This window comes from Talpa europaea (assembly GCF_964194135.1).
Source record: "Talpa europaea genome assembly, chromosome: 7".
In the NCBI taxonomy this organism is placed as follows: domain Eukaryota; kingdom Metazoa; phylum Chordata; class Mammalia; order Eulipotyphla; family Talpidae; genus Talpa; species Talpa europaea.
In genome coordinates this window covers 116,111,634-116,183,047 of record NC_140074.1, presented here as the reverse complement: position 1 = coordinate 116,183,047, position 71,414 = coordinate 116,111,634, and the positions used below count along the sequence as shown (strand labels likewise).

Here is a 71,414-nt window from a genome sequence, read left to right as displayed (position 1 = left end):
TGCCACTGCCCTGCTCCAGCCATGTGTTCCTGCGTCTCAGCATAGAGCAGACGTCCTCGTTCCCCGGGAACAGGCTCATTTGTTCACTCCTTGTACAGACACAGGCCCTGGGTCTTGTCACCAAGCGGCCTGGAAGTTCTTCCTGTTGTCTGACCTTGTTCCCACTCTCGGGCTGGTCCACGCTGCGCATCTGCTACGGCAGGCCTGACTGCCCCTCTTCTGCTCTCCAACTCTCCGATTCCTCCTACCTCTAGGCAGAGAAACAGGAAATGGGTCTAGGAATCGAGGAGCAGGAGAAATGGCGGTGGTTGGGTTGGAGGAAGTTCCCGTGCCTCTGGGCCCCAAGGTGGGGCCTTGTTGTGGAGGCAGCTCTGCACAGTAGGGGCCTGGGTGTCTGTCATGGTCCCCGCCTGCTAATGGTGCATCCCTGGACAAGCTCTGACTCTGCTTCTCTGCTTGTAGGATGGCAGTGTGCACAGAGGCTGCCTCGGGAGGTCTCAGGGGTAAAACCACAAAGTCCCTAGGCCTGTGGGGCTCACCGTGACTGCTCAGTGGGTGCTCCCCCACATGGTTGTGACAAAAGCACTGGCCCAACACCTCCAGGAAGACAGTCCGGGGCCTTGAACTCAAGCTCCAGTGGCCAAGGTGGCCATTGAATGCTACGCAATCAGCAGATGAGCTCACCCAGACTGCGGCAAGTGACAGAAAGGAACTCCGAGAGTGTGAGCAGAGCTCCGGATGCTGGGCCGGCGTGCATGGGAAGCGCAGGTCCCCAGAGAGCAGTGCTGTGCTGAAGGGTTTGAGGCCCAGAAGTGACTGGTCCAGTGTGGGTCTTGGAAAGGGTCCCCCTGGCTGCTATGAGAAGAGATTGAAAGGGCTGGAGATGGGGGAGTGGAGCCCGGGGGAGGCACCCAGGCAGTGGCCAAGTCTGTGTTGAGGAGGAACGCTGGTAGCTCCTGGTGACAGGGAACCTGCGGAGGGACAGAGTTCTCCCTGGGGCCTGGACTGGGCCTCTCCCGACCACTCAGTTGAGTTCAACATCTCTCCCGGGCGTCTGCGGAGGCTGGGCCTGGTGCCAGGTGTAAGAGACAGATCGGACCAGCCAGGTGAAGAGCCCCACAGAGCTCCCAGCCTGGTGGAGAAGACAGACAGTAAACAAACCACAGTGGGGGAGATGGCTTGTGAATAATTAAAGTGGGAGGCCCTTTGCTTTAGACACAGGCTCCCCGAGGGCAGGGCTGTGTCTCCCCTTCTTGCTGGAGATGCCTGGGGTCACAGCAGTGTTTCTCCATGAGGCTGGAGGCTCCCTCAGAGAGGGTCTGTTGCCTGCCGTGCGAGGGCCGTGGTCTGGCCTGCCTGTTCCCCATCCCTCCCGAGGGGTCAGGGACAGAGGGGAGCCGGTCATGTCATCTGAAACGCTTGCCAGCCACCCGCCAATTCCTGTACTGAGCCCGCTGCTCCCCGGGCAGCAGGGCCACCCACTCTGTCTCAGAAGCTCCTCTTGGGGGGTGGACAAGCAAGCGGAAAATCAACCCACAGAGGGTCTCGACTGTGGCTCAGCCCCTGCTGCCCACTGCCCAGTCCCAGTTTTGAGCTCACTCCGCTCGAGGTCAGGGGTGACTGCTAAAGGGGACTGGATGGACATTGGAACAGTCACTTCTGGGCCTCAAACCCTTCAGCACAGCACTGCTCTCTGGGCACCTGCACTTCCCATGCGCCCCGGCCCAGCGTCCCGAGCTCTGCTCACGCTCTCAGAGCTCCTTTCTGCATTTGCCGCAGTCTGGGTGAGCTCATCTGCTGATTGCGTAGTGTTCAGTGGCCGCCTTGGCCACTGGAGCCTGAGTTCAAGCCCCCGGACTGTCTTCCTGCAGGTGTTGGGCCAGTGCTTTTGTCACAACCTTGTGGGGGGAGCACCCACTGAGCAGTCACGGTGAGCCCCACAGAGGCCAATGGGCCTGAGAGCAGGACTAGCATTGGACTGAGATCCGGGAGCAGTTGTGAGAACAAGGAGGGTGTAGGAGAACTGGGAGACATGACCCCGGCCTCCATTCTCAATTCCTCTGGGCCATTGAGCAAGTCCCTGCTGTTCCGTGGGCCTGTTTCCCACGCACAGGTGGACCTGGGAGGGTTACAACTCTACTTTCTGAGCCACACTTTTTTTTTTTTTTATTCCAACACAGTCAATGCATCTTGGAAAACTGAAAACTGGAGAGATCTCTTGTGTGAGCCCCATTAAGAGGAATTGCTAGAGCGTGAAAGATTTGAGGCTGACACCAAGAAGGACTTGCTGGAAGGAAGGGCTGGGAGTCCCTGGGCAGGTCCCGTGTCATTGCTTTCCAGGCCCCATCTGGCTGGACAGGAGGAGGGGCCTGTGGCCAAGGCAGCGTGGGGAACACCGCCTGCCCTTGCAGCCGTGGTGGCAGGATTCTGGTCAGGGTGGGTGTTCCCCCTGGCACTCATGAGGTTTGACCTCTGACATTTGACTTAGTGATGGCCAAGGCCATCTGTCTACCCACACCATTAGGATGGTGCAGAGCACAGTGCTGGCTCCAGAGCAGCTGGCTGTCTGTCTGACAGGGGGCTCCTGAGCTTAGGACAGCTCCTGCCCTCAGGAGGTGCAAGTCTGATGGGGGCCACAAACTGCTGCCTTCAGGGGCCCCGGCGGGAGGAAGGAGTCACAGCTTCTGTCTCAGGGCCATGTCTGTCACATGGAAAAATGACCCAGGAGTCAAGCAAACATCAAAACCCCCAACCCTGGAGGCAGCTGGACCCCCAGCTGTGTGCAAACCTGAAACAGGATCGGGGAAGCAGAGATGGCAGCGTGCCCAGCAGCGAGCCCAGCAGCAAGTGTTGTGTGTTGGGGGGCTAGTAGGGAGGAGGGAAGCAAGCATCCTCCTGTTCCTGGCCTGTGTGTAGACATGTGCACGGGTGGAAGGCAAAAGGGGTGAGTGAGTGAAGGCCATGCTGGAGACCGTGTGCTCAGGTCTGCGGGACTGGTGTGACCTGAGGAACGCTCCTCACTACTTGTGAACACCTCCACGCAGAGGCTGCAGACCATGTGCAAGGGTGTGAGGCATGAGCACTTCGAGTGCACCATGGGTGCAGGGGTCAGACATGAATCCTCCCCAGCCCCCACCAGGCAGAGTGGGGAGCCTGGGCCTCGTCCCTCTGGACCTCAGTTCCCCTGCACACAGGAGGGGGCATGGGGCTACAGGAGGCTTTCCCAGCTCCCGGGTTCTGTGCTCTGAGTGCCAGGGAAAGCCCCAGGGGCCTGTACGCCTACCTCCAGGCCTTCTGTCTGCCCTTGATCCCTCACCCTGGCGCCCGACAACTGCGCCTGACCAGCGAGTGAGGCTGGGCCAGCTGTCACTGTGACATCCATTCTCCTCGGAGGGTCTGGGAGCGCCCACCCAGCTCCCTGGGCCCCTCTCATTTTCCTTCCACTCCAATGCACCCACAGCTGGGACTTAGGCTAGGTGGCACCTGGAAGCCATGGGGTCTCAGAGGGCTTTGAGCCTTAATCCTTGAGCTAGGAGAAACTAACATGACAAGGAGCTCTGCCCCCAGCACTCCTGAACCCCACTTTCCACTACCCCTGTCCCCTGGGCTCTGGGAGGACTCCTGGGGCCCCAGCCAGGGCCAGGAAGAACTTGTTCATTTGCATATCACTTACATCTGATTTGCATTGTGCCTCCTGGTTGGCTATTTCTAAGCAACCCTGGAATTCTGATTTCACAGATGCTGGGCCTTTTCTTTCTTTCTTTTTTTTTTTAATTTTATTTTTATATTCCCCATACAATTGCAACCCCCTTATTTTGACCCCAATCCCTCCCCTCCCCGCCCCCGACCCCTCATAGAGTGTGTCTGGTTCATAGTTGTTTGTTGATTTTGATTTTCACTTTCTTATAGTTATTTATTTTCCTGGTCCCTTATTTAAGTTTTCTAGATTCCTGCTATGAGTGAGACCATCCGGTATTTTTCTTTTTCTTTCTGGCTTATTTCGCTGAGCATGATCCCTTCCAGCGCCATCCATGTTGCTGCAAATTGCATGTGTTTATCTTTTTTGAATGCTGAGTAATATTCCATGGTGTATATGAACCACATCTTCTTGATCCAGTCATCTATTTTTGGGCATTTGGGCTGTTTCCAAAGCTTAGCTATTGTAAACAGTGCTGCTATCAACATAGGGGTGCAGGTGCTCTTTGGAATTGATGTTTCTGTGTCCTTTGGGTAAATCCCTAGGAGTGGAATTGCTGGATCATATGGAAGCTCTATGTTTAGTAGGTCCAGAAATCTCCACACAGCTCTCCATAGTGGTTGGACCAGTTTGCACTCCCACCAACAGTGCAGAAGAGTTCCTTTTTCTCCACACCCTCACCAACATTTGTTGATGCTAGTTTTTTTAATATGTGCCATTCTCACTGGTGTAAGATGGTATCTCATGGTAGTTTTGATTTGCATTTCCCTGATTACAAGGGATGTTGAACACTTTTTCATATGCCTGTTGGCCATTTGCATTTCCTCTTCAGAGAAGTTTCCTTTTAGCTCTTCTTCCCATTTTTTAACAGGAGTATTTTCTTTGTTGTTGTTGAGTCTCATCAGCTCTTTGCAGATTTTTGTGATCAGTCCTTTATCATTAGTGTTGGGTGCAAAAATGTTCTCCCAGTGGGTGGGGTTTCTCTTTGTTTTTGTTATTGTCTCTTTTGTTGTGCAGAAGCTCTTTAATTTGATGTAGTCCCAATGCTGGGCCTTTTCTAAGGGGCCACTTCTCTCCCTCCTGCCTTGCTGGGATGCTCTCTAAAGGACACCCTCCTCTCTCTCTCTCTCTCTCTCTCTCACACACACACACACACACACACACACAGAGAATTCCACTCCTACATACCTGCACTTATGCATATGCACAAGAGTATACTGTTCTTCATCCACCCACATGCAGAGACCTGGGTTCCACCCCTCTGCACCCCCACCCATGTGCCCCTGGAATATGCAGAGTATACACACACACATGCAGCTGCACAAATGTGCATGGTTCTGTATCTTCACAACACTCAAAAAGACACACATGTGCATGCTTGAATACACATCCACAGGGCATTCTACACACACAACTCAGCTCCACAAGGGGCATGCACATGGAGTATGTGCCAGGGCCGGCTGCCAGAGGAGTAGTCCAAGCAGCACACCCCACCTTGACCCCTAAATGGGCAGGACTGGGGGTAGGCAGTGCTGGGCCATCAAGTGGCTATTTTTAGTGGCTTTACCAGAGAGAGAGAGAGCAGTTCTTTCATCAGAGCTTTTTCTCCAATGCAATATGGGCCCAGCTTGTATTTTCTGGCTTATCTCCACTGCCTCCTCCCAGGTCGTGTCCCCTTATTTGTCCCTCAAAACAGCTTCCTTGGGTGGTCCTGCCTTCTGATTTTATTCACGCTGCTGGCCACCAAGAATATCTCCCTACCTTCTTCCACCAACAACACTCACACCTCTTGGCCCTTGCTCATGCTGTTCTCTCTCCTGGAAGGGTTTCCTAGCCACCCAGTGCATCCCTAACCATCCTTCAAGTCCCACCTCCATCTCCTGCATGAATCCTTCTCTGGTCTCACCAGGCAGAAGTAATGGCTCCTCACTCTGCAAGCTGGTGGCAGAGTGGCCAGTAAAAAGCCAAGCTTGGCCCTGGGTATCTGGGTGGGGGCTATAGTGGGGTGGGGGCTGCAATCCTCCCTTTTAAGGGCAAGAGCAGGGGACTTCTCTGGAAAAGAAGGGGCCTGAACCCTGTGTCACTGCTTTCCAGGGCTCACCTGGCTGGACAGCAGGAAAGACCTAAAGCCGAGACAGAATCAGTGGGCAACAGGCAGGCCAGAAAGTGATTCCTCTACATCACATAGCAAGTCTGGGTCTGCTCAGCTCCTGAACCAGTGGGCCCTGCTGGAGGCTTGGGCAGAGCCCCCGATGTTCTGCGGGGGTCCTAGTCCCTGCTGTTTGGCCCCTCATCTCCAGGGAGAGCAACCCATATGGCCAGAATCCCAGACTGAGAGACATCGGCGCTTCCTCTGATCCTAGACAACACACAGCCAGGAGCCTGCCAGGCCTGGGGTGGTGGAGCAGCGAGGCATGAAATAGGGAAGGAGGAACTTTTAGGGGGTGAGATGAAGCGAGACGAGGCAGTGAGAGGCCTGCAGTTTGGGGGCTGACCCTGCCCGCAGATGTCCCGGGCTGGGACGCAGCCAGCCCTGGGCTGCAGGAGGCCGGTCTCCGGGGAGGGCGCGGCGGGGGCAGGGAAGGAACGGTTTCTGAGCCCCCTCAGGCTCCAGAGTCAGCCTGCCCTCCGGCCCGGGCCCAGAGGCGTGGACGCCCGAGTCCTGCGGACATTCTGGCGGGACTGAAGAGAGGGACCCAGGGGAGAGGGAGGAGGTGTGGGGTGGAGCACGCCCAGGACCCCAGCGGCGGCGACCGCTCCCGCGCGCCGGGTCGGGTCAGGAGCGGCGGCGCCGCAGCGCCCTCTGCTGGCCGGAGGCGAAGGCGGCGGATCCGAGCTCTGAGTGACGGGACCGGGCTGCGCGCCCCACGCAAGTTCCCAGGGTCCCGGGACTCAGCGTCCACGAGGGAAACTTAGCGACTTGTGCGTCACCCCCTATTTTATTGCTGGGAAAACTGAAGCAAAGAGAGGGGAGGTGACTTGTCCCAAAAGAGGCTGAGGACTGGACTATGGGGGTCACGACTCCGTGGGGGTGTCCGGGGGGTGGTCCTGGGTTCCTGAGTCATCCCCATTTGCCGTGCTACCCACCAACCTCCCCAGATCAACCTACAGCCGTCCAATTCCAGGATGCTCTGCAAGCCTCCCCTCTGCCTCCCACCCCTTCTACCCAAACTCCTCCTACAGCAATCCTAGAATCAACACCCTCCGCAGCATGCCCCCCACTTTCCCTCCCCTCCCCCTCCCCAGCCCCTGCTCAGGACACTACCTGTGCTTCCCAACACGCCAACCTAGTCCCACACGAAGCCTCTGCTTTTTTCTTAATCCCCCCCCCCCCCCGCCCCAGGTAATGAAAACTTTTGTTTTTTTTAACAGCTTTACTGGATTTTCCTTTTTTTTTTTTAAGATTTATTTTTATTTATTTATACATGCACTGAGTACAGTCAGAAGCGCGGGAGGGTGAGAGAATTCACCAGAGCCAGAGCAGGGAGCAGAACAGGCAGAAGGACCGAAGTACACTGCTGAGGGGAGCAGCGGGCGTCAGGAGAGGTCTGCGCACCATGTGGGACGCTCCTCAGGTGGCCGGGGAGCAGCCGGGGATCGAACCCATGCTGCAGAGGCTGCGGGCAGCTTTGCAACCCAGCGCTCAACCGCTGCGCCACCGGGGACGCCCTGGATTTTCCTTTTAATTACAAACCACTATACTATGTATTCTTCATAATGGCTAAAAAACCCAGAGGTATCTAGAGAAAAGGTTGATAGTGTCCTCTCTCCTTTCCAGCTCCCACAGTCCTGCAGCCACTAATCGGATGAGGCCTTGTCTTTCCTTATGCTCCTCTGAGGCCAGGCACTCAATAGCACACCCTGAGATCTGCCACCTGCCAGCCCTGAGGTGCCCACTGCACCCCTGCGGTTGACCTAGTGAGGATAGGGGAAGCCATAGAGAGTAAATAAGTTGATTTCATCATGCATTCTCTGGGGGACAAAATGAGTGATGGACTGGGAAAAATGGGGCCTTGGCTAGGACCAGGTTGCTTTAGGTGAAACTGCCTGGAATTACTCTAAGGAGGGACTTTTGCTTTAAGTCCCATTAGAGGGCGCTGTGGCCACTGTAAAGGCCACTGACTTTCTGACAAATCAGACAGCCTCCAGAGGAGGGAGGGGCTGCATAAGAACCCCTGGAGTGCCCACTGGGTGGAGAATGGATTGAGGGTGGGTTTGCATGGCTGTCGGGAGACAGATATAGACAGGTAGGTAGGAGGGTAGATGATAATAGAGATGATAGCTAATACATGGATGCTAGATGATAAAGAGGACAGATGGCAGATGATAGGTGGATGATAGATAATGAGATAGATAATAGATATCCCTCTTTTGTGACGGTCCTTCTTGTACAGAAGAAGGCCCAGACAACACACATCCCTCCAACCTTGCTCTTTCCCCTTCCAGCACTTCCAGGTCAGAACATGTAGTTTCACCTCCAAGGTGGCAGCCAGCAGTCCTGGCTATTAATCACTCCTGCAATTTTTCCAATATGAAGGGTAAAAACTTCATCACAACAATCGAACAAAATAAATGGGTAGTCCTGGATTATAACCCAAGCACAAAATATATACCTATGTACAAAACCAAATGTCCGTGAGACCATACCGATTTACATAAAGGTTTGAATAAATTTTAAAACGGGGAAAGAGACAAATCCCCTGTGCAGAAGAAATCCAAATAAATCATGTAGCTACTTTATCCTAAAAGAGGGGGCGCATAACCTCCCCACTCCTTACCAATGGCTGCACAAAATGACTTCCTTCTAAGAGGAGAGCCTGCCCTCTAGCTCTCTAGAGGGGGCGAGAAGTCAGATGCGCACAGCTTCAGCCAGGTGAGCAAGGTCAACATGGACAGCCATAAATCCTGTCGATAACATGCACCTTTGATATGTGATGAAATAGCACCTTACCCCTTTGGTCATCCTCCAAAACCCACAGTCTGATGGGGAAAACCAGACAAATTCCAGCAGAAGGACATTCTATAAACTACCCAGTAAGCCCCAAATTGTCAAGGTCATCAGAAACAAGGCCAGTGAGGAAAGGTCACAGCCCCACAGAGCCCAACAAAGCTGAATGCCATGGGGTACCCAGGACAGAAATAGAACATTAGGCAAAAACTAAGCAAGTGTGCATAGACTATGGACTTGTAGTTAATGATAATAGATCAATATTGGTTCTTGAATTGTGTACCAGACAAACTGTACCATACAAATTGTGTACCATATAAATTGTTAATAGTAGGGGAACTGTGTGTGTGGCGTGGGCCTACAGGAGCTTTCTGTACTGCCTGCTCGATTTTTTCTGTAAGTCTGAAACTTCTCAAATAACTAGGCCTATTGATTTGTTGAAAAATACACAAACAAAAACAATTTGTTGTTGTTTTAAATTGTATTTCCCCGACTTCTACTCAGGCTAACTCTTTTCACAGGTATGTTCTGTCAAGTACTTTAGATACAGCCACACATTATTTTTTCTTTTCTTTTTTTTTTTTTTAAAGTTCATGTTTTTATTTTATTTTTTTATTTTTTTTTTTAATAGAGGCATGCTTTATTTATTTGTTTTGCTGGTTTGTTTGTTTTTTGTTTATACATGCACTGGGTACAGTCAGAAGCGCGGGAGGGTGAGAGAATTCACCAGAGCCAGAGCGGGGAGCAGAACAGGCAGAAGGACCGAAGTACACTGCTGAGGGGAGCAGCGGGCGGCAGGAGAGGTCTGCGCGCCATGTGGGACCCTCCTCCAGTGGCCGAGGAGCAGCCGGGGATCGAACCGGCGTCGCAGAGGCCGCGGGCAGCTTCGCAACCCAGCGCTCAACCGCTGCGCCACTGGGGAGGCCTTATTTTTTCTTTTACTCATACACACTGGTAGAAAATTTGTATGGTAAGGATATTGTTGCAAATATTTCTTCAGTCCTTTTATTTTGTTTATGGAAACTCATGCTACTCAGAAATACTTTCTTTAACCAAATCCTCTTTCTCTCTCTTTGCTTCTGTGTTTCCCATGTTTGCAAGATTAAAGAATTATTCTTCTAATAGTTTTAGTTTTGTGTTTCATTTTCAACCTTTAATCCATCTGGGATCTATTTTGTAGGTGATGTCAGGTGGGAGGGGCGGACTTGGCTTTATTTTCTTCCAGATGGATCCGGGATATGGCAGCATCATTAATTAAATAAATTGGCTTCTCTCTAAACTGACACTCCCCTTTGGCAGATAACAAGTCCCTGGGCAGATCCTGGGATTTGCTTCCGGGAGACCATCTTCCCCAGTTCTCCAAGCTGTTATCAACATCCAGCCCCAAAGTCCACACCCACATTCCTCTTGAAGGCTGAATTCCCCCCCACACCCCCCCCCCCCGCCCATACCTCCCAGGTGGACTCTCTCTCCCACCCCCCCCTCCCACGGGACTCCTTCATTGCCCACGCATTTACTGAGCGCCTCCTGGGTGTCCAGGGCTGGACCAGGGAAGCCTGCTCCTAGTCTCCGGGAGTTCACAGTCGGGGAAGGGAAGGGAGGAGGACAGGTGCCATCGTGCTGTGAGGCCAGGTGACTCCGGGGGTGCGACGGTGGGAGAGTGTCAATTCCACCGCAGAAGAGCTTCATGAAGGCAAGGACACCTGGGCCAGGTGAAACCTCTAATGGTGAGCAGGTGTTTGCCAGACAGTCAAGAAGGAAGGGGGGTGGTGGTGGAGGGAAGAGTAAGGGATGAGAGTGGAGGGGGAAAGCAAGAGGCGGCTGGCGAGGTGTAGGGCCAGCGCGCGCGTAATCATGGGAAAGAGCCTGACCTTTCTCCGAGAAACGGTGCTGAGCCTGCCAGCGCGCACGCGCCACATCCACACTCCACCTGTGCCATCCTGTGCTTAGGTCTCTTCTGCCAATGAGCTACTCTTTTTTTCCTGAAATGACTTCACTTTAAAGGGACACTTTGCCTCACTCCCATAGGTGAGAAACTACTATCCCTTGCTATAAATAAGATAGAAAAATCTTAAAAAGAAACATTCTTATAAAAATTAAAATTCTTCATCTGTGCTACTAAAAAAAAAGCCCTCCCCGCCACCATAAAGAGCATTTCAGGACATTGAGCAAGAGCTTGGGCTCTGCAAGCCAGGCTGCCTGGCCTCAAACGCCAGCTTGGAAGTTTTAGCTGCGGATCCTCGGGGAAGTCGCCTGTAGTGGCTGGAATGGACACGGTGCAGGTCCTTTACCCCAGCAGACCGGGTAAAGGAGGAGTCAGAGTCCTCAGTGGCCTTTTGCAGGTCTTTTATTGGGGTTTACCAGGTACACAGCAGGCAGGGGTGCTGGGGGGACCGGGAGGCTGGCAGGCCTCCCAGCCCCCAGCAAGTCTTCACTCTATCTGGGCCTCTCCGGCCTTCTCTGCTTCTCTCTCGGCTTCTGCTGCTGCTGGCATCCCTGTGACGCCGCCCTTAAAAGCAGTCTTAGCCCAGGGGAATCCCATCTACCTCTGCCCACACCCTACTCCAGGTGCCCGCCATCAGGCATGCATTCAGGACCGCAAGGATCCATCATCTATCCTGATGGCGGGAGGGCAGAAAAGCCTGACATTTTTTCCTTACCCTACACCACCTTATCTCTGGGAGCCTCAGTTTTCTTCTCTGCAAAACGTGGCAATAATAGAAGCAACTTCACCGGACTGTGCAGTTAAATGAGAGGATTGGGAACATTTAGCGAGTGCTTGCTATCTACCTTGGCTAGTCTGGGGTGAGCTTGGAGGTGTCCAAGGATTCCAACCAGGAGAGGGACTCCTGTAGTCTGCATCTCAGAGATCGCCTCCCCCTGGCTGTGGAGTGGGAAAGGAGTGGGCGGAGAGGCCAGCACCAGAGCCCCGTCCAGAAACCTGCAGTGAGGGGAGGCCCGGGGCTCGGGAGGGAGGCAGGAGCAAGGCTGGCCCTGAGATTCTAAGGTGGCGCGCTGGACCCTTGGGCGCCCAGGGGTAAACCTCCCGTGTGCTGGAGTCCCGTCTGCGGACGGTGGAGGCGGCCTTCAGGTCATCCCTGGGCTGAGGACAGACTGCACCAGCCTAGAAGGCCCTGGAGGGGGTGCCGAGTTTTCAGGAATCAGTGTGGTCAGGGGCAGAACCGGGGGCCAGAAAAGCGTTTCCAGGTGGCCTCCTTTCCGCAGCCTCTCACATCTGCTTTGCCGGCCTTGGTGGCTGCGGCTGAGCCTCCAGGGGGCCCCAGGCCTGCGCTCTTTCAGGCTGTGATCATTTTCCGACTGATGTCCCCTCACTTACTGCCTCCCTGAAATCTGGGGGTGGGGCGCCAACAGGAAACAATGATGATCCCAAGTGGGATGCAGATAGAAAATGAGGCAGTTGTCCTGAACCTCCTGGTGCCTCACCTGGCTCCCATCCCAGCCGAGCCCCTTCCTCAGTGTCCTTCCACTCCTGGGCACATCTCTGATCCAATATGGGTAGAAGCCAGGGTCATGGCTGCCCTGGGAAGCTCTTCTACCTCCTGGACCCCCTGACAATGCCTGCTGGCCAAGGGGCAGAGCGCCCGGCAGCCCTAGAAGCCTCAGCCTCAGGAGGTGGCCTCTGCCCCAATGTCCATTAGGGATCCAGAGGAGTGCTTATGCCCGAATTGGAGGCCAAAGGCCAGGGGTGCAGAAAAGCTGTCAGGTAAATAAAGTTATCAGGCTTTTTTTTTTCCTGCCCCCTGTCATTTGTCTCTATGACACCTATGGCTTTACATACGCACCTGTCATTATGGACACCTCGGCCCAGCGAGCACAGGGCATGCTCACACCTGTGCTAAGAGGCCAGGAATAAAAAGATGAGTGGCGTGACTACAGAAGAGGCGAGACCACGAGATAAGAGAATGCCAGAGAGGCCAGAGAAAGAGCACAAAGATTTGTGAGGGGCTGGGAGGCCCAGTTGTCTCCCGAACCGCCTGCCTCCCACAGCCTGGCCTGCCCCCTGCTTTCCTGCCTTTCCCCCTGCACCTGTTGCACTAGACAGCCAACCCCAGACTGCCCTGCCTCTACACCCTCCCTGTGCCCCTTCCATGAAAAGAGAGAACTTCTCCCTACCAAGGTTATAGTGACACCCAGTTCACAAATACAGAATCTGAGGCTCAATTTCAAGGGCCAAGTGGCTCAGCAGCCCCAGGTGAGGCTATTTCCCCCACTGAGATGCCTCTCTAGGCTGCCGACAGGAAATTTTGAAACTCAGTGGTTGAACGAGGGCCTGGATGTGCATATTATAATAGCCAGCATTTATTGAACATTTAATATGTGCCAGAAGCTGTTCTTAACAACCCTACCAAGTGGATTCTATTATTATCCCCATGGGGTGGGGGGAGGAGACACAGAGGTGAAGTCATTTGCCCAAAGCACAAGGTTCCAAATCCAGAGTTGGGATCCAGGCGATCTGGCTCCAGAGATGGAGTTCCTCGTTGAGTAGCACACGCCGTTCGTTTTTAGTTTCTTATTTGTTTTTTTAAGAATTCTTGATTAACGAGTCTGAGCAGCCCAGGAACCCGGTCAGCCTGAAAATGCGCCCACCGGAGGCGCACCCAAGTGCCCACCAGGTGGCGCGCTGACCCTACTCGCCTCCTACCAGACACACCCTGGTGCGCTCTCTATTGCCCCCTGCTGGAGATAGTCTTAACCACAGTGACCTGGGTCCAGCGACAGGTGGCGGACAGGTGACCTGGTGCCAGGTGTGGGCTACCTGCCAGGTGCCCTGCAGTCTAAGCGGTCCAGCTTTAGCCCTATTTTCTCCCCCTTGCTTCTCACCTCCAAAGATACTGAAATGTAGCAGGTAGGAGCATGACATATTCTTTCTGTTCACCACTTTACAGCGTACAAAACCCTTTCCACCAGCTCAATTCAAATAACTGGTAATAAAGACCAGAGTGTATTATGTGACAGTAGAGATCCAGATGCCCCCACACCCCAGTCTTCATCCCATGACTTGGGATGATTCCCTCTTATAGGCAGGGAAACAGCACCAAAGACTAGATATTTGCCCATGATCACCCAGACAGCAGTTCTCAGAGCCAGATCCCTAGCCCAGTCTTCCCCTTTCCACTGTACAAGAGCATATGCGGGCACCATGACATCAGGAGAAGGTCTTCTCCTGGCTGGTGAGGTCCTGGGAGAGGCAGGGGCATTGACAAAACGATGCCTCAAAGCCTACAGCGTGTATAGTTTGGGGTGTTAGTGGGCGGTTTCCCTCAGGGCCTTTCACCTGCCCACCCTTCCCCTGCCAGCCAAGCCCCCTTCTGGGCTTCATTCCTTCCTGTAGGATGGACCCTAGCAGCCCCGGTGTGAACCCTTGCTGCCCTCTGTCCTTTGCGAGTTCTGCACACTCCCCCGATGATTCTCAAGGCTCGTCCGCCTCCCAGACCTGTCTCTCCATCTGACCTCGGCTCTGGAGTAGCTATTCACTGCACCTGAGCACCCAGAAGCACCTGCACTCTACCTGTCCAGGAGGGGGCGCTGCATCTCTTCCTACCAATTGGTTTTGTCCTGGGCCCTGGGCCCAACAGCTGGGAGTCATCTTTGGCTCCTCCACCTCCATGTGTTGGAATCCAACTCCTCTTAAATGTCCTTTCAGACACTTTACCTCCCAGCCTCCAGTTTCACCCACCTTCTCTTATTCCCCCTCCACACTGTTGTAGAGTGATCTTTCTTAATGATCCTTCTAAAGTGCAAACCTGACCCTTGTTTAAAACCTGTAATAAAAAACAAAAACACCTTAATTATATGATGATTAAGGAACCACTCCTTTTAATGAGGCCCATAAAGCCGTGGGCCATCTAGCTCCTGCCCACCTCTCTGGCTCTGGCTTACGCTCTCCTTCCTTGACCTCACTCACATCCTTCAGTGCCTCCAAAGCACCAACCTCTCCCTGGTCTCATAGTCTCAGCACGTGCTGTTCCCTCTGCCTGGAAGGTGCCTTCCCCAGGGCCTCTCCCCCTCCTCCCTGGCTCCATAGGCAAGGCTTCCTCATCCAGCTGACAGGCTGCATCTTGCAGAAGTTCCCTAACCTCTCCCAGCCGCAGTAGGATCCCCTGCCCCCTTAGTTTCTCTGTCTCTGAACTTGTTCTTCCTTCATGCCACTTGCCAACATCTCAGAGTTTGAGTTTCCCTGTGCCTACCTCATCTCTGTCTCTCCCATAGCCCAGATCCTCCCTGAGAATAAGGAGCGCAGTCTCGCCACTCACAGCTGTACCCCCCACCCAGCCCAGGACCTGACATAAAAGTAGGCACTCCAGAACTATTTGTGGAACAAATGATTCTTTCATCTCGTCCTCATCAGAGCCCCATTCCTAGACTTGCTTTCATCTCTGGCCTTTGCCTGAGTTGCTTCCTCTGCCTGGAAGGTTCTTTCCTTCCCCTCCCACCTGAGCTGATCCACATATCACAAAGCTAATTTCTCTGGGACTTGTCCTTGGCCCCTCATTTGAATGAGAGTTTCCCTCTGGGCCCCTTTTGTGCCCTATACAAAGACAACACCTTAAAATCGCATATGGCCAGGTAAACATGAGAGATTGTTACCAATAATGATCTACTCTTACCTCTCCCCCCCCCACACCTCTCTGCTCCAGCTGCTCGGGGCATCCACTCTCTACCTTTCAAAGCATCGGAAACCCCATTTCTCATTCATTGTTACAAGCACTGATCAGGCCCCCACTGTGGTGTTCTGTCCTGCAGCACTGGGTTGGGAGGGAGGAAGGAAGCACTATAGACAGGATTCTTCCAACGGGGACATGGGAGCAGGTGACAGCGAGAGAGGTGGAAGCCAAGGAGCGGTCAACTGACATCCAGGTGCAGGTGGGTGCAGAGGAGGCTGGAGTGAGGGGCGGACCCAGTGTATGAGCACCCGCTGTGCGCAGGTTGTGGCCCTGTGCCCCAGGACCAGAAGGCTGGAAGTTTCCTTTGCTCCTCCATCTCCATGGCAGATACACCTGGGTGTTACCTCCAGCACAGCTCAGCACAGACGTCAGTGCCTGTGGTCCGTCTTCCTGCCCTGGGAGCAGCACTAGGGGCCAAGAAGTGGGTCCAGCTGTCTGAGGAATCTCGGTCAAACCTAGTGGCTACTTTTTGGTGTCCACCTTGCCACACTGCTCTGCTCCTTTGAGAGTCTGCTGGTTCCTACTTTCCCAATGCCCGCCCCCCCCCACACACACACACCAGAGTTTATCAAATGTGAAATTCGGAAGTTCAGAGGCCATGTCCATTGGCATCACCTGGGACGGGGCGGCAGCTTATGTAACAGTGCTGGTCCTGCTAATTCAAACTAAAAAGCTTCTGCACCGCGAAAGAAACCATCATTAAAACAACAGGCAGCCAGCCGAATGGGAGATCTGCAAACCACCTACCAGACAAGGAATTAATATCCAAAATATATCTAAACAACTCAACAAGAACAAACAACCTGATTTTTAAAAATGGGCAGAGGATCTAAATAGGCATTCCAGCAAAGAAGACATACAGATGGCCACCAAGTACATGAAAAGATTGCTTATCATTAGGGAAATGCAAATTAAATGAGATATCACCTTGCTCTGGCTAGAGTGGCTATCACCCAAAAGTTAAGAATAATAAGTGCTGATGAGGACGTGGAGAATATATTCCCATCTCTTGGTGGGAATATAAATTGATGTAGCCCTTAAACAGTTTGGAGGTTTCTCAAAACATTAAAAAAATAGGACAACCATATGATCCAGCAATTCTACTTCTTGATATTTTCCCTAAGAATATGACAACACTGATTTGAAAAGATACACGCACCCCTATGTTCAGTGCAGCACTAATTCAACATCGCCGAGAGATGGAAACTACCCAAGTGCCCAGCGATGACGAGAAGAACACGGATACGTGGACAAAGAAATGTGGTATATACTTAGAAGGGAATACTACTCAGTCATAAAAAGGTGAAACCTTGCCATTTGTAGCAACATTATGGGTGGAGAGGGACCAGATTGTACTAAGTGAAATAAGTCAGAAGGAGACAGACAAATAGTGTATGTGTCCACTCATTTGTGGATTAGAAAGGAAAACAGAGCAACCGCATACACAAAACAAACACTTAGACTCTGACACCAGAATGTGGTGCCCAGAGGGGAGGAGGAGGAGGAGCAAATAAGAGGGGACCGACCGATTGGAGGTGAAGGATGACTGGACATTTAGTGGTGGGCATTGAGCGATTCCTCAACCACTGAGGTGAGAAACTGCACCTCTGGATTATACAGTCAACAGATGTTACCTCAAGAAAAAAGAAAATGGGCTCCCATCTATGAGGGGTGGGACCCTAGTATCTGAATGGGCACACCACCCATTCTCCTTGGCACACCCAACACTGAGAGCCCCAGCGTTCCTGCTGCTTCCAGAATCCACCCGCCTGCCTGCCTTGCCCGGCCGCTGTCCCTGCCCGGGGACTTCAAGGGTGTTCTTCCTCGGCCAGGGTGCCCAGGCCCCTCCATCCAAGCCCCTGGCTCCTCTTCTACCATTCGCCACGCCCTGTGCCCCAGGCTAGACTTTCTTCTGCCTTTGGGTAGCCAGTACCACCCAGACTTGACATGACCAAGGGTGGTCCCACCACCCTCTCCTGGGAACCCACCTTCTGTCCCCACCCATAGGGAACGGAGGAGTCAGACTTGCCTCCTTTGCCCTCTGCCGCCCTCGTCTCAGCAACAATCAGATCCTGGTAGTTTTGCCTCTTCCATGCCCCCTCCCTGCCTTCCTCTCCCGACCGGCTGCCCCAGTCTCTCCTCTCTGCAGTGAATTTTTCAAAAGCTTTCTAAAATGCAAATCTAACTATAATAACCAACCTCCTTAAAACCCTTCAAGACCTCCTCATGAACAGAGGGGCTCACCCCCTGACCCCACACATCAGCCCCTCGTCAGCTGTCCCGGCTTGCGGCTCGGCTCGCTCTCTTCCCCTGCCCTCCAGTGGCAGCAAATGGCTCCCACTATTGGCCTCCAGACCTTGGCCATTCACTGTCCCCGGCCAGGACCAGCCCTTGCCTGGCAGAATCTTCGTCACAACTCCACCATCACCTCCTCCAAGAAGGCATCCTGACCTACCCTCCCTTCCCCTCCCCCCTCTCTCCCCGGTGCACCCATAATGCCCGGCACAGGGATCTGTTATTCCACTCACCACACTGAGTTACAATCATTTACAATCATTGATTTTCAAGTCTCCCGGTAGCCAGCGAGAGCCTTGAGGGCAGGGATGGTGTCCCATTCATCTCTGCATCTCAGCCCCTGGCCTGGCGCCTGGCTCTGAGGACAGGCTGACCAGTGATTGATGGATGAGTGCAGAAGGGAGACTGGAGGGAAGTGAGAGGCAGGAACAGCTGAGAGGGCAGTGAGGGCAGGTGTGGCAGGAGGCTCAGCCAAAGCAGCCGTGTGGGAAGCAGCAAAGCGAGAGCTTGCGGCCGCACTCCCCCCCGCTGCCGGCCAGCACCGTGCCTCAACTTTGTTTGCATTTTGTCTCATTAGTTCTTGCAACAGCAGAGCAGGACACCGGCACCAGAGAGCCAGAGCAACCTGCCCAAGGTCACACAGTCCAGCCTGGGGTGAAATCGGGACTGCCAGGCCCGAGAGCCTGCATTCTTGCTGCCGGGTCACACTGCTCTCCCAGGGACAGGGCCTTCTGGAGACGGGCAGGAGTGGGCCCGGTTATGCCTCCCCCCAGCTGAGTGCCAGAACCAGCTGTCCACGCTGAGGCCAGCAGCTTCTTCCTCCCAGCCACACCAGCAACTCAGAGGCTGGACAGAATTTATCTGTCCCTTCCTCCCCTGGCTTCGGGGTCTTGGACTAGAGAAGCACACACACCCCCCCTACCCCTACCCGGGAAGGGCTGCAGCATCCTGGTACCGCCCCAAGTGCCTGGGGAAGGCAGGGGGCTCGGTGATGGTGTCTGGGCTCTGCAGAATCTGTCTCCCTCATCGCACTTGGCCCAGGCTGATATTAAGATTCATCTGCATTCCCCGCGCACCCGCCTGGCAGATGGTGGGGGAGGAGGCTGGGTGTGTGCTGGGGGCTGCAGCCAGAGACCCAGCTGGGCCTCGAGGACCACAGAGCAGGGTGCCCACCCAGCATGCCCTATGGCCCAGCCCAGGCTGGGGCCCCTCCAAATGCTGGGGCACCTCCTCATCCTCATGGCCTCCAAGGACTGCTAGCACCTGACCTTTGATTTTTCTGGAGACTAAAGGGGCCCTGGAATTCCAAGAAGAAAATGTAGACATGGGGGACAGGCCCACACCCTGGAGAATCTCAAATCAGGGTCCTGTTCCTCCTTGCCCTGGAGGCTTGCAGAGACCAGAGATAACCAGGGGCCCCACTGGGATAGGAGCCCCACTAACAACGGGGTGACTCCCTGGTCACAGAGAGGGCAAGCTGGGAAGAACGGAGGGACAGTCTCCAGAGAGGCCGTGCCCACCCCAGATTCTCAGATTTGCCCTCCCTTGGGCCGCAGAATCCATCCCGGTCCCTAGCGGCCTGTGCAGGGCAGGGGAGAAATCAAGTTTCCAGACACTGACTGGACCGAGAAAGGAGAGTGTTCCCGGGTCGTCAGCGCAAGGCAAGAGACAGCAATGACCTGGTACCAGAAGGCGCACAGGCTAGACAGCCGGGAGAACTTCCTGCGCGCAGGAGCGAGCCCGTGCAGAGCGAGTGGGCTTCTGGCTGTGGGGACGGGCTGCGCTGAGCAGGACATTCCCTCCCGGCTGGTGGGATGGGCTTGGAAAACTGACCTTTCCCAATTCCGGGTCTGCTGAGGGTCAGAGTGGGGCAGCAGAGTCCCTCTGGCGCTGGCTGAGACTGGCGCCCTGCCAGGGGGTGGAAAGGTGGGGTCCCTGACCCCGGCCGCCACCCTCTCCGCGGGGCCGAGACGTGCTCCGCCCCCGCGTCCTGCCCCCTCCGCCCTCGGTCCGGCGGCTGCGGGCCGGCAGGGGAGGAGTTAACTCCGGCGGTACCGGCTGGGCTCACAGTACCTGCCGCGCCGCCGCCGCCGGTGGGAGGGACGAGGAAGCGGGAGCCGCGGGCGCCGGGAGCGCTCCAGTCTGGCGGGGCGCCGCGCGGGGAGCGGGCGGCTGGGGCTCCGCGCGGCCGGGGGCTTCCGCCAGGGGGCGCGCCGCGACGGGGCGGGAGGGGCCGTCTGGTCCCGAGAATTAGCACCGGGGACGGGCGCGCGCGCGGGTCCCCAGCACATCTGGGCGAGCCCGGCGCCGCTGGAGCCGAGAGGGGCGCCGAGCGCGTATCTGGAGCGGCAGAGCCACCGCGCAGCTGGGGCCCTTCGAGGCGCTCCGGGCGCACATCTGGGACCTCGAGAGGGAGCCTTGGCGCGCGCAGCTGGACCAGGGGAGGGGGCGGCGGCTGCACAGCTGGACCGAAGGGGGCGGGGTCGGTCCTGGGCGGCTGGCGGAGGGGAGGGCCGCGAGTCGCCGGCGCCGGGAGCATGGGACGGCGCGCCTGAAAGAGCAGGGGTGAGGAAGGGGCCTGGGACCCCGAAAGGAAAAGCGAGGAAGGGGCACGTGAGCGGAGGAGGAGATGCAACTGACTCGCTGCTGCTTCGCGTTCCTAGTGCAGGGCAGCCTCTATCTGGTGAGTGGTCCGCGGGGAGCTGCGCGCAGGGGCGGGGGCCCGGAGCATTGGGGGAGAGCGCGGGAAGCTTCTGAGCCCTGAAACTTTCTCCCTTCCCCCCAGCATCCCAGGATGAAGGGGAAACCTGGAGGCTGGGGGAGAGGGCGGCTCCGAGGCCGGAGACCCGAGAAAGGGTTAATAGGGGCGGGGAGCGGCGCTCGCTGGCCCACCCACTAGCCCGCCGGCGGCGGGAGGTGTGACCGGCACGAGGGACGAGGCCGGCCGGCGGGTCGCCAAGGGTTGCTTGACCCCTTCCCGGCGCCCGGGACGCGCGGGAGAGGAGTGGGGGTGGGGAGAGGGAGCGCCGGCCCGTTAGGTCAGGGGTGTGGGCTTTGCCCTGACCTCGGGGGTCCGAGGAGCCCGGAGTCTGGATCCCCCCGTGCGCAGAGTCGGTCCAGGCGGGGGGCGGCCCCCGCGTCCTTCCCTCCGGTCCTCCCTCCCACTCCCTCCCTCCCCGCCTGTTGTTTTCCTCTCCTCTCCCGGCAGCGCGCAGCCCGAGCCCCACAGGACCAGGGCAGGCGGCTCCCGCCCCGGGCGCCCGCGGCAGCCGAGCGGGGCTCCCAGAGCCCGCGCCCCGCGCGCTCGCCCGCGGCTTCCTGGCCGCCCCGGACGCGGGGGAATCCCACCGCAGCCCCCAGCCCAGGGCTCAACTCCCCTCGGACCTCGCGCCTGCCAACCGCTCCCCACATCCCCGCCCCCCCACAATCCTGTCGTGGAGAAGCCTTAGCCTCACATCTGGATCTGCTCTTTCTCCAAAACAACAATCCCCTTGGCCTCCTCCCCTTGGCACTGCGTGGAGGAGCCGTCTCACATCCCACCTGCGGCCCTTATGCTCCAGCCTTTAGCTGGGACCCCCCCACCCCCAGCCCAGTACACACAGCTTTGCTACCTGGAGCCCAGCCCCAGGAGCTTCCCCTCCCCCTGTCCTTCTGCCCCATCCCTGGGCCTGTCCGGCAGGGCCTCTGCATGTCTGAGGGCATGACCAGGCCAGAACAAGGGGCTCAAAGATCCCAAGCCCCTTTGGAGTCCTCTAGACCACAGCCTCTTAAACCACCCCCATCCTCACCCAGGGTGATGCCAGCAAATCCAGATGCTGCCCGGTTGTGAGCTGATGCCCCACATACTGGGCACGCAGACACAGAGGGCAAATGCTCCCTTCAATAGCCAGTACACACAAACCAGGAGCTTCTCCCCGAAAGTCTCCTCTGACCACCCCCCCCCCCCCATGTCCGACCGCGCTGGCCTGTGCCGGAGCTCAGTCAGGGTGTCCTGCTGGTCCTCTGCCAGGAAGTCGCATGTCACCTTAGCGGATCCAGCAGAGACCGCTGAGTTTTCCAGGAGACTTGGGGTGGGAACGGAGCCCAGATTACACCCCCGTGAAAGGACACATGTGAGACCAGAGTGTGTGGTGCTAGGGAGGGCCGACCCTGTGTGACTTAGCTCGCGGCGATGAGTCCTGTTGTCCTCATCTGTGAAATGGAACCATAATTCCTGCTCCCTCTGCTAGTAATGTCCTGGACGTCATCGCTATCCCCAGGGGAGTGCTTGGTTTTCCATACCCTTGGTCCCCGGTCCTTCCCTGGGTGTGGCGCTCAGGCAGGCCTAGCAAACCTAAGCGCTTTGTGCCTGGGAAAGCAGCCACTGGGGTCTGTTTCCATTGTCTGTTGGTTCTCCCGGCCTCTGAGGGTAGGACTATCCCAGGGCAGGGATGGTGTCTCATCCAACCGACCCTTAGGTCCCCAAAGCAGGGCTTCGACCAGTCCTGTCAAACGGGGGCTCTCCCAGTCTAGAGGTGGGGCTCCTCTGTCTGACTCCAGGCTCTTGAAGGGCAGAGACTGCACCTCCCCCACCAGCCTGGGCGTTTCAGAGGCAGAGACTCTGCTGCTCCTGTAAGATGAGGGTGGGGGGCTGAGCCAGCTAGGGGATGTGTCTGCCATCAGGTGGGGGTCTCCCAAGAGCAGGAGCTCGGCCTCCCCCATCACTCTAGGGGTCGGGATTGTGCCTCTCTGTGCCGTGGCCCCCTGGAGAGACTACCAGGCCATCTTGTAGACTGACTAGTGGCCAGAGGCAGCCCAGGAGGAGAGGAGCGGGAGGAGAGGGGAGTGTTAGAGCACTAGATGGGGCCACACCACCAGCCAGAAGGCAAACCCGCCCCCAGCCCAAGTGCGTAATGAGGTGGAGGGGCTCCTCAGTCCACGGAGCCAGAGCCGGAGTGGAAGGGAACCAGGGAGAGAGATGATGCGGGTTGGTGGGCAACGGTGGGCCCTCAGCGATGGGGCTCTCACTCTTCCCCCAACTCACTCCATAGGTCATCTGTGGCCAAGATGATGGTCCCCCAGGTGCAGAGGACCCTGAGCATGATGACCGCGAGAGCCAGCCTCGGCCCCGGATGCCTCGGAGGCGGGGCCACCTCTCCCCTAAGTCCCGCTCCATGGCCAATGCCACCCTCTTAGGGCTTCTGGCTCCACCTGGGGAGGCATGGGGGACCCTTGGGCAGCCCCCCAACCGTCCAAAACACAGTCCCCCACCCTCAGCCAAAGTGAAGAAAATCTTCGGCTGGGGGGACTTCTACTCCAACATCAAGACGGTGGCCCTCAACCTGCTCGTCACTGGGAAGATCGTGGACCACGGCAACGGGACCTTCAGCGTCCACTTCCGGCACAACGCCACGGGCCAGGGCAACATCTCCATCAGCCTGGTGCCCCCCAGTAAAGCGGTAGAGTTCCACCAGGAGCAGCAGATCTTCATCGAAGCCAAGGCCTCCAAAATCTTCAACTGCCGGATGGAATGGGAGAAGGTGGAGCGGGGCCGCCGGACCTCGCTGTGCACCCACGACCCGGCCAAGACCTGCTCCCGCGACCATGCCCAGAGCTCAGCCACCTGGAGCTGCTCCCAGCCCTTCAAGGTCGTCTGCGTCTACATCGCCTTCTACAGCACGGACTACAGGCTGGTCCAGAAGGTGTGTCCCGACTACAACTACCACAGCGATACCCCCTACTACCCCTCTGGGTGACCCCGGGCAGGCCGCAGAGGCCAAGTCAGGGCTGGAGGGACAGTCTGCCCAGCAGGAGGCCATCGTCTGGACACGGGGCAGAGGCGGGGAGGGGGGTGGACAGGAGGAGAGGTCAAGTGGGGCCGGGACCAAGTCTCCAGGGGCGCCGGAGGGGTCCCAGGTGCTGGCCGGGCCCGAGGCTGTGGCCCGGGGCGCAGGAGCACCGAAGGAGGAGTTTCCTGCGCAGCTTTATGTGACTTCCCCACCCAGCTGAGGGTGGGCAGATGCTGGGCCCCGAGGCCCTTGGGTAGACAGACCAGCGTGACCCCAGATAAGGTCACGGGGAGGAGCCTAAAACCTTGGCTCCTCCCTGCTGTCCTGAAAAGGGACGGCAGCGAGGAGAAGGGGATTTCATCAGCGTGGACACCCTCTAGGCGCCAAAGTCGGGCTTCCTGGGAGCCAGCACTCAGGGTGGCAACGGGAGGAACTCTGCAGCCCTCCCCACTGGGCAGCCCCCAGTCTCTTGTCCTGGACGGTGGGCTGAAGGTGGCTTGAGACTCGAGCGCTGTCCCATGGAGCCACTGATGTCTTGACCCCCTGCCTCTAGCCAGGCCACCCCTTTCCAGAATTTCCTCTCGTGCCATTGCCCCCCACCTCTACCCACCCTCGAGCTGGCAGGACGCTGTCCCGAGACGGAGGGCGGTGGTGGGTCTCCCAGCACTGCGGCCACCGTGGACACTCATGTGTGCGGTCCCCCCTGCTGGCTCCTCCAGGAGCGTCCTTGTCCAGTGAGTGATCCTGCAACAGCCAGTCTCCCCTGTCAGATCCCGGCTCACCCAGATGGAGATGGTGCCTCCCCTCTGGGCCCCGGGGTGGCCCTCGGCAGCGTGGAGCCGAGGGAGGCCACCATGGCGAGCTGAACCTGTTCTGTAGTGTCTGTCTGTGGTGGGGGGAGGGGCGGGAGGTTTCGTGAAATCATCTGAATGTCGAGTTCTGTGTGCAAAGTCTTGTTCTTGGAGCAGGGAATAAAGCTTTCCCGCGGGGGCACTGGACTCCAAGCTGTCTGGGGGAAGGGGCTGGGTGCCTGGCGGTCCACAGGACTTTTCCTTGAGACAGGGCGCCTGGCTCTGTTAGGGGGTGGGGGCTGCATCTGCAAGAACAGCTGGGAAGGAAGAGCTGGCAGATGGGACGGGTGAGCCAGGGTCTTCTCCCTGGACTGCCATCCTGGTGACCCAGCGGGGATTTGCTTTGCGCCTTGGGTGACTTCATGCCTCTCTGGGTTTCTTTCCATTTCTGTTTTATAAAATGAGACGCAGGCCCAGCCCAGAGGTTCTCAACTGAGATTGGGCCTCTGAATCACTGAGAGGCTTCCTTAAAACAAAGACTGCCCAGCACAATCATCCCAGAGTTTCTGGTCCCGTCGGTCTTGGGGAGGGCCTGAGACCACCGTGCTCACCCGGGTGCCCGGGTGCCCATCGTTCTCCTGGCCCAGGCGCCACCTGAGGACCCCTCTTACTCACACACAGCCTTTAAGTTCCTTTCTGGCTCTGGCTCCCGAGCATGAGACTCCTCTGGCTCCTCCCAACTGTGATTTCCACCTGCTTCTCCTGCCAAGGGTTCTTTCAGAGATCCAGAGGCTTTGGATTTTCAGTCTGCTGACACCGGCGAAGGGACAGCCAGGCGACTGGGGATCGGCAGGGCTGTGAACACAGCCATTCCTCTGCCCCAGCCAAGAGGAGAAGAGGGGCCTGCCAGTGGCTCCTCATCTGGAAGTCAGTTGGGCACTTTGGGGCTCAGCGAGGACAAAGGAGGGGCCCCACTACCGAGGCCACAGTGCCTTCTCGAGGTCACCTCTCACGGAAGGTCAGCCCTTGTGTCCCCTGATTCCCTTTTAGCCTCACAGCCACAGTAAGGAGCCCCAGCACAAGGGTGGAGTGGTCTCACCACTCCCAGCCTGTCTCCCCTGGCCCCCATCACTCAGCTTGGACCAGGCCTCTTGCACTGCAGAGCAGAGCGGGATGGGGCCCAGCAGCCACCTTGTTGTATGAAATGACCCAGAAAGGGGACACGAAGTGAACCCACACTCCTATGGCAGCTTCTTCCCCTGCACAGCTTGCTGGGGTCATCTGTCCTGAGCAGAGATCCGGGAGACTGCCCCCTCTCCTCCATGCCATAGTTTCCCTACCCACCCTGGGTCAGAGCTTAGAGTTCAGAGAGACCCAGGGGCTCAGGCCCTGCTGGGCTGCTGTGTTCCCTCCTGCAGATGTGTGAACCCCTCAGACACCAGCCAAGGCACCTCCCGTGGCCCCGTGGTCCTAGAGAGGGAGGGAGGGCGGAGGCTGAACTGTCAGCAGGGCCTGGGGGCACTCTGACCCACCTGCTCTGGCTCCTCTACTCCTGCAGAGAGCCAGATGCTGCTGACAGCTGGAGGGCCAGCCTGCCTGGCACACAGTCCTGCCAGCATGGGGGGTGGGTTCATTTTAATAACTTCACTTCACCCTCACACACACTCCACCGCTTCATCCCCCTTTACTGCCTTCCCCGCAACCCGGCGGCTCTTCTCAGCTAGAATCTTGCTAACAGATTTCCTCCCGAATCGTAATTCTCTTGGACTAGCCCTCTGGGCCCTGCTCTTGCCATCACCAGATGCTTCCTGCGGCCTCCTTCATCCTCAGAGGCAAGGGGCCAACTGCCTCTGGTTACCCAGGTTCCCACCTCTGCTCCCTTGGTGAGCAGTGCTCACCGCCTGTCCCCCCCACCCCAGAGCTGGACCCCCAAGTCCTGGAAGCGCTCTGACCTTCCACTCTCCAAACACTCACAGGAGGGCAGTTCCTGGGAGGAGCCTGCTCCTAGCCCAGGGAGAAGTTGAAGTCCTATCCTCGCCCCAACCACGGCCTTCAGGGCCCTCTGGCACCTCAGGCCATCAGTGACTGGCTGCTGGCCCCTGGTCCTGTTGCCCCAGGGCCAGGGGCCTTGTCTCCTTTATGGGAATAGGGCCTCTGCACAAGTCATCCAGATCAGGGCTCTTTGGGAACACAGTTCTGTATCTTCCCACTAGACTGGGGACCCCAAGAGCCTCCCTCATCAGACTGGAGTATCCCTGAGGGCAACACCTACAATATGGAGGCAGGGGGGAAATTTGTTCTTTTCTGGGCATCAAAATAACACCTTTGCCCGTCGGCCCTAAGGAAGTGCTCAGTGTCCCACCTCGGATGGGGAGACCGTCCCCTGTGGCTTTGAGGTCAGCTGGCAGCAAGGCAGATTCTTCCTCCCCATGAGGCTTAAGGCAAAAGCAAGTGTGTGTCTGGGTCTCTCCTCCCTCCTCTCTCCTCCCTCCCCTCTCATTTTCCTTCCCCAGGATGAGCAAGCGGGAACTGAGTCACCCCCGTCCCCATCCTTGGCAGGAATGCTGGTGACCTTGCATGCGGCACACTCCCGTGGCGAGGAGATGCACACGAGGTGGGTGGGTAGGCAGGGAAGCAGGGGGAGGGTGTGCATGGGGTGGAGGCAGCTGAAGGTCAAGGGTGACCAGGGCCTGGATTACCATGTGGGTCTGGATGGGGGGTTGAGGCATACACAGTGAACCGGCTGCTCTGTTGGGCAGCGAGCCAATGTCATGACTGGGAGTGGGAGAGAGAAATGTTACTTCCGAAGACTCTGAGTCCTGCGGTACTGCCAGGAGAACTGGGGGCTGGGGTGACGGGTGCAGAGAGGCAAAGGCAAGCTTGGGTGGGGGCGGTACCTGCTGATATGCCAAAGTCCTGGAGTAACAGCTGCCACTGTCACCAAGGCACAAATGTCAGAGGAGACCTGGTGCCCAGAAGTTGGGGGCTGAGTTCTGGCTCCTCGGGGCCCTGGTTTGTTTTTGACCCGCCAAGTGAATGGCTGACCTGGTAACAACCCACATGAAGACGCCTCGTTCAAAGCCTCCGGGTTCATCATCTCAGAGCCACCTGGCTAGAGGCTCCCAAGGGACAAGCACGCACCTCTGGAACCACACAGGCTGCCAATGAACGGGCCACATTGGTGTGGCAGGAATATCCTCTGGGTGCCAATCCCGGGCCTGGGGTTTATTAGCTGGGTGGACTTGAACAAATGGCATAACCTTCTAAAGGCTCCTTAGTGGAAAAACTAAGCATCTACTGTATATACCTTGGAGTGTAGCTGGGAAAATGAAACCATTTGCTCAATGGATGTTACTTTCTTCTCTCTTTTTTGTTTAAAGATTTGTTTATGTATGCATACAAGAGCTGGGGTATAGGCCAGAGGTGTCGGGGGTGAGAGGATTCACCAGACACAGAGTGGGGAACAGAACAGGCAGATCTACTGAAATACACTGCTGAGGGGAGCAGCGGGAGAGACAGGACAGGTCTGCTGCGCCACGTGGTTTGCTCCCTGGCCAGCCAGGGTTCTGAACTCCTGCAGCAGAGGCTGCAGATTGCTTCATAGTGCGGTGCTTAACCCTTGCACCACCAGGGAGGCCCAACTTCTCTTTTGTTTTTGGAGGTGGCTTTAGGTTAATATCAGCCTTGCTGTTCCTGGTGTGGTCAGGTGAAAGGGCCGCCCCCCACCTCCAGAGGGAGGAGACCTGGGTTCTTGTCCTGTGCCAGAGGCAACTGATTGTAATATCCATTTCCCCCTTCTCCATAGTAATGGAGTTCGCCATTGTTAGCTGGGGACATGGCTCCCTGAAATACACTTCTCTGCCTCCCTCGTGCCTAGGACCACATGCCTAAGATCTGGCAGCGACACGTAGCTTAAAGAGTTATCTAGCAACTTCCAGAAATCTTGAGAGTTGATGTATGCCCTTTGCCTGTTTTATATCCCCTCATTCTTTTTATGTTCCAACCTCCATCCTGCCACCTGGAATACGTATGTGATTGCCAGAGCTCTAGCTGCCATCATAGACTTGGGGATAAGAGCCACACCCCAGAAGGGACAGAGCAGTGATCTGGAAGAAATCTTGGTCTCTGAAAATTTTGTGGAATAGAAATATCATACCAATCCAAGTCTGCCCACCTTTAGACTTTAGAGAAAAATCAAATGCCTATCTTATTTCTATCAAATGTCTCTATTTCTGGTGGTTAAATCTAGTTCTACCAGATGCGACGGTGTTGGGCACCTCATCCTCCTCATCTGCAAGAACGAGATACCACCTGCATATCTGGTCACACGTCATGGAAGGTCTGTGGCCTCACAGGCAAGCATGGACTAGGGAAGGCTCTCGAGTTCCCACCCTCACTGCGCTGAGGCAAACAGCCTCCATCTTTGGAGCTGGAACAAGTTGCTGCTCATTGCAGGGAGCCCCCTAGGGCTCAGGATTCTCTGCTCGACTGAAAGGCCTCAGTCCCCAAATTCAGCCCGGCACGTCTGAGTCCCCATCCACATTCTGATGTTGGTGACACACAATCCTCGTTAAGGGCCTGACTGATCCCAGCCAGATGGGATTCTAATTTAATTAAAACCCTTTAATTACCTGCAACAACACAGCTTCGGAAGTCCAATGCAGAAGGGGGCCTGTGATGGGAGGGGCACTGCTGACAGGCCAGGGTGGTGACTGCCTTTTCATTCCTCAGGGAACCAGGGTTGCCAGGCATTTCTCCTACCCAGGTGGGCAAAAAGGCACAAACCGCGTGAAACAGCCTGTGTGGCCCAGGCTTCTGGCTTGTTCGACAGCCAAGCGGGGAGTGGGCAAAGCAGGCCCTCGGGAGCAGACTACTGGCTCTTGAAACCGAAGCTGTTAGTGTTGGTTCTGTGCCTTCACTGAGAGCAGCAGAGACAGCTTAAGCTCAGCCTGAGTCTTCCCAAGCCCCAGGCCCTGGGTAGGAGCAGGGTGGCCTCTGGCTACTCGGGATCCGGCTTGGCTTAGGAAACGGGGGCAGCTGTGCATCCACAAGGCAGGACTTGTCCCTCGCACAGGTCTTCCCTAAGGTGTCATCCTCCTAGGGAGTGGACATGAAAGGGAGTGACTTAGGTGGGCAGCAGAGGGAACCTGTGGTTTTGGGGGACTAGTGAGGAGCGCCCCTCCCCCCACCATGGTGTTGGGCCTCAACTGGCTCCTCCCCATGAAGGCCGAAAGCCACAGCTCAGGCCAGGCAGGAGCCTGCCAGGCCTTGGCAGGGACAGGCTCAGAAACCCAGAGTTTGTAAGCTGGGCTATTTTTAAGCCTTGTGGACATCATACGCTAATACCCTTCTGTTCTCCCTCAGCACTTATTCACTTAACAAATATTGTTTAATAAAACCTCTGAAAGTCCCAGCTGGCCTCTGTGGTGCCAGGAGATCCAGGGGAAGAGGTCCTGGTTCGCACTTGAGCTGTCGCCCTAAAGGAAACGTTTGCTGAGGTCAGTAGAATGTCAGTGGCTGGATGTGAGGACAGAGCTAGAGGAAGGAGAAACTCAAAGGGGACGAGCAGCAGCCACAAAGCCCAGCTACTCCACACCCCATAGGGGCTCCTTCCCAAGCTGAAACTGAGGCGGCGCTATAGTTCCCTCTGTTGAAAAAAGTGCCCCTACGTGGGCCTGTCTGCTGCCCTCCCAGCCCCTTCCTCTCCGCCAGCATCTGGCCTCAGCTCCCACTCCATCGTGCTTCCTCTCTTCTCCCCAACAGCCACAGGCCTCTCTAAGAGCCTGCTGCTCTCGCTGACTCAGGTTGGATCTGGAGAGCTGTCAGCTTGGGAACTGTCACAGCAGGGAACGTGGCTGTCCTCCCAGAATGACAGGACTGGCCCCGGCGCCCTGTCTCCCCTCATGCTGGTGACTCCATGGGGTTGGGGATGTGTGGCCCTGGTCAGCTGACTTAGAGGCTCTGCAGAGGCAGGAGGGCCTTCCTCTGAGACTTGAACCCAGGTGTCCTGACACCAGACTGCACAGGGGGCTTCCGATAGGCCTCACTGGACAGCGTGCTGGGGGCAGCATCCCTTCCCTCCACAGTGGGAGAGGCCGCGAGGGGAGCCAAGATGCCACACTGTTGCGCTCTGACCTGCCCAGGCCCACCTGATGGAAAAGGGGGGCGGGGAGGGTGAAGGCTGGAGAAGATGGCGGCAGCATGGGGTAATGGCCACCCCTCCTCCCACATGTCCCTGATATTGTATGTTGTCTTATCTAGAAAGGTCTTCAGAGATCCAGGTCAATTCCTGGGGCCCACCCTGAATCAGTTATTGTAAAAGCCAGGCCCTCTGGTTCCTACCCCAGTACTGCTCTGCCGTTACCCCAGGCTTCCTTGCCCCAGTCCCCCTCTCGGCCGTGGAAGGGGAGGAATGGCTTAGTCCTGGGGAGCCCACCTTGGGGTCAAAGCAGAGAGCAGTTTCTCTCTTTGCAGGGTGGTTTGTGTATCGCAGGGCTGAGAACACGGATTCTGGAGCCAGGCTGCCTGGACTCATTTCCTTGCTCTGCCTCTTCCTAACTGTAGACCTTGGGCGGGTTGCTGAGCAACTTGGTCTTCCCATCTATGAATTTCCTCACCTGTAAAGTGGGGCTGACCTGTGTCTCTCAGAGGGCTGTGTGGGGCAGGACGTGGAGAGCATGGAGCTGTGTTAGGCACAGGCCCAGCCCACAGCCCTGGGTGATCCTGGCTAAGGCTGTGTGGGAAGGAGGGAGAAGATGCCACGGGCACTCTTGTTCTGTGTTGCAGGAGGAACGTGTGGGGTAAAAACTCATGGGGAAGGTCAGAAGTCTGTCGGGTCCACGAGAGATGACACTTATACAAAGGAATCTAGTGTTTTCCTTCACAGTGGCCAAGAAACAGGGCCCCTGCGTGTATTCTTAGTGCCCCATGAAGCCAGAATCCCACTTCTGCACTCCAGAAGTTCCTCCCTGCGCATTGAGGGCATTCATCTGCATTCTTCCCCTGGAAACACAAGGTCCAGAGAATGCAGGTGGTCAAAGGGTCTTTATTTAGAAGCAGAGTTAAATACCCTATCAGCCAAGCACTCCCCAGGCTGGGGCAGCCTGCCCAGAGCTCTGCCTGCCTTACGTTGACCCAGTCCTGGTCCCACTAACCAGTCCTCACCTCATTGGTCTTTGGCACCTCCACCTGATCAGGCAATCTCTCAGCAATTTGGTGGCTGGTCACCCCTGGCTGGACCCCCGGGAACTGTGTGTGAACTCTTTTGGTCTATACCCTGAGGGAGAGTCCCGAGCAGTGGGCTTTGTGTGCCCCATTTCTTCCACATCTGGAGAAGGACCAAGCACATGGGATACCCACAGGCTGGACCAGTAAATCTTGTTGACTCACCAATGAACTCTGTACTCGGTGTCTACTGTGGGAGTCTTTCACAGGGACAGGTAGAAAGGAAGGATGCAGGTCAAGTGGCAGCTAAAACCTGCCTGGTGGTATCTGCAATAGATGAAAGCTGGCTTGGGGAGATGGGGTGGGTGGGGGATACAAGAGTGTGGCTAGGTATATAAATGCCCCGTTTACTAGCCTTGGCAGCTCCCAGGCCCAGGCTAGGAGGGGCTGCCGCTGCTCTGTCAGGCTCTGCCATCTGCCACATCTCAGCGGAGATCAGCACTGGAGGGCGCATTGTAGGCAGTTTCTTTTTTTTTTTAATGCGGCAGGATCAGGCTCAAGATGTCACTCTAGTGAGTGGGACTGGGGGCGGGGCGGGGCGGGGGGGGGGGGGGAAGAAATGTTTAGGAAGACAGGGAGAAATAAATGGAAGCTTCCATGCCATAGGAGGAGGGATAGACAGGGGGCAGAGAAGGAAGGGGGAAAAAGAAGCAAAAGGAGACAAAGGCTTGGGAAAGGTGAGTTGATTTAGCATGCACACCTCCATCTTTACCTGGATCCTCAAAAGGCCACTGTGGCCTTGTCCCAGGGCCCCTGGGCCCAGTTACTTCCATCCTCTCCTCAAGCCCTTTTTCATGCCTCCAGGCCCAAGTGCTTCTGCCTTTCTCTTCCCTTCTCCTTGGCACGCCTAATGTCAAGCACTCCTGGCTAAGGGAGATTCTAACAGCGATGACAGTAATGATCACAAATGAAGAATGAAAGAGCTATTCCAGTGACTGAAAGATTTGGCGCAGACTGAGTCTTTTCTGAGATTCCCCCTTCTCGTCACATCATAACAGGGCAGAGCCTCGGACTGTACAAGATCCCAAGATTCTTTCTCCACAGGTAATCCTGCTTCAGAAGATCCTCATGCTCCCAAGGTGCCTGTTTAGGGTCTCATAGCACATTTATATTCCATTCCCAGAAATCCTCAAAGGAAATGAACCCAAAAGGCTATACAGGCCTTAGGTTAGACCCAACAAGAGTTACATAGCAGTAATAACATTAGTAACAGTTTGCCCTTCTGGAGCCCAATGGCAGGTAGTTATTAAGAATTCGAGGGCCTCCCCGGTGGCGCAGCGGTTGAGCGCTGGGTTGCGAAGCTGCCCGCAGCCTCTGCAACGCCGGTTCGATCCCCGGCTGCTCCCAGGCCACCGGAGGAGGGTCCCACATGGCGCGCAGACCTCTCCTGCCGCCCGCTGCTCCCCTCAGCAGTGTACTTCGGTCCTTCTGCCTGCTCTGCTCCCCGCTCTGGCTCTGGTGGATTCTCTCACCCTCCCACGCTTCTGACTGTACCCAGTGCTTGTATAAATAAATAAATAAATAAATAAAAAATCTTAAAAAAAAAAAAAAAGAATTCGACATGTATTTTCTCATTAATGAGAACTCTGAGATACAACCATTTTACAGAGGAGAAAACTAAGGCCACATAGGCAAGTACTTTGGTCAGGATCACTAGTGGTGGCGGGAGGTCAGAGCCAGGCTCCTGGGCTCAAGATGCTGGACTCTCAGAATTGCCTGCTCTGACCCTAACCCTAACTCCTCCCCAACTAGTTTAGGCCATGCCTCCAACCCCCAACCCTTTCTCTAGGCCATTGACCTTATTTCCTGCTTAACACTGAAAAATATAAGTCACCAGAGGCAAACTTACTCAACTTCCCACTATCAAACACACCTGTTTCTGCAGGAGGATCACACTCAGAAAAAGTGGACCCCTTCTTCTGGCCAAAGCCCACCCATCCCTCTCCTTCCAGCACCCTCAGGACCTCATGGCATACTGACCTCCGGCTTCTGGACCTGGAGCTAGTTCTCTCTGCTGAATCCTCTCCAGTAGCTTTACATCTTCGCTTCCCTTCCATCGCATAGAAACAAAATAAAACACCTTTCTCTAGTTGTTTCCCTTTCACTTACTGTCTGGATGTTGCCAGTACTCAAAGACTTGCCTGTACTCCCCGCCTCATTCCTCCCCTCCCACACACTCCTGATCTCAGCCTTCCCTGACGTGGCCCTGCAAGGTCCCCCTCAGCTTCCACGTTGCTAGCTCCAACAGCCATATTTTCTTCTTTCTCTTATTCGACAGCCTTTAGGATGTCTAAGTTTTGTATTGGTGCTAATACAAATACCTCCTGTATCTCTGGCCACTTCCCCTTTGTGACTTATTTTCCTTTACTGGTCTTGTGAGTTCCTAAGGGCTTAATCCTGTTCTCCACAGTGATTTAACACACCTCCGGGCTTGTTACACCTGTAAACCAGTATCTCCTGCTCTTCCCGTATGCGGCCTTAGTGATCTCTGAAAATGGTTCGCTACTCACTTGACCCAGAAAACCCTACAAAGTCATGCAAATCAAGAGGTTCAAATCTACGTGTTCATTTTAAGAACACTCGTGAAACTGCCCAGGCCATCAAGGGTATGCATATCCGAAAAGCCACCAAGTATCTGAAGGATGTTACTCTACAGAAGCAATGCGTACCATTCCATCGTTACAATGGTGGCGTTGGCAGATGTGCCCAGGCCAAACAGTGGGGTTGGACGCAAGGTCGGTGGCCCAAAAAGAGTGCTGAATTTTTACTGCACATGCTTAAAAATGCAGAGAGTAATGCTGAACTTAAGGGTTTAGATGTAGATTCTCTGGTCATTGAGCACATCCAGGTGAACAAAGCCCCTAAAATGCGCCGCAGAACTTACAGAGCTCATGGTCGGATTAACCCATACATGAGCTCCCCCTGCCACATTGAGATGATCCTTACTGAAAAAGAGCAGATTGTTCCTAAACCAGAAGAGGAGGTGGCACACAAGAAAAAGATATCGCAGAAGAAACTGAAGAAACAAAAACTTATGGCAAGGGAATAAGTTCAACGTAAAATAAAAGGAAGCAAAAGTAAAAGCAAAAAAAAAAAAAAAAAAAAACAAAACCAGTATCTCCTGGGACCTCGTATCCAGCTCCAATTGTTCTGGGTTCTAGGCTCATGAATTCAACAGCCAAGTGATACCTCTATTTGGATTTCTCAAGGCATCTCATAACCAGTAAGAAAAACGAAAATAATCTAGTTTTCCTCGTTTCCATTCCCATAGGTCTCTATTTTGGTGAATCTATCCTAGTCACTTCTTTGACCCAAACCTTATATCTGATCCATCACCAAATTCTGCAGAATTTCCCCCCTAAATCTCTCAGCTTCCTCTGCTCTTCTCCAGGTCTGCCACTTTCCTAGTTCAAGTTCTGTGACCTCTTGTCTTCCTTTAGTTTCACTCCTAACATTAACTTTTCTATACTCAGGCCAAAGAGCTTACTTAAAATGATCTTGACAACCCATCCCACTTAAAACATTAATTTTCCACTGTTCTTGCAAGTCCCTAAATGCTGAATGTGACCAGATCTGGCCTCTGACTTGGGCTTCCCTGTGCCCTGTATGTGGAATGTGCCTTCCCAGCGTTTCAAGTCGGCAGCTCTTCGTCCTCCCATTCTCACTGCAGAAACTGCATTCTTTCCAGGTCCCCAGACAAGATGGATCCCCACAGCCTGCCGAGGGGCCCTCTCCATGCCTTTCGGAGCACTCACCAAGGGCTGACTTTGTACGTTTATGGGATTATTAAGGCCACTCTCTTTCCATTAGACTAAGTGCCAGTGAGGGGAGGGAGCAGTTTTACTCACGGTTTGTCCCTAGAAGCTAGCACAGTCCTTGGCACAATATGCATCAAATGTGTAAACGGATCATCAGCAAAGAAATCAGAAAGGGTACTAAAAACTCTTCTTGAAAGGTCAAGTGAAAGCAAAGCTCTTAAACCTGACACAGGGGATCACCCATTGGCCACTGTCTTCTTTTTGTCATCTGTCCTTTTCATTTGTAACTTTTGTTCAGAGGTAATGGGGGCAGGAAAGATGGACCACAATCTCCTGGAAAGACTAAAGATTCTACTGGTAAACAAGTCAGAGAATATACTTACTTCTCAATAAGTGTTTCAATGAAGTACACACTTCCAATACTGGTAAAGAGATTAAAAAGTAAAATGTTTATTTACCCAGAAATTAAAATGTGTAATATGACTTGGTTCATGCATTAATGTCTATGTAGCGACAGATTTCTAAGAAGCGGTACTTCCTTTACCAACCATTAAGCTAGGCAAGTGCACATTAAAGTACTGGGGGACAGCAGGAAATACTGAGGTGCACAGATGTTGGAGGACAAATGTAAAACCACACCGGTGGTGTGCTGGAGCTGGCTCACACTGGCTCTCTAGAGCCAATAGTTAAAATTTCAGCAATTTTGAGAACTGGTTGCTAAACGGCCAATTAAATATTAAGTTAATGTACAATTAACAGCAAAGGTAATAAATACTTAAAATTCATCTCATCCTAATTGTTCTACATTTTGCTATTACCTGTGCTCCTGAGGTCACATACAGCTCTGGTATCTCCAGTGGAACCACTATGTAGTTGTAAGCTGTGTGTCCTTCCCGATGCTGCTCAATAACGCCACCCTGGCCAAGTTTGAAATAGGCTGGGGGGAGCATTCACACCATGGGAACTGGCCAATGCTACCTGCCAGGCCCACATTCTTGGGAACTACATGCTACACCGTGCCACACTGTCAGTAGCACACCACTGCACAAGCCGCTGGCCCATGGAAGCACTCTAAGCTTTATGTGAGTGTGAAGCAGACTTTTACTTGGAAGATGGATAGGTTGAAGAAGTACAGTAACATGAGTCTGTCCTTAGGAAATCATTCTCAAAACCCTGTGAGGGTTGAAGGTGATTTTTTTCCTTTCTCATCTTAAAAGCTATAATTATTCCACAAACATGACTTTTATAACAAATATCAGTTACAAAGTGTCCTGTAATTTTATGGAACAACCTGTGCACTGTTACTTCTAGATAAAAATAAATGTGTTGACTAGATTGAGACATAGTTCCTAGGAGTAGGTGGGAGAGACTCCCTTCTCTCCCTGCCAAACTTCTAGAAAGAATATTTTATACTGAATCTACGTTGTTTACCTCCTCATCAGTCTTGGCTTCTGCCTCCACCACTTGATAGACACTGTTGTAAGGTAACCATTGAGCTCCTGACTAAATTCAAGTTTCTTTTCAGTCTTCAAAGTCATGGCCTTTGCTTCTGTGGGCCCTCCCTGGCCACCTCCATTCATCTGAATTAGAGCAGAAGTCCTACCCTCCCTCCTGAGCCCAGCTTAGCCCAATACGTGGCACCTCCTAGCGACTCAGCCCTTATTTGCTGCGTTAGTGTGGTCTGATTTTTAATCTCCCTGGATGTCTAATTTCTTCATGCATGAAAAGAAGTGTAAGTTGGGGACCCCCTATTTTTTTGTTAAGAGTTTCACCCTAAGGGGGTCTTGAGAGGGTAAATGAGCACCCCATTTCAAGTGACTGTTACCAGCATGTGTGTCCACTTTGTTGCCAAACTCTGGAATTTTCACTTTTTCTTTGGTCCTAGGCCTGAGTCCCTCAACTGTGCCTTTGCCTTTTGTTGCTCCTTGGCTCAGAGCCAGGTTGAGTGACCTTGAGAAAGTTACATTATCACCTTCCCCAGCTATGCAACTGGGATAAACGGGAGCTGTGCAAAGCCAGCTGGCAAGCTTGTTCAGAACTCCTGTGAGATGGGTAAACCACAGGCCCTGGTGCTACATTCCCACACTGGAGTTTCGCATTATTTTATCTTCACAATGTTTTTCCCCTAGAGTTGCTCCCCTTCAACTCCTTTGTCACCTTTGTTGCTTGTGCGGAATTCCCTCATGTCTACAATTCTTTTTTCCTACGGCAGCAGGAATCAGAACCAAACAGTATTCCAGATGTCATTTTCCACTCCGGCATTGCAGGATTTACAGAGGGGGAGCGATCATCTTGCTAATGGCTTAGCGACAGAAGATCCCATCAGTCAACAACACTCAAGTTTCTGCTCTCCATCTGGAGGTCAAGGCTTCAGGTTCTCCAGGCTCGTTATTCCAAATACTGACTGTCCCCCCTCTGCTTTCTTGTTCCGTCTTCACGAGGTGTCCACCTGTTGGGTCAAAGGCCCCAACGTGGCACGGTCACCTCTGAAATTAAAAGGGGGAGAGCACATCCACCTTGTGCATACACAACATAAAGAGCAGTCCCACGGTACTCACCTGAATGTTAGATTAGTCAGCAAGCCATCAGAAATGAATCTGAATGATGGAGGGCAGAGTTCGGTGAAAAGTCATGAGATAAAGGAACATGCCAGGCCCAGGCTGATTAAAATGATAATTAGTTGTGGAAAATAAGGTTGGGCACCAGCCAAGAATTTGTCTTTGACAAAAGATAAACCTGAAGGCTCCAATCCAGTCATGTTGGGGGGATTTAGTTGTTCTTTTGTAGGAGCTCCAGAGCCAGAACAAAGCAACACTGAGTTTCAAAGTGCAGATGACTCCCCCTCTGTTTGTTGTTCTCCCCATAAACATACAAGCTGTTTCCTTTCATCTGCACAGGCTGACACAATATGGAGAACCCTCAATAGGTTTAAGCCAGATTCTAAATGAATGCAGGGTGGTGGTCAAGTCAGAGCTCTTTTGGCCTTAGAGACGATCTTGATGTCTCTGGCTGGAATTTAAAAAGAAAAAATGAGGGGGAGCTTTTTGAAAACTTAAAAAAGATCAGCCAAATTACTAAGAAAAGGGGAATCTCTTACTCTAAATTGCTAAAACCCAAAAAAGTGTTTGAGATGCCCAAAAACAACACACAGTTTTAATCTCCAGACCAGGAATGGCCAGATTCAGGGGGACTGACAATTGGGGAGGAGGGGAGTTAGGGAATGATGCCAGGTGTTCTATTTGGACCTGAAACTGCAACTCCAAAGGTTCTATGAAACTACTTGCCTGAAATATTGTTTTGATAAATAAGCCATATCCTTGTGGAATTGAAATCTCCAACTGTTCCACTGGCACGGACATCTCTGCAGTGACAGCACATGCCCCAGATTGTGGAGTTAACTTGAATTAAATTTCAGATGTGGGGGAGCCGAGGGAGGGGGTGGTGGCGGTGAGAGGTTTATGAACAGTATGCTGGAGCTCTGATGTTGTCAAAACCAGATGGCTTCAACTGTATCATTTAAACAAAAACAAACATGTCCAGAAATAATACAATTAATGACAGGAGAAGCATCGAGCAGCTTCACCTGTATCTGAAATACAGCAGTTCTGCAGCTGCAGTAAAGCCACACATTGGGAAGTCCACAAATACTGGAAAGTCCCAGAAGAGACTTTCATCTGTTCAGAAGCTTGGTACCAGCACTGCTACCCTCCTGAGGACTTACTCCCCAAGCCCACCAGTCCCTAACCATAGCTCTCTGGGAATGAGAAAAGCACATCTGAAACCTGGTCTGTCCTGAAGTCCCTGACTGCCAGGCAGCAGAGGCACATTTCCAGAATTCTGCTCTTGCTGTTCCCGCAAAAAGGAAGCTAAGCTTGGATTTCATACCAGAACTTTTCAGAAACGGGACTTCCTCCACTTTAGATAATCTTTTCTGGGTCCTCCACTATAAGAGTTACTATTCCCCAGCAGCTGTGTGGTCTTAGGCACATCACCTGACTTCTCCAGATTTCAACTACCTACCCTTGTTCTACCAAACTCAAGCCACTGGGAAATCCAAATGAGCCACTGTACATGGAATGTTCACTGAGAAGTCACAACTGCTGGACAAATTCAGTTACCTGACAGACAATGTGGGTGAAACAGACTGTATGTTCTGCTCCCTGATCTGTGTGCTATCTGGAAAGTGAGGGTTGAGGACAGGAGAGCAGCCAGAACATGAAGGGGACACTTCCTCACAGGCACGACACTTAGGAATCTAAGAAGGGCAAGTGGAATCATTTCTAACCAGCCATATCTTTGACTACATTATTATTATGTCCTATCTGCTCTATTCTAGGGGTGGCAAGATAAATGAAAACTGGAAAATTTGCAAAAGCTAAAGTCACTGGAGAAAATGAAAGAAGAAACATGTTGAGTCTCCATCTAAGGTCAACTAATCTACACTTGGCTAATTCAGCGATATATTTTCCAGCGTATTCCTGTGTCCTGTGCTGTCTGACACTATGAGACAGGCAGCAGAGTCATACTGCAGCTAGTGAGCTTGCTGGGAATTCTGACATTAACTTTTCTGAAAGTACATCAAGTCAGAGACAGTAATTTCCCTTCATTTAATCTCCACATTCATGTCCCCTCTGATCTTTTTTGAATTTAGCTAGGATAGGGAAGCTGGGGTTTGATCTTAAAACATATAGAGTGCAGAAAAGCTCATTTCCATTACTTGTCTCGGCAAAAGTAGGAAACTGATCCCTCACTGGGATGAGAACTCTGATACTCAAGGACAAGAGGCTGGCAGATGTTGGTAGCTCCCAAAGGGAACTTAAGGACAGGGAGATGTAGTAAATCCCTTCTGCTTAGACATTTCATACATAATCTCTGCAAGCTGATGGATCAAACTGGGCCTTCAAAATCCCGTAAGAACTCAGATCCAAAAGGCAGCCAGGTGAGTAGAACAAAAGACCAGAGATACCACACAGTACAAAATAGTAATTATTTATATTTTCAAAAAGAAAAAAATTAACATTTGGAAGTTCTCCTCTGTAGGAAGAGGGGTGAACTGGAAGGAACAGGATTGGCTCCTATGCAGGCGGCAAGTCAGGTAAGAACAGCTGAGCAATCTGGATTAGGATTTTTTTCACACAGCATTAATAAAATTTCTTCTTCTTTTCATTTTGCTCTATTTTTGTTTTGTTGTTTTTTTTAGAAAAGGGGGTGGGGAAGAGAAATAAAATCAGAGAAAAATGCAAAAAACATTTTCCACAATATCTAAAAACAGAACCATAGTTCTTGTCAAGACAGTATGAATTCTGGATGTATTATTTTTTCCAGTTTTCAACACCAATAAAGATTTTTTGCAAACGCCACCACATCAGAACACTCACTCATCTTCCAGATCAAATAACCTCCTTCCTCTTTCACCTTCGCTTGTCATTTTTCATAAAAGGATAAAAGGATGTATTCTGTTCTTGCAAACAGTAAGTGCTAACAACAAGAGAGCTCTTCTGATACTTGTATGGTAGTGAGGAGTTTTCACAAATATCCAAGTTTTAGCACAGTTGGATGGACTAAAATTAGTTTCTCGCAACATAAATACTACTGGAATCCACAAACTGATTTTTTGAGAAAGTCTGCAAAAATCCTCTCTTCTTTTCCCTTCTTTTAAAACTAAGTGTCCTTTTTTTTTTCCTTTTTGCTCCAGGCACCTGACAATTTGTTCTGCTCAGTCAGATGCAGACAGGTTTCTCCGAAGTACCACCGCTGGGATGTCCACAGGGTCACCGCCTAAACTGAATCCCCACAGTATCAAACTCGGCCAGGCCAAAGGGAACACAGTGACACAGCAACAGGGTTTTCATTAGGCTGAACTGCCCCGAGTCCCAGGCCCTTCCCTCCCCCCGTATCCCCCAAGTTTATTTAGTGCTGTTTTAAAAGTCTGGGGCCACGATGCAGTCTTTCCCCCCCACAACAGAGTAAAAGCTCCACAGATTGCGCTGTCTACCTGGTGGTCAGTGGCAGCAACAGTGGCTGCTGCTTCTGGAAAATAAACGGAAGTCTTACAACAGGCAGGATCTTAGGATTGCTTCAGGCGCTTGCGTGGGGGTCCCAGAAAAGGGCACTGTGCCGAAGCCAGAGAGCGATACGCCTCAGCCACCAAGTGGGGATGCGACACCACCATCGACTTCCAGCCAGAGGTCTCCAAGACGTCCGAAGCATGACTACAAGAAATGTGGAGAGAGGGGTTACAAAAGGAGAGAGTGCAAGTGGTTTAAACAGCCACCCAGATACCCTCATTTCCCAGAGCTTGCTGTAAAGGGTGTCAATGAAAGAAATAATCAGACAACCCCTTAATATGCATGAGAATTTGCCTGTTAAGACAATGTGCAGGCAGGGGACCAGGTTGTGGCTACATTGTCAATGTTCTCTCTACTTGCTAGTGATCCTAGCAGAAGGAAAGAGTAGAGGTTGTCCTGGCAAGACAACTCTGAGCTTTCATCTGGCTTTGCCACACTAGTCCCATGACCATAGGGCAGAACACGGCCTGGGCACTATGTGATGACCAAAAAAGGGGATAATAAACACACTTCACTGAGAGGTTAACATCTAAAAAGCACTAGCAAGTGTCCAGACTGAGAATTCACTAGAAGGGACTTTAACTAGAGACCACATTGAGTGGCCTCTTTCCACCCTCTTTTGATAATGCCTCTGAAGCAATCCTACAAATAGGCTGTCTTGTCTCACCCCCGAAGAGTTGCTGTGAGGGTTTTACAAGGCCTGCTTCTCTTCCTTGGGGTTTTCCAATTTTTATACCCTGCCCCACCCCTCGCCCCAAGTGAGCAGAACATGCCCCAGTGAGAATTATTTCAGAAATAATGGCCTGGTCACTTGACACTTAGTATTCGGGAAGAGATCTACTGGAATGAACATTTTTTTTTCAAAACAGGTTTTAACTATCCCATCTGCTCTTTCCTTCATTTCACAATCAACAGTTAGATATATTTTACTAACTCATAAAAAACAGAAATCCATGTCGTGTTAAGTCAGTGAGAAGTAATGAAGCTATCATTTACAGGTATTACAGCGTTCAGGCAGCAAATTATCATTTTCATCAATTCTCATTACTACAAAGAAGTTAAATACCTCACTCACCAAGAGGATTTTAGGCCCCTGAGAACAAAACCACTGTCAAGCTGAAGGGGAAGATGAAAACTCTGCTTATTTTAAGAAGGTTCCTGAAGCTCCTCACCTGTTGTACTTACTGATTCAAAGTCTTTCTCATTTCTCTAGCTAGTCCAACTATACTGAAAGAAGAACTTTGAAGTTGCAACTCACTAGTTGATGAAATCCACTGCCTGAGTTTTCAACTGATCTGCGCTGTGGAGGTCAGCCAGGATGAGAATTTCTGCAGCGTTCTCCACGGAGAGGTTACTGCAGAGGGCATCCTCACACATGACCTTTAAACGCTCCAGGGCATACTGTAAAACACAAGCGCGGCTGTTGTCAGAGCAGGAATAGCTCTGGGCTGACCACTACAGAAGCTGTTTTCTTCAGCTGGACCATCATGTAACTGGATACCCGAACAAAACTGCAGACCATGGAAAGGCTACTGCCGCAACTATAATTATAAAACACTCCCATACTCAGAAGGCTGAAATAAAGACAGTTAGGATACCTTGCTCAGCTGCCATTCAAATTCTAAAGTCTATCAGAAAAAGGCTAATTATAGAGTACACCTGCATCCTCAGGTTTACACCACCCCAACTAAGATTAAAGTGCTTCTTAAACAACCACCTACCCTTAAAATAAGGCAAAACTGTACTTCAAGTCAACAGGGACATTACATTTCTGCAATTCTTTTATTTAGAGCCAGACTAGGTTGAAGTGCAGTCCTTTCTACTATACCACCATCCCAGCCCAGCAGGGTATCCCAGCTGACCCATCAGACAGTGAAAAGGAGCCCTGTGGTGACTTTCACTGCCATCTCTGCCACTAGTTGTGCCTGAATGAGAGTCAACCAGAGGTCTCCTTTTAAATAGAAAAGGATAAATGAAGTCCTTTTTTATTGGGGTTGAGGTTAAGATGCTTGGGGCAAAAGAATAAAGCAACGGAAACCCAGGGTTCAGTTTCAGTCTAAAAACTTCCTACTTTCCAAGGGTATAGATGTTCTGGAAATGGAAGGTCTAGGTTGATATTGGGCACATTTGATCTAGTAGATTTGTTTTGATGCAACTGTACTACTTCTCCTCAAAATGAGATTATGAACTTACTAAGGAACAGCAGGGATAAGGAGGAGGAAAGGATAAAAGGCGGCACAAAATAAACTGTCACTAATGGGTTCACAGGAGAACAATTTGCTTTGAGGGTAACCGCAGTCTCCACACAGGTCCCATTTTGAGGGCCTCAGGACCCAACAGCACAATACTCCTCCAGGCTGAATCATGGCAATCAAACCAGGACAATTTTATTTTTATGAATTCTGGGTGAGGAGGCATATCTACTGGCACTGTGATCTCCTGCAGCAAAAAGAGAGTTTTATTGGTTTTGGTGCAGCTTTAATTTTTTTACATTTGAGTAACTGGAAAACAGTTTCCATGGAAAATAGAAATGATACTAGACAAGCAAGAAATTAGGTTGCCGTTTTTGTTTTCAAAGGTTGGAAAAGGCTGAATAAATGTTCAGTCTTTATATAGTACCGCACAGAATATTCCTCCTATCTTTTCTCAATACATTCTTTTAAAAGGACTTTTACTGTGAATAGCTGTGATCCCTACTGCGTAATTAGACAAAAGTAGCCATTCTTATCCCTTAGGGGACAAAGTTTTTTTTTTCCTTAATTATGCTTCTGAAAAACCTGCCTAATGGCAGTACTCACCCAGGAGACTGAAATGGTGTCTCCCAGGCCTGGACTACGTGTTTTGTTTTGTTTTTGGTCTAATTACACATGTCCCCAGGAGAATGGGAAGGCTCAGAAGAAGCTGTTTCAGTCTCTTGGGTAAATTCTACTTGTTTAGATCCTTCCATGAAAGATTTCTTCTTCTGTTTTCCTAAAGCTCACAAGGAGGTGTAAAGGTAAAAATGTTTTCAAATAAACTTGGAGTAAAGATTGTCTAAAGGGAAATTCTGAATGGAATTAGAAAATGCACCCTCTGGTAACTTCTCATTCATAAATTGAAAGCACTGCTGTGATTCAGCTGCTTTATCTTTTAAAAATGTAAGCTAACACATCGTACTGAAAATATCACCCTTAGAATGTCAAGTCAGGCTAATTCCCATGCTCTGTGCACTTTAGGAAGTTCCCAGCAGGTTCTCTGGCTAAGAGCAAGAATGAAAACCCAGGGACACAGATGGCTAACTCTGGCTCTGAGAATACACAGCTCTGAGCCTTGATGTTTCTGTCTTAAAGGTGGGTCTTGCAATACTAGTCATGATGGCAGCCAGGAGATGAGGAGGCAAATTCCTGGTATGTGACTCCCTTTCATGGAACATCAGAGGGCAGATGAAGCAAAATCATCATAAATGCATGTTTATAGAAAGCAGTACTAGGATGGGTGTTCTACCTCCTCAGAGGTCACAGTGAATATTTTCTTACTGTCCTCACCAAAAGCCAGTTTCCTCTAGTCAGAATTCAGCTAGACCACAATGGTGTAGAATATTTGCATGGCTACAGCTATTTTTCAATCCTTTTTATCAGTAGTAGTGACTGGGTTTGCATGTCTCGTCCTCTACAGACACTCCAAAAAGCTGATTAATAAAGATAAAATCTCTCCTGTAAACCTAGGCACTTTCCTCTGTCGGTGGGGGTGCAATGGGAGCTGGAAGGGAGACTACTCCCATGGGCAAATCCTCAGAAGGCTTTGGTGCCCTTGGGTCAGGGCCAGCTGTGCCCTCAGATGGGTGTTGCAACATTATGAAGCAAAGAACCATCTTTCTCCCAATGCATACCTCTCATTGGGTCTAAGCTCTATTAGCACCCTTGTCTCAACTGTCCTCCTCTAACACTGGCAGAACAAGAATCCTTCCACTTCCTCTCTCCTCGGACTATAGGGTCTTGGAGGACATGTCACCAAGCTCACTTGTTGTATCAACACAATGAACACCAGTTTCCAAAAGTGAGTTTGAGAAACACTAATCCCGGGAAGTGATCTTTAAGATAAAGAACTCCAGGGTTAACTAAATTGGAGAAACACGATGTGTCATATTTCCTTTTAGAAAACTCAGAGTGCATATTAACACTCCAAAGGTTTTGAGAAATCTTTTAGTAAAGCACACAAAACACCAGTTTGATTTGGTTACATTCAGTATTTCATTAACCTTTACCCCTAATCTTATTTTGGGAATTACTGGCCTGTTGTTTCAGGTAATCACCATATTTTCTTGATTCTAAGACCCACATTTATACTTTCATACTTCAGTATTTCTCAAATCAAAATGTGTGTTGTCTTTACCAAATTAGGATATATACTCATCTTACCCATAGAACCCATACAACATAAAATTCCAGGCTTTAAACTCAAGAGGTCAAAAAAATTCCTAGTCTTATGATCATTTTTCTATTCTTATCTCACCTTGTCAGCAGCTGCCAGCAAATCATCTGCCATTTTGTCGAGGTTTGGAGCTTTCCCCGTGTAAATGAAGCACATCATTTCCTTAAAAACTTCAGGCTCCACATCATTGATTTCAACCCGATTCTATGCCAGAAAAACTGAAAATGAGAAATATTCCAACAGAACAAAATCCCTAAACAATTTTCATGATTTTAAGCTCTCGTGAGGAGAGAAGCTTGTATCATTTAAAACCTAACATGAATGGCAAATTTCTTTTTCCCTATTTGTTAAAATAGTCTCTCCCCACCCCACCCCCAGCCACCAGTTCCTATTTGTAAATAGCTCCCCCCATCACTGGCTACCAGGTGTACCACCTTTGTACAACAGCAAAATGACTACATGTTTAATTTTTCACTTTTCTTTTCCTGAGTTTGCTGAACAGAAATACACGTCTAGTACCCTCAACCCAAAACTCTATGGATGATCTGTCAGGGACTAAGCGAGTTTGTTTTGTTAGAATGCTTTTGGAACCTCTCTCTGCTCTTACAAAGTACCTGCTCAAGTAATTGTACTCCATTATAATAACACAGTAAGAAATAAATAATTAGGAAAATAAGTCTCCTGCCAAACTGAGAAATCATCTGAATCTAGTCACCTAGCTAAAAGACCTATCCCCACCCAGTTACATACCTTTTTGCTCTCCTCCATTTCATGCTCAAACATGGCACTAAAAACTGGAGAACGAGCTACAACATGAAAGGGAAACAGAGAGATGGTTATCACATTGAATCTCTTGGGTCTTCTGTTCTGAAGAAGAAATAGTTTACTTTCCTGTCCCATTGCTATAGAAAGGGTCTTAGCCTCAAATCATAACAGAATTATAAAATTCCTTTCTTTTTAAACCAGTGAGTGAGTAAATATAGTAAGGGGAAAAAAGAAATCACTACTTTGAAAATAAAACTTTGTATTAACTTTATTCTAACCATTCATATTTCTAGGAACTTATTCAAATTCTCTGCTGGACGACAGGGATCTCCTCTGGATAGATTTGGAGGTTCGAATATAGAAGATCTTTCATGGTCTTAGGCAGGTGCCCTAATAGCTGGATGTTTGTCCTGGAACAATGACATATACTTTTCTCCATTTTCAGTGACCACACAGCATGGAAGTCAAGAACAGAGCTCAAGGGCATCCACTAGCTAGATGAAGTGCATGCTCATTTATGGCGCACTGTCTGTTCCTCCAAGTCACAGAGATGATTGAACTCCAAAGAGGCAGGAAAAAAAAAAAAAAAAAAAAGAACCAGAATTCTAGTCATGCCCATTCTAGCCTAATGAATGCTATGAAAAATAAGTAAATTTAATCTCAACCATGAAACCAATAAAATAGCTAAGAATTCAAATTTTATTTTGCCCAATAAATCAGGGGCCTTGGTCAAAGTTGAGACTATCAATCTTTCCCTAAGAGAGGGAGAACAAATGGGGTATATAGGACTTTGAGCTAACAGATAACCGAAATTGGTCAAAAAGGACCAATTTTTGACCTGCCATTTTCTAACTGTATAATCTTGGACAAAGCATTTAACCCTCTGGAATATTTTAATCCATTCCAAAAGGATATTAATTCTCACTGTTCTTATCTCAGAAGGTGCTAAGATAAATACATTACAGAAGTTGAAGACTAAAGGGATGGTGCTTTTACTGAAGAGAGAGGGTCCAAAGTAGTAATATGCTCAGAAGTCTTCAGTGGACAGAAAGAAAGTAATGCTATGAGAACAAATAAAATCACCCAAGGAAAATAAATGAGAGTGAAAAGAGAACTGAAGCAGACCTTTGGGAAACACCAGCCTTTATTTATAGGGATGGGCGAAGAAGAGGGAGGCCCCCTCTTCTTCTGGCTACACATCAGAAGTAGCCAGAGAAACAGGAGAAAACCAGGAGAGAGGGCCTCCCCGGTGGCGCAGTGGTTGAGCGCTGGGTTGCGAAGCTGCCGGCAGCCTCTGCAGTGCCGGTTCAATCCCCCGCTGCTCCCGGGCCACCGGAGGAGGGTCCCACATGGCGCGCAGACCTTTCCTGCCACCCGCTGCTCCCCTCAGCAGTGTGCTTCAGTCCTTCTGCCTGCTCTGCTCCCCGCTCTGGCTCTGGTGAATTCTCTCACCCTCCCACACTTCTGATTGTACCCAGTGCATGTATAAATAAATAAAAAATAAATCTTAAAAAAAAAAAAAAAACAGGAGAGGGAATTCAAATAATATATGAATTAAAAAACAAAACAAAATATGAATAAAAAAATAGATATGCACTAAAGAGTCCATCAAGTTAGGGACTAAAAGGTGACTTGACTTTGGAAAAATGCTTAAGTGGCAGAGAGGTGAACTGTGGCTAAGTGGGAAGGAAGAAATAGAGATAGTGAATGTGCTAACTAAGAAATTAGCTCTGACTGGAGAGAGAATAACTAGAGGGAAAACTTGAGTCTGTTTATAGGCTGAGGGTAAACAGGCAATAAGAGAAGAGATGGGAAAGATACCAGATAATAAGGGTACAACTGGCAGGGCAAGGCTTCTGAGAAGGCAGCATGAAGCAGAAGTAGAAAATACAGTCTCCCTCCACTGAGATTGCAGGGAAAATGCAGGTAAAGTGAGAGTCAAAGTTGAGAGAGTTCCTACAAAAGGGCCTCCATTTTCTCTTGGAAGTAAAAGAAAGGTCACCTTTTAGATGCTGGAGAGTAAAGAAGATTGATAAAAGTTTGAAGTATCTGTTGTTGAGAAAAAGAAAGGAAGCTGACTACTTAACATGTAGAAAGAATTCTTTTCTTGGCTGTGCTGAGGGACACTAACCAATTAACTTCCTTTAGCGATATACCTAAACACCGAGCTGAGAGTGGGAGCACAAAAATGGTTAGGTTGAGCCAGACTGAGGTCTGGCAGGCGTCCATTTTAGAGCTGTGGGTCTTGGTAAGAAATCTGTCACCTAAAAGTTGATGTGATGTCCTCTTATGTCTTATGGACCGAATAGAAGTTTGTGATTGAGACTCCTATGTTTTCATGTGAGGTAAAAGCTGGTCCTGTCTCATCAGTTCCTTCTCTATGCTAGTCTTTCTAGTCGTAGAGATCACGGGTCTATTAGTAAAGAAAGACCCAGCCCTCCAGTCACTGGTAACATTTTCATTCTTCCAGTATTTTTTTTTTTTCCTTTAAAAAAAAAAAATCTCTTTTTGAATTCTCTTCCAGTGTTATTTGTACTGAAAAGAGGGCTAAGATCTCCAGGGCTGGGCACCTGGCTACAAGATAGTTTTGTCCTTAGTCAGAATCTTCCTCATTACATCCCAAGCCCCTGTCTAAGGACTAATACCACACAGTGTTTGGACATCTACTCTCCAGGTGCAAAGGCCTTCGATACTGTATCATTATCATCTATTCCTTGAATATGATGGCCTAAGTCCACTATAGAGGAAAAAAACAAGTATCATTTTATGGAGCTTTTGGACTTTTTGTTTTTGACAATATTTAGTTGCAGTTTTTTTCACTAGTTCAAAAAGCTGAAGTTACTCAAAAAAGGGCAATTATGAAGCCATTGTTTTTCCTTGTTTTACCAAAACTAAAGCTCCCCATGAATAAATACTAACCTGCTAAGATAGCTTTGTGAGCCTGGAATTCCTGGCCAGCAACACACAAACAACAGTCTGTGAACCGGGAATTCTCCCACAGTCCTCCTAACTCATCTGCCAATCGGCACTCAGGAACCTTCACCATATTCATGGTATTCTGGCCAGAAATGTTGACAGAATCTTGCACCACACTCACCTATAAAAGATAAGGAAAAACAGTCCAAAGCTTTTGTTACCAGGAACTATCTTCCAGCAGGAGGAGAGTATGTACTCATTTAGTACATTCAGATACTAATGTGAGTTATAGTCTCTTGAAACCATCTCTACAAATCAAGTAATTTCCAATCTATCACAACTATGTGCCACCTCAGGTAAATGGGGAGAGAGTGCCCCACAAATTTCCTTGTTATTCAACTTCTAGTAAGCTATACCTCCCCTGGCAGAAAACCTGGGTAAAGTCACCCAGAGGGAAAAAACTGACAGAAACCAATGTTAAGCTTCAAGTATTTACCTTACTCTGCCTTAAGCAAATGGTTAAACACAAAGAACTCTTATATAAACTACCATCTTTTAAACTCTCTAGAAAAAGGAATCTCATACAAATACTTCACTTATTTTAGTTAGGTCTGGATCATGAAAATAAAGCGTAGTTTCTATAAAGTCCCGTAAATGACTTGTACTTCCTCACAAGTTAGTATAATGAAGGACTGGGCTTAAAGATCTTTCTGGTAATAATAACTAGATGGTTTACACTCTTTACTCAGTCATTTTTGACAACGACATGCAGACTGGCTGGCTCCAGTTAGACACGCACTCATAGCTTTGAACAGAAAGACGACAGGTTTACAGAGGTATCTAATTTGCCACTACAACATTTAGCAGCAGCAGCTGAATTAACGCAACTGTTTAGCTGAGGTTAAATACTAAGGTAACTTCTAGTTTGTTCAGTGAAATGCAGAGAAATTTGTTAGGATACCAAATACAAGGATTTGAGATCATATGACATTATAAAATAAATGTAAGTTACTAAACTGAAAATAATAAGACCCAGCAGATCAGTTTTCTGCCCAATAAACCACTGCTATTCTTTATCTCCTATAGCATGTTCATTTAGAAATGTTAAAATCAAAGCAGAATTCACAGACCTTGAGAGTCAGCTCCCTACTTTTGCTATTCCTACAAGTTAGATGAGAAAGACAGCTTAGGAACATCCTAAATGACCCGAATTTCTTTTAATCCTCAAGATGAAAATCATTCCTTAAGGGTAGCCATAAATCCAGGGGCAAAGCTAATGCCCCATCCAAATGCCCCAAAGTCCCTTCAGTGCAGGAGGGAGATATTTATTAGCATGTCAAGAAATCTATTCATCTATTTAGAACTAGCCATTATGATCTTTAGCAATGAAGCAGCCAAATTAATCAATTACAAATGTGTTCAGCATTAGTAGCACATTTATCAGAGCCAGATTATTACATTATTTTAATAGCCCAGGACCCAGCACAAACCACTCCAGAGATTCTCTCTTCTCCTATATAATATCTCTAATTTGGTTCAGCCACTTTCTCATATTAACACCCTCACTTCTTTGATACACTAACACCAAAAGTAGGAGTTGCCCATTTCCAGTTATAGCTTCAAAATAGATTTTTTAAAAAGGAGGGGGAGGGGATGAAAGAAAAACGGAAAGACAGAGTTCAATCCAACTTCCTCATAGGAAAAAGCAAGAGTCTCTTGGAATGGCTAATGATGAGAATGGAGAATACTTTTGGCACTGGGTTCCTAAGCCTGAATTAAACCAGGTTGACAGGAATACAAAGTCATTAGCACTTGATGGCAATTTACTAGCCTGGGTAAAACGAAATGGCAAGAGTTAGGCTGAATTGCAAACTATGGTTACCAGTGGACCCTATGCTGGTTAGATGCACGGTAGTAATGAGTGGAGCCTAAAGACTGTGACTTCTCTCACAGGAGCAATTCCTCTCTCTAGATATAGACAGGAACACAGCAGGAAGGAGAATGTACCTTTACTGTCTGAGCCAGACTTGTTCTGTAGATATATGAATGCCTGGAGTCTCCAGAGCTCTGAATGTCTGGCACCTCTTACCAACATTAAATACGCTTAATTAAAAATAAATTTTAAATGGCATTCACAAATGAGTCTTCAGAGCCCAAACTTTTAACTTAGAAAGAGATTGTTTTTCTCTGCAAATGATGATGCTAAAATGAGACCATTTTGAGAAAAAAAATAAAGATTTTTTTTAATGTCTATAAAGTTGACTATGGAGACTCATTCAGAATTGCAGCTGTGAAGATGACGTGACTGTGACATTTATGTCGTCTTATAAATGACTGCATGAAAATGTCTCAGGAAGACTGTATATTCCTCTAAACTTCAAGTTGTAAAAGGGCCTCACTTGTAAAGTCGAATCCTTTTCTTAAAAAAGAAAATTTCATAGAAGACCAAAGATTGTGCCAATTCTTGTACATTTTAACAAAACATAAAAAGTCAAAGTAAATCAATAGAAATATATCTTAAATTTCTTTATAATTAAGCCAATCAAGAAAAAAAACCTCACTGTATAATTATTTATAGAAGTAGTACCATTTCTAATCAGAAGACTAGCAATGATCTAAATGCTCATCAACAGGAGAATGAATAACAGAACCACTGTATATCCATACAACAAACTATTGTACAGCACTAAAAATGAATGAACTATAGTTACAGCCACAACATAAATTACAGGCACATAATATGGAAAAAAGCAAGTCATAGATGACTACGTACAATCTAACATCATTTTATAAAGCTCAAAACAAGCAAATCAAAACAATACAAGTAATAAACAAGGGAATGAGAGCATACAATTAAAAATATAACATCCTCGGAGCATGGAGATAGCAGATGTAAGAAATAGATGACAAGCACATATAGGTTAGTTCCAAGTTACAGGTGATAATGTTAGGTTGGGGGTAGGTTTACTACATTATCATATTTTATAACCTATAATAATGTTACATTAAATATCCATTTCTATAGGTCAAAAGCAATCAAATACTAGCATTTGTATATAGATGAACCAGTACATCAAAAAATTCATTAATAAAATAAAAAATGAACAGATCCACATTATTTAAAAATTGACAAAAATATTCCTGGTCTATGAAGGGTTATTCACATTTGAGAAGAAAAGGGATAAAAATTTAAAGAGTTAACTAGTGTCTACATATTTCATATTTGGTTTTTCATATTTCAACTTTCATTGCAATATTACAAAGAGGTATTGGAATCTTCTACTGTCAAAGGAATACACTGTGAAGGTGGAATTTATTGCTAACAACTACTTGTTTTCAATATAAATAAATAGAAGAGTCAACAGAACCTGAAACACCTCATGAAGATTTTCATTGGTCCAAATTATAAAAGAGAAAATTAAAATTGTGAAGCTTTCATGATTCTTTCATTACCAAAGTAAATAGTCTCTGTTAAAGAAAACTTGGTAGAGACTGCATTTCCTTGGGTAAAAAGTATTTGGTTCCACTTAGAGTAGTGCAACAGACTAGAAATGGATAATGGAGAGCTGACATGGCCCTGACACTAATTTGCTGCACAATGTTAGGAAAAATTACCTGACCTCCACAGGCACTGCTTCTCTCTTTAGTAACATGAAATGAAGATAACAGAACTAACCCTAGCTCGAAGGATTGGGATAAGAGACAATTCAGGGAATGCTCTGAAATTCTTTCCAAATACATTAACTAAGTAATAATACCAACTTGGAAGAATATCCACAACTCCTAATAGACAAAACATCACTGAGAACTGAACATGTATTCAGTGCAGCACAGTATAAACAAGACCACCTATTCAGCATTTTCAGAACCTGCGACTAATTCCACTTAAATATTCATTAACAATAATACCAGTGAAAAAAAGCACCGAAACATAAAAATGTATGATTCTCACTCATTCACCTAAGGATTTCTTCTTGTGGACTCTAGGAATAGGCAGCACACACACACAACCCATGAAACAACTATACTTATTGTGTCAGGATAGGACAGAAGCGAAGCGCCTAGGTTGAGAGAGGAATGGAGCAGTGGAGTATTTATAACCTAAATTGTACTGGGACATCACTTCATAAAAACTTCAAAATAGTAAGAAAATACTAGCTAAGCCAATGATCAATAAAATATAAATATCAAAAAATCAGCTTATTTATAAATATTCCATTGACAGAAAGGAGCAACAAGTCAGGGATAGAATTTGCATCCAAGAACGATCTAGCTTTGAAAAGCACTAAGAACTTAGATGAGCTGCAGACATTTTTAAATCCCACACATCTACCACACACCCCACGCAACTGTCTTGCAATGCTGAATTCTACTAAGTCCACAGAGAGTCTTGGAACAGAAACGAGTCTCACTAGGCAGAAGCCCAAGTATGAGAAGCAACACTCAGCACCTGTGGCCAACGGAGAAGTGTGAGAGGAACAGATGGCACACCTGGTCTGATGGTAAGAAACCGATGGCATCAGCAGAACCCAGCAGACGTTTCCCTGTTCAACATCTCCTCATTTCCAAAGTGTCATCTCACTTCCCTTCTAAGTCAGTAAGGCAAATCTAAACTTAACCACAGGATTTCTCCTAAGAGAATTTTATGTGGGAAAGCAAAACGAGAGAGAGTGCATTAGACTTAACCAAGGGATAAGAGATTGCCAAGTGAGGGCAGGTCAATTGGTTTCTAAACCAAGAACTTCAACACCAGGGTTGGAGTAGCTGGAATGGATTTAGGGTATGGGGTGAGGAGAGGGAAAGCATGTGAGAAAAGGCTGGACCCACGATGGACTTGAAAATGCTGCAATAAAGGTTATGATGCGGCCTTAAACACCGGATGCAACATTTGGAGATTTCTTTTCCTTCAGAGAACAGTTTCAAAGACTGGCTTTCACTTTCAATAGCAATTAGAATTTCCACTATTTTTAAATTTCTCTAAAATACAGGTCTCTATTTCTTTATGATTTGTAATTAGCTGAATTTACATGGAATTCAAATTTCAAGTTTATAAACAAAAAATAGCAACATTTTATATATTTATACAGATGCCATTATTCTAGCATTTTTTTTTTTACTTAGCAATTTTAAAGGAGGTGAGGTAGCTATTATGCAAACTGTATTTTATGTATTCAGTGTGGTATTTTAATAAACCATGGCTCCAAAGTTTTCTAATCACCAGGAGCTCTTCTGTGGAACTATTCAATGAGCTGTGATTTCAAAAAGAAGCTGACTAATTGCTGGTCAGGTCTTTTTTTGCAAAAGGACAAGATTCCTAAGAGAAATCCTTCCCCCAGGCACAGGTGGTAATATGCCTTCAGAACTGTCATTAACTCACAGCGTGAGCCTATAATTTGACAGAGCACACTGGTAGTTAGGGAACTTGTCTGCAACTCCTCATGAAAATATAGTGGTTACTCTCATTACATGGTACTGCTCAGGAAGTGGTTCCTTGACCCATACTATGAGTAGGGAACGCTAACATCCTAGTTGACTAGAGGTTGAATTCATTTATTACAGCTGATAAGTACTTAAAATGTATTGATAACAACATGTAGCAACTAATTAGCACATACTCAGTAAAGAAAACACGTTCCAACTCACTCTTGTTTAGAAATTTTACTTCAAGGCTCCTCCTGTAAATGTGAGTAGACTCTTAGGTTGTCAATAGATGAACTATCCTAACTTAGTGACTACAGACAACTCTCCTAGCTAACTACGAATCAGAGAACTTTACATAGCCTTCACTCAAAAAAAAAAAAAAAAAAAAAAAGGTTCTCACCTTCCTATTTCACAATTACTCCAGCAAGACAAATCGGAGACACTCAATTCCTGGTAAGAATCATCTAGTTCAAAGAGCAGAAAAGGAAAGGAGAGGGATCTGTAGTCAAACACACTTGGGCTCAAGGAGAAACCAGTAACTTTAAGGAACAAATATACATTATCTAGTTGCTTGCTATTCTCCTCAGCTTGAAATGACAGTCCTTCCAAATGCTATCTGAAAGCAATGAAAAAAGCCAGGATACCAGAAAAATCACACATACCAAGGTAGTGACAATCTGTTTTTAGAGTAACAAGTGGAAAACTGACATGCCCAACAACCTTGAAATCACAACACAGTTTTCAGTCAGTCACTAAATAATGTTCATGCAGCACCACTCCACTTGGGGATTTTTCCCATTCTCATCCCTGATACAATAGAATACCAAGAGAGTCTACCAAATACCTAACGGAATTGCTAGTCTCATAGACAGGTAAAAGTTAGGTAAAAGGACTCACCTCGCAGAAGAGTGTAAGCTTGTCATCAGGGAGAAGCCCATTGGCTTCATCCAAGAGAAAATCTCTACGGATGAATTTTTTAAATCCCCAGTCTTTGCCTTGCACAAACCTATATGCCCGTTGAGATTCTGGGTGGAAAAAAAAGTCATATTTAGGGTTACTCAAAAAAATGTATCAAATCTATAACTGTCAGTGCATGAAGTTGTGAAAATAGAGTTGACAAAGAGGAGAACATTTACCCATAGCTTTGGTTTCTTCTCCCTTGGCATTCAGGATGGAGAATTTGAATTTTGCCCGAACTTCACTCTTTGGACAGCTGACCAGTAACAGGTAAAGTGACAGGTAATCTTTACTTTCTTCATCTAGTCCTTTTGGGTTTACTCGCAAACACCTGCCAAAACAGATAAAAAAAATGTCAAAAACATCCATGTTTAGAGGCTTGTAAAGTGCGAAAAGATAAACAGAACATCAGACTCAAAAGTAGACACTTAAAAAAAAAAAATCCCTGTCCCTATATGGAGATTCTGATTCAGCAGAATGACTATTAACAACCTGAGTCACCTTTTAAAAAGTAAACAACAAAAGTAAAGTGACATTATAGAATCTGAAAACATATCCCTTGTATCTTTGACCTCTTGACTCATAATCTCCCAAATCATTCATCTTTTTGCCCCTAAATATTTTAAAGTTCAGTTAAATCTTAATCTGTTCTAATCCTTAATCTCAGGAAATGCAGTCTCTGATTTTGTTGGAACTGTGGACAAACAATGAAAAAAATACTGATGAGCACTTTGATACTACCTTGGGAGAGAAAACACATTTGTATTCTTAACAAATATAAGGATAGTACATAATCTTTCACAAGTACTTTATCAATCTGGAAATAATATTTTAAGATTAAAACAAAGGAGACAGCATGGAAGACTCAAACAAAAATAAACTCCCATTAAACAGGGTAGAGATCGACACTAGGCTTCTAAATAGTCACAGATGCCAGTCTGTTATCAATGAATGGGAACAATCTAGACAGAATTTATATAGTTCAACTGAGTTCAATTGTAAATGTCATTAGTTGAACTGCATGTGGTTCAGATACTGCTTCTACCACATATAATATATTGGCCATATGTATCCTTAGGCCTTGCCAATGTTGATTCTTCTCCAAACAGGTGGCCCAATCCAGTGCCACTCTAGTGATTTCATATGCCACAAAAATCACTATGCATTATATGAAAGATGTGGATCTAAATGCAATGCTTAAGATATAAGGGTTCTCTTATATGCAGTAGTAGATTGCTTAATGTATACAGCCAACAAATACTAAATTAATGTTATCAGAGGTCAAAACTGGTGGTTCCCAGGAATGAAGTTTTATCTTTGCTGTGAGCACATGGTTTGGACACTTAACTGCCTGCTCCTCTTCATGACCAACAATAGTTTAGATGGGATTAGCCCCACTCCCATATCATATTCCCTTTGCCACAGGGATTAGTTGAGGGCACCCAGACCTAACACATTCAGCGGGTATGACATCATCTTGGCCACACAGTCCAGAGAAAAGTTCAAGGACTTGTTAGATGGTAGTTAAGTCACATCCACTGCTACAGCCAGTCATTCTTCAACCACAAGGGAAGCTAGACTTGAGATGTCCAACAGTGTGGAGAACAGGGCAGAGCAGAGAGAGACTTTGGGAACCTCATCTAACTGGATTATGGATTAGATTAGCTGGATTTTAATCTAACTGGATTAACTACCTTCAAACTCATTCTATACCCTGGGCATTTCAGTTACATAAGCAAATAAATATCCTTTTATTGTTTAAAACAGACAATTTAAAAGTCAAAGTATTTTACATTAAAATCTAGATTTTCTTCAAAAATCAGAAAATCTGGTTATGGTCAGCTGGAGCTGAGTAGCTATCACTTCTTTTAAAAAGACACTTGTTTGCCAACTAGTCAACACTCACTTACAACACTGACCCTCTTTACTCACAAAACTCCACATCCTTTGAGTTTACTGATGCCTGACATCACTGACTTAATTTAAAAAATACAGAGAACAGCCAGGTATGTGCCAGGTACTGTTTTAAGCACTAAGTAATACATTAAGTACAAAACAAAGCCTCTGCCTTCAAAGATCTTACATTCTAGTCAAGACTCCATAAAACCAAGCAAAACAACTTACAGAAAGGTTTTTACAACTATTATGTATTCTTCCTCACCATTTCAGTTTATCATTGGCTCCTGATGAAAAGGTTGAACTTTTAATGACTTCACCCATTTCCTCGCGGCAAAAGCTAAAGTTATTGATGGTCCACATGTAGGAGAATTTCACTACCTTGATCTGTTGATAGAAAACCAGGAAGCCATTAAAGAGGAAGTGACCAGCCTAAAAAAACAGGCTGAAGATCAGATAATCATTTCTCCTCCCTTCTCCTCTGCATGATTCCCATAGAAGATAGCATTGTTTGGTCAGCTTTTTCTCACATTAGGTCCCACTTCCATATTTTAAAAATCTCACAGTGACCCACTGCTTTCATAACTTTTCTCAGCTTTGGAGAAACACTTTCCATCAAAAGTGAGAAAAACACGAACGGGGTTGGGAAAGCAGATGATAAAAGTCATACTTAAAATGAGCCTCTGCACTCAGAGAAGCCTTTGACAACAATTGAGATATTGATGTTCTACCTGTGGTTGCAAATCTCAAACCTGGTTCCCCCTAGAACTGCCCAACAGAGAAACACATTGCCATTATGGGGGCAAGCGGGGTAGTGTAAGTGGATCTAGTTGCAAAGACTCCCCCCTTTCAACCTTCAGTGAAAGCCACTGGCCAAAGGCATTCAGATTCCATGTAGAAACCAAGAACTAAAGAGCAGACAAGTACCTGTATCTATCTGCTATTTGGTAATTATGTCCCAAACAAAGCAGGAAACCCAATAGGGGAAAGAAAATTATTCCTTTCATCCACTAAATCCTCCCCAAATTTAAGATTAACCAGATGAAAACATGAACTTACCTGTGTGTAACACCAGCTCTCAGCTACGGGGCCACTCGACATTTCTGCCGGAGGTGGAGGACTTGGAACCCTTGACATCGCCAGTTTGAAGGTTAAACGAGATTCCCAAAGTCAGGGGACAAAGAGTTCTGTTTTCTCTTCACCCTGCTCAACCCAAGAGACAAGAGAATTTTATTAGATTAATGGAACACAATTCTATCTTTCCATTTAACCTACTAGAGATTGAAAACTTTTATCTCTTGCCTGGAGGGCTTTACCCCTATCATTCAAAGAACTCCTTAGCATTCAGCTCCTAAATTTAAACCTTAACCTCAGAGAGCATCTAATCCAAAGCAGTCTCCTACTCACAATCGTTAACACCGTATTTATTTTAATCCTCTGCACAATATTTAATATTATCTTACCAAATGGATTTACTCAAGGAGCATATAAATCACATCCAATGGAAAGAATGCCTAAGAAAAAACAGCTTTGCAAACACCACCTACAACCTTGTCACTCTCTCCTTTCCTGAGGGCACAAATACTCCGTACAAATACCCCTAAAGGAAAAATAACCTTGTTATCTAACTCACCTTCATTGCAAACTATTCTTCAACCCATTGTGAACTGATCTCTTGATGGGCAACACTTACCCCTTTCTTAAATGTGTTTCCTTTCTTTACAGCATTAAAGATCTCTCCCCTTTACTACTCACCATTACTGATTTTTCAGATTCTTCTCTTTGCTCTGTTTATAATCATTCCCCAATCTCTTTTACTGGATTATCCTCCCCTGTTTTTCCTCATGGCTTAATACTCAATCATTTTCTCAAGCTACATTCTCTTTCAGGGAAATTTTATCCACCCCAACAAGGTCAAATTTCTACCTTTATATAAATGTTTCCCAAATCTCTTTAACTTTGAACTCTTATAAACCTCAGATCATTTTCAAATAACTGTTATACTTCTCAGCAGGGTGTTCCAGTAGCAAATCAAATACAACTCAAAATTCTCCCCTCCAAGGTCTTTCTACACAAAATCCATTAAAAAAAATTGGTAAATATGGTATAAATTCAAAGTACCATATGTAAGACAAATGGGGGGAATGACATGCAATATGTGACAAAGGGATTAATTTTATTAATTTATGAACTGATCTATAATTTTTCTACACAATCAGTAACAAAAAGGCCAACCCTAAAAAAATATTGTTTACCAAATAAAATAAAACAAAATAGCTCAAACATTTTTACACCTGTCAGACTAACAAGCAAAAAAAAAAAAAAAAAAAAAAATCAGCTATACCATGGCTGGGGACCAGGAGAAATAGGAAACTCTCATCACTGCTGGTAAAAGTGTAAATTAGTATGTATATTTTGGATAGGAATTTTGCTATATCTAAAGCTGAAAATACATGTACCCTATGACTTAGTAATTCTACTTTTAAGGAACTATAGTTCTCAAACTTCAGCGTGCAACAGAATCACCTATTAAACAGAATGCTGGTTCCCACCCCTAGCATTTCTGATTCAGCGGTTTGGAATGAACCCAGGAATTTGCATTTCTACAAGTTTCCAGGTGATTCATATAAGTTAATCCTAGAACCACATTTTGAGAACCACAACCCTAGAGAATCTCTGCAATACAGGACAAGAAGACATGAAAGAACAAGGTGTTCAACGTGGAATTGTTTATAATAATGAAAAACTAGAACCAAACTAAAACTCCATCAGGAAGGAACAGATAACTAAATTGAGTTATTTCCACAGAATGAAAAGCAATATTCCAATATTTAAAATTAATGAACTAGATCTATGTAGCACCACAGAAATGAGAGAAAACAAAAGGCTGATGAGAAACGGCAAATTCGGGAATGTTAATGTGTAATACATTATTTATGCAAATTTAAGATTTATATATTATTCACAGATATATACATATAGTAGAAGTATAACAATGACAAGCAATGCATCAGATTCACTGACAAGCTATGAGAAAGCAAGTGAGATGAATGAGACTGGTTAACATTTTATCTGTTTATCTGTTTCTTTTAAAATGATAATCTGGGGCAAATATGACAATACAAATGCCCATTTAGCTTAGAATGATAGCTACTTGAATGTATACTATTCTTGGTACTGTTCCACTTTTTTAAAAAAAATATACTGCCATAGTTATAGGGATAATGTAAGGATATGCTTCATTATATCACATTGTCTGGCTTTATAATACTGAAGGGAGAAATTTCTTTACTGAATGCTTGGCTTGTTTTCAGCCATAGACAAGACAATATAAATCTTATAACTGACCATGTTGCCCTCTTTGCTTGGTTACTAGGAACTCTGATACAAATCTGTGAGCCACCTCTTTAAACTATAAATTCATATGCTCATTCTATATGCTATACTAAATATAGGATCATATACTCATTCTATAATAGCTTTATTATTTCCTTAATGTTATTAATTCCTTTGCTTAATTCCCCCAACTGTTCATTTTACTCTTTTATATATTAGGTATTTTTGGAAATGGCCTCAAATCCTTTGTAGAAAGAGGTATAAATGAGTAACCAGAAAATCACTCCATTCACATTCACTAGTTACTTAAGTAATAAGCATGGAGGGATTAATAACATATATTTGCACCCTCTCAGAGTGATACACTTTTTATTACTAGAGTCCCCACTTTGGTTTTAAATACTAGTCCATGGGCATTTGAACTAAAGCATCCTTTGTAATCACAAACAGAGTTAACAGTCTTATACACATAATGTGCTTTTTTTTTCTTCTTCTTAACTGCTTTATTAACTTTACATATTTTCATGCAAATGGGTGAAACTATTGTTGACAGAAAAAAAGACTGGTGCAAAGGCAATCTCCAATTAGAAGCTGCTAACATAGGACCCACCGACACATGGAAATTAAAATTACCTAAGGTTTACAGCAAACGAATCAGTAAAGGCTTATTAGGAAAATGCAAGGAAAAAGAACAGAACAGTGGGACTCACAGTATTAATTTTATGGAAACTGGCAGGAGTCAAGGCATAGGTAAAATTCATCATGATGGTCATGGTTATTTGTGAGCTCCCCCAGAAGGATACGCAGGCAATTCCGTAACTGCAGCTCCCTAAGTTTTCTCCTGATTTCTCTCATCTCCTCCATGAACATTTCCGTATCATCTCCATCTCCACCCATCCTGTCATTGACCTGCCTGTTGGGTATGGCCCACCAGAAATTAGGGGCAAGTCGGCGAGCCCGTGCCCTCCTATTATTTCCTGCTGGCTGGTGGCCTTCGCCCCCTCCCAAAGGGCGGTCTTCCTCTCCCTTCTGCATGGGCTGCTCCATTTCTTCGTTTTCCTGGGCCTATCCTTGCCGTTTCCTCCTCTCAATTCTCGCCAGGGACTTGCAGACCTGCTCCACTCTCCTGGGGCTGATGCCAGCCTGCCATGCGCAGGGCAGGGGGACCTGGTACCTAGACGCAAGTGACCTAATGTGCTCATTTCACTTAAGCTAGCAAACTAAGCACTGCACTGGCATTTGGACTTCCTTGGTTCATTCAACTTTAATTTCATGGTAACATCAAGAAAAGAAAGTAAATGCTAACTCTGATCACCTGTGATCAAGGTAGGTTTGCATTTGATGGAAAACACATTCTCACAAAATGCACCTTATACAGTTTTACAAATCCCAGGTTCATTGCTGCCAGTAGAGGATAGAAGGAAATTTCAAAATTCCCATTTAAAGCTATTTTTTGGGTGGGTTGGGAATGAAGATGTGAATTTCACATGATCGTTCAGAGCGTAAAATTTGGCTCTCGAGGTGTAGAGCTCTACTGAGTTCTTAAAATACTAATCGATTTTATTTTGAAGTTAAGAAAATACTTCAAATTTATCTAAAGATTAAGAATAAGAATTCTCTAAGCCTAAGAAAAGGACAAATTTTATTTTAATGTCTTAATTGTTGCTACCAAACCATGCTCCATTATTATAACCAGAAAGAAAATACTACTGTACTTTGATCTTGGCCATCTTTTTCTTTTTTTGCTTCTCACTTATTCTGTAGCCAAGTCCTTTTTTAAAAAATTACCTTTTTCACAATTTTTTAAAAATGTTCAAAACCCAGTAGATAGTAGAACTGGAGAATCATCCTTAGATTCTGAGGAGTTCTAACCACACAACCTGCTGGGAGGGAAATTGACTAGGCTAGCACAAGTCTAATTAATTTCACTCATAGCAGGCACTATGGGCAAAGTGTTCATCAGCAAAGTGGCCTGGTGTTACAGGAGGTCTCCAGCACTTCATGCCAACTGCTGTAGATGCCCAGCAGAAAAACAATCTTAGAGGAGGTCTATTTGAGGGTCATAGTTTGAGAACCTTTGTAGGAGACAACTTACACCAAAATATATTGTTTCCGGCTTTAAACAAGTTAAGACAAGACCATCCAAGTTCTCTAATGAGAAATTTATTTTCTAAAGCTTAGCAAACTTCCCAATATGCTGACAAGTCTGAGGCTGAACATGTCTGCTATATATCACCACTTATTTTCCTGTTCACTCTATTAAATCCTGACTTACAAGGTTATACCTGAGTCACACCAAGAAATAAGCCTTAAAATATCTCTGTCAACTTTACACTGCTCAAATTCCAATGAAAGTAGTATCACAGTTAGCAACTAATAGTAACCTCTAACAGAATGCTTCCCAGCAGGTATTATGAGACTAGGAGATGTCATTAATCTTTTTGACAAGAGATTCAAGTCTATCAATATGATATGATTTTTTTTAAGATTTATTTATTTATGCATACAAGAACTAGGGTAAAGGCCAGAGGTGCAGGAGGTAAGAGGATTCACCAGAGACAGAGTGGGGAACAGAACAGGCAGATCTACTGAAATACACTGCTGAGGGGAGCAGCGGGAGAGACAGGAGAGGTCTGCTGAGCCATTTGGGTAGCTCCCTGGCTGCCGGGATCAAACTCATACAGGGCTGCAGAGTCTGAGGATAGCTTCACAGTGCTATGCTTATTAACCCCTTGTGTCACCAGGTATAATATGATTCTTAACTAGAGAGTTAAACTTTGGAGAATATACAGAAGCGAAAAAGAAAATATATTCATGCGGTCAGAATAATCTGTGCATGTGTCAAGCACAGAAATGCTTTAAGTCAACCTACATGGTGTACTTCTTTTCCACATTTGCTTACACTTATGAAAATTTCTGTAACTTTAAGTTCCTTAAAGGGAATCTGCAACTATTTTGCTTTGTACTGCCTTAGCATCTAGCATTGCCTGCCTAGAACAAGGCATTCCGCAAAAATACTTCGATGACAGAAACATTTATCCAGTTGCATTCAGTTCATTAACTTTTTCTGCTTGTTTCTTTCACATATCTTTAGAAGAAACCTCTGAACAGCACTGAGTATATTGAATTTGCAATGTAATAAGAATCATAAATTTATTCACAAAGCTAAAAACTCCTAGGCTGGCACCCTCATGTATCAGCCCTGGCAAAAGTGAGTTTTTCATCAGTATCAAGTATATCTTCATTCTACAAGGAAAGACTGGTTGTAATTTCCTTCATTTTGAAAACACAAATCAGTAATTTGAACTGAAATCTTACATAACCAAGATTTTTTTAGTATAGAGAGTGAATTCTCTGTATAGCAGGGGGAATGTCCCAGTAGTTTAAGCTGCAGTACATGCAGAACTATGCTTGCTAAAAAATGTTACACAGACATCTTGTGCAGTTATTTTTTATCTTTCTTTTATTCCCTATAAGCATTCTTCCATAGTCAAGCTAATTTAGTCAACCAGAAAATTAAAAAAAAAAAAAAACCACAGGCATACTGCATACATGGTATCTATGAGTTAGCCTTATATCTATCTGTCTTAAAATTACAGGAAGAAAATTATAAAGATAATAGATTGAACAGTAAAAACTGTTGTTTTGTATGCCAAATTGTTTAGCAATTTTATGTGATTTAACATAATACACAAAAACATACAAGTTAGATGGCTGGAAACATAGCTTCCTGAGAAAGGACTGTTTGTTAGGGACTTTTTAAAAGCCTATCACTTTTTTTCTTTTGGTTTAAAGCCTTGTACAGTTTCCAAGTAAGGATAAATCCCAATGTCATAACTATTTTAAACCTGAGAGACATTTGCCTTCCAAAACAAAAGCTGCCAAAAAGATTATTGACAGGGGGAAAAAAACCCAAAAACCCTACAGAAAGTGTTGGGTATATTCATTTTTGAAAAATTGATGTTATCTCAACAAAATGTCTATGTTTCTTCCATTACAGCGTCCTTAATCATATACAGTTAAGGAGGTAATAATTTCTCACTATCCCAATGACAGATTAATACAGGTCGTACTAGTTTCCTCTCTATAAGGTTTGAATGATTTTTGAATATCTGTTATGGGTAAACTTTTTGCAGTTCAACCTAGTTTAACAAAATGTTAAATGTACTTTTTTGTTCAAACTTAGAAATGCTTCTTAAAATGAACTAATGACAATCATGATGGGCCTCAATAAACAAAGGAAACCTGGGGTTTCTCCTATTTTTGTCAGGTTTATGCTTTGAAAAATTACAGGAAGAAAATTACAGGAAATTACAAATTAAAGATGACTGCATTTTTTTAAAGATTTATTTATTTATGCATACAAGAACTGGGGTACAGGCCAGAAGTGTGGGGGGGGGTGTGTGAGAGGATACACCAGAGACAGTGGGGAACAGAACAGGCGGACTGACTGAAATACACTTCGGAGGGGAGCAGCACGCAAGTCAGGAGAGGTCTGCTGCACCATGTGGGTAGGGATCAAACTGGCCAGGGATCAAACTCTTGCCGCTTTGGCTGCGGAGAGCTTCATAGGTTGCGTCTTAACCCTTTGCGCCACCAGGGAGGCCCAGATGACTGTATTTTTAATGTTGCTGCCATATGACCCAGCAATCCCATTCCCAGGAATCTACTCAAAGGACACAAAAACATTCATTTGAAAGAAAACCTGCAGGCCTATGTTTATTGTAACATTATTTATAATGGCTAAGATATGGAAACAAACTAAATGCCCCAAAACAGATGAGTGGATCAACAAGATGTGGTATATACACACAATGGAATACTATGTAGCAAACAGAAAAGATAAACTCATGCCATTTGCAGCAACATGGATGCAGTTGGAAGGGATAACAGCTCAGTGAAGTCAGGAGAAAGAAAAATATTGGATGGTTTCACTTATGGGAGGAATAGAGGGAAGCTGAACAAAGGGTCAGGGGGAAAAAAGGACAAAACTAGCAGACACATTATAGATTCAAGATATATAGGGGGGAAGAGGGAAGGAAAGGGGTCAAAACTGGGCAGAGGGGAGGGAGAACACAAGGGACTATGATGATGGCTCATGGGTAACATGGCGGTGGGAGATTTTTGGGGATTTCACCTGAGGGGAGAAATCAAATATTGTACAAAAATGAACAATGATGTAAAAATAAAGATGACTGCACTTTAAAAATTGAGATATAATTGACATATAACATTGCATTTGATTTTGTTTTTTAAAATTCTTTAATCAAGAAGAAAAGAAGTCAACGATTTAATAGAAAATGGCCAAAACCCATGTTTTAAAGACATGGAAACACCAATGATTCTTAAAAATATGAAAATGTGTTCCACTTTCATTCATGGTACGAAAAATGTAAATTAAAACACTCACTGGTTTACCCAATGAATTGGCAAAGATCCAATTAGGGTAAGGGGAACATTTCTGGGCCTCCCTGGTGGTGCAGGGGTTAAAGACAGTGCTATTGAGCTATAACCAGTCACTACAGCATGAGTTTGATCCTCCGCTGGTCAGGGAGTAACCCATATGGCACAGCAGACCTCTCCTGACTCACCTGCTGCTCCCCTCAGCAGAGTATTTCAGAAGATCTGCCTGTTCTGCTCCCCACTCTCTCTGGTGAATCCTCTCACCCCTGTACCTCTGGCTTACACCACAGCTCTTGTAAGCATAAATAAAAAAATATTTAAAAAAAGAGAGAACATTTCTGATTAGAGTATAAATTGTTAACAAACTCTATGGAAGGAAATATGTATCAGAATGAATAAGATATGCATATGCCCTTTGATCCAGCAATTCCACTTTCTTTGTTTTATATAAATATATTTATATATATGTGAAGGAAGGAAGGAAGGTGGGTACCTGGGTAGAAAGGAGGATTCCCACTGTATCCCTTTTGTCCTTTTGTATTTTGAGCCATCTGAACATACTACCTTTTCAAATAATAAATTAAAAAGGAATTAGCAGCTTTTACAATTAATTTTTCTAAGTTGTAAGATGGTTTATAAAACCTATTCTTGTGAAAGACAAGATAGGAATTCTTCAGTGGTTTGGCTTCCATTGCTATCCAAATAAAATCTACCTTTTGTTATGACCAACATGTGTGTTTAGACCACCATGTCAAGGCCTCAGCGTACCTCCCATCTAACATTATTATCAAGCTATCACCATGCTTAACAATTACCATGCTTTAGTCACCCAGGCCCTTCATTTTATTCAGTTGAACACATCGGGCTCTTTCCTCAGTCTGGAAAGCTCTTTCTTCCCTCATATCTTTTCATAACTGGCTTCTTTAATCTTAGGTCTCCCATTAAAAGCAATATCCTCAGAGAGATCTTCCCTGACCCCCTGACCTGAAATAACCTCCACATCTAGCCTGTCCCTCTAATTACATCACCCTATTTTATTTTCTTCTTTATTGCCACTGTCTGAAATTATCTTGTTTTTATTTCTCTTGTTCACCGTCTTCCCCACTAGAATTGAACTCAATGAAAAATCAGCATTTCTTATGCCTAAGTGGTATCATAAAAGGCACTCAATAAATATTTGTTCAATAAAATTGATGTTGATAACTGGGCGTTAACTATATTCACTGTCTTTTGGGATCAAATTTTTCCTTAATGAGTTCTAGTTAAAAGGTTAAAGTTTGAAAATTAGCTAAATAAGTAACCACTACAGGAAACCAGGCACACTTTTCAAAAGAGAAAAACCAATAGTACAGCTCACTCTAATTTTCAAGAATTTGCTTACAAAACCCAAACTCTTCTTTGATTTAAAAAAAAAAAAAATCCAGAAAACCTGGGAGAAAAAAGGTGCCTGAGGGCTAAATGGGGGAGTTCCTGAACCAACAAAACAACGGTAATATAAGCACATTTTCCAGAATAAGTCAACCTTGACTTATAGGAATAACCACTGTAGCAGCTACACCTCTAGCTACACCTCTAAAATATTTCAAGTTAAATTTTATACCAAAAAAATTGAGAAAATTGAGGCAGATTCTTAGCATTTACTTAGATATGACTATAATTTTCATATCTGACATTAGGGTTATCCCCTTAAAATAAACACGCAGAGAAAAATGAACATAAATATCTATGTGTATAAACAAACATATAAGCACATATATAAAAACATATATACATATATATCTTTAAATCATGTCTAGAAACCTAAATTTCTTCTGTATCAAGCTAAGATGTAGAACATATTTTCTGCTATAGCCAAACACTTATCTAATTAAGAGCCGAACTGTTCTTGCAACTTATATATAAAGAAAATTCAGAAGCAAGTATGGTATTATGTATGCATGTCAGCACCCTATGCATTTGTACATAAAAGGCTTATTTCTTCTTTCTCCTCAATCTAAGTGTAACAAGGGAAGTTTTATAGAAAAAGTCTTATTAGTAAGGCTTATCCAGACAGTCAAGATGAAGATGAACAATGTAAGTGAAGGAATCTCAAGTCACAGAAAGCAGCGGGATAACCAACAATGCTCTCACTGACTCCCAAACCTCAGTGTGTGCTGTCTGTTTACAGCCTTATAGCCTTTCTCTACAGGTTATAAATAACTACAAAATGTCCTTGTCCCCAAGGAGACCTTACAGACAGCTTAAAGGTTAAAATATGGAACAGTTCACACTTTGAATGTAACTTTTCTAGTTAGCAAAAAAGTCAGAGAACATAAAAAATTACTGCCAATTTAAGTTAAGGGCTGGAAAATCTACTCTCTCACCTTAAAAACTATTCTTTATGTAAGAGTTGTTGACATAGACACATTAGTATAATTCCCCACACCAAAAACATGCCCAGTGAGAATAAAATGCCTGCTTTGCTCTAAATGCAAAGGTCTGTCCTGGAAAGGGGCAGATGCCAATAAACAGTCTTACAGGATTGCTTGCATCCCTTAGATCTTCCAAAGAAGTTTTGAGTTTTTGTTTTGCCTTTTAACATAGGCACAAATGATTACTGAGCTAAATACATCTACATAACAACATCTGGGGAACAAAATTAGATATAGGTTCCTGCAGGACAAACCATGACTGCAACAAGCACAAGTTGACAAGGTCTGGGTTAATACCATGAAGTTATGTGGTAGCAATTCAGATGATAGCTATGCTACTGTTCTTAATTACAGAACCTCTGCTAGGAGGGAAAAAAAACAAACAAACCCTCCAACCACTTAAAAAACACACAAACAAAAAGATAGGGTTCATCAGATTAAGTTTCTCCTCACATCACCTTTAAAATCCATCACTTGGGAGATGTCTGAATGGAACAACATGAATCCAAATCAGCAAACAAACCTGATTATAAAGGGGCTATTTCACTTCAAAGTAGACCTCAGTTCCAAAGCAAAACACCTTTAGAAATGAAGTTAGATAGGCAGAACCAAACAATCAGCAACTTCTCTCTTCCCACAAATTATAATAGTGTGTTTAGTGCACTGACTGGCTTAGGCAAAAATCTCTAGGGCCACAAAGAGCAACCTTAGGAAAGATGAAGATTTTAACACATCCCACATGTTATCAAAGACTTCTCCTCTAGGTTGCAAAAAATTATTCTAAAATAAGAACTTGAACAGAATTTAAAAGGAGGAGGAGAAGGAAGAAGAGGGATACAACCTTATGGCTAAGAGGATTCTACTTATTATATAGTCATATTCCCATAGCTGTTTTGAGATTTGAGAGGTTATGGTGTTTCTCCTTCTTCACTCAACTATAACTATGAAGAACCTTATAAAATTCAAATAGCAAACAGGTGAAAGACTTGGCCCAAACACAATTTAAGCATGTCCAATCTGCAAAGAATTCAAATACAGAAGTCATTTCATGAAACAAATAGGCAAAAGTTGCTTAACTCCAGAGGGTCCTTAGCCTTTAATAGAAATCAAATTCAACCTCCAGTTCTCTTTGGTCATCTACACTTTAGTTAAGCCATTTAAAAATACTTCTTGCTAATACAATTTTGCGACAGAAAGGGCCCAAAGAATGCTTACCAAATAAAGTCTAAATTGGTGTTAGGGCATACAACTTGGAATATATTCATTAATTTAGAAGCTGAAAAGGCCCACCTGCTCAAAGGATTTGGTATATTACACAAAGGCAACCAATTTTGTTCAGCACTACTACTGTCTAGCAGCACAGAATTCAATATTCTCTGGAGATACTTTTCCTTATGACAGACACCTAAACCTCCCACTATGAATGAGAGATGAAGGTATATGTATGCTTTAATTTTCTCCTTTAACTGCAGCCTTTTTTATTTACGCATACAAGAGCTGGAGTGTAGGCAGAGGTGGGGGACGGGGGGTTAGAGGATTCACCAGAGACAAAATGGGGAGCAGAACAGGCAGATCTACTAAAATTCACTGCTGAGGGGAGCAGTGGGCAAGACAGGACAGGTCTGCTGCACCATGTGGGTCAGCTCCCTGAAGAGAGATGGAATTCATGCTGCAATGGCTGCCAATAGCCGCATAATGGTGAGACTTAACCCCTTGTGCCATCAGGGAGGCCCAAACTATACTGAACTGAAGAAGTCTGATGAGTGTACACATATACCCATACCTCTTCCCTATAAACCAATGCAGAAAATAAATTCTCTCTCCTTCTAAAGTTGTTAAAAATAAGCTAATACCTATGTTAATGGTAACACTGTAAAGTTAAATGGGACAAAGGAAATTCTAAAATTCATGACCCAAGGAAAAAGTAAAACCCTCCAGGCACACAAAACAGGGAAAAGTTATACAGAATGTCTGTCTTCACAGAAATTCCCTGGCTCCCAATGATTTATATTAGAAATTAAAAAATTAAAATGCAGTAAAACCTATTTTTATCCAATAAAACTCTGTAACAACCTATCAAAAAAAAAAAGCATTTGAAACAAGAACTTCATACCACAAAGTAAAAAATTTACGACGCTATCTAGAATAACAGAGATTTTAAGTTACCTATAGAGAGATGAGATCTAAAGTACATACACAAAGGCAATCTAATCAGAATCAAACTCCTTTTATAGAATAAAATCAAGCCCATGAATTGCTTTAAGGTATTGTCTTTTGTAAGATATAATTCTAATTTGCCTGAAGATTTTTTTCGAAGGAAAGAAACAATCTTACTCTATGGTCTTTATATCACATATCATCATCATTGATTAAAAACAAAAATCCAAACATCTTCCTTCCCCTCCACCATTAGTGTAAAGCCTTATCACATAAACAGTTTTCTCCAGAGAAGATGTGAACAAATAGTTCTGGTTTACTCCAGGAAAGAACATTACAATAAAACTTCTTTTGAAGCCACTCATGAAAAAGATTTTCTTAACACTATTTGTAATGTTCATTATTAAAAACAAACCCAAAAAACTTACATGCTTACCTTATGTGACTTCCAACTTTACATACTATTTGCACTGAAATGAAGCAGTAGCTTATACTCAAGATGTGTGT

At 47.0% G+C, this 71,414-nt stretch overlaps 4 protein-coding genes across 5 annotated transcripts; 2 read left to right on the top strand and 2 right to left on the bottom strand.

Annotated features, from left to right (window-relative positions):
* Positions 1–20,255: 20,255 nt before the first annotated feature.
* NXPH3 (neurexophilin 3) lies at positions 20,256–23,361 on the top strand (the record flags this gene model as incomplete). The annotated part of the gene is made up of 2 exons (XM_084239104.1): positions 20,256–20,309; positions 22,657–23,361. 2 exons carry the CDS (start codon positions 20,256–20,258, stop codon positions 23,359–23,361), a joined length of 759 nt encoding a protein of 252 aa, XP_084095230.1.
* Positions 23,362–33,903: 10,542 nt separating this feature from the next.
* LOC311174738 (large ribosomal subunit protein uL22-like) lies at positions 33,904–34,822 on the top strand (the record flags this gene model as incomplete). The annotated part of the gene is made up of 1 exon (XM_084239413.1): positions 33,904–34,822. One exon carries the CDS (start codon positions 33,904–33,906, stop codon positions 34,456–34,458), a length of 555 nt encoding a protein of 184 aa, XP_084095539.1. The 3' UTR covers positions 34,459–34,822.
* Positions 34,823–41,234: 6,412 nt separating this feature from the next.
* SPOP (speckle type BTB/POZ protein) lies at positions 41,235–58,737 on the bottom strand (the record flags this gene model as incomplete). 2 transcript variants are annotated; one of them, XM_084237573.1, is made up of 9 exons in its annotated part: positions 41,235–41,424; positions 42,494–42,636; positions 45,727–45,849; positions 46,396–46,451; positions 49,330–49,507; positions 55,645–55,772; positions 55,884–56,035; positions 57,866–57,987; positions 58,660–58,737. In XM_084237573.1, 9 exons carry the CDS (start codon positions 58,735–58,737, stop codon positions 41,235–41,237), a joined length of 1,170 nt encoding a protein of 389 aa, XP_084093699.1. The 2 variants fall into 2 exon arrangements, with proteins under 2 accessions (XP_084093699.1, XP_084093700.1); XM_084237574.1 differs by having other exon boundaries at positions 41,235–41,379.
* Positions 58,738–61,656: 2,919 nt separating this feature from the next.
* Positions 61,657–61,983, bottom strand: LOC311173884 (protein BEX3-like; the record flags this gene model as incomplete). Its single annotated transcript, XM_084237966.1, has 1 exon — positions 61,657–61,983. One exon carries the CDS (start codon positions 61,981–61,983, stop codon positions 61,657–61,659), a length of 327 nt encoding a protein of 108 aa, XP_084094092.1.
* Between the last annotated feature and the right edge of the window lie 9,431 nt (positions 61,984–71,414).